We start from the raw sequence: 72,089 nt of genomic DNA on the forward strand, positions 1-72,089 counted from the left end.
TTGAAGCAAATGTTTGTTTACTGTCGCTACGATGATGCTATGATCAAGAACAACTTGGAGAGGAAAGGGTTTATTTCATCTTGCAGGTTTCAGTCCATCATCTGGGGATGCTGAAGCATGCACTCGAGGATGAACCTAAAGCAGAAGTCACTGAGGAACACTGATTACTTGTTCACAGGCTCATGCTCAATCATCTTTTTTTCCCCTAAAACATCATTATTTATTGATGCATGACTGTATTGCAGTAGAATTCTTAAGGTTCTGAACTTTATTGTTGTTTGTTTTCCATTTATATTTACTGGATGTCTGTCATATACTAGACACAAGGAACAGAGTTACTTTTTGCTCTTTCACCAGTGTGTGAATCCTTATTACAAGAAAGTCCCTTCTGCTAAGTTGGCCTCCCTGGTTCTTTGGTTAATAATCTTCAGGCATGATTTTTCCTGTGTTCTTTCACTTGGAGCATAGTGGTAAACCACTGAACACTTCAAATCCTGTTTGAAGAAGCAGAGGGACAACCATTGCTTTTATCCCTATTTGACAAAGAATTAACCATTGAAATATAACTCTCCCTTTTGATGGCAGAGGAACAGAATGACATTGTCAAATGTTTATTTTTATAAAACCAAAGCACTGGGATATGAATCACCACATAAGAAGCCGAACAGTGAACTACTCAGAAAAGCTTCCTTGTTTATGGATAACCAACTTATGTCCTATTTCCCACCTTCCCAGTATTACTACTGATCACTGTGTGTTGGACCCTAACACACCAATCAACAATCAAGAAAATTCACCCACAGACATGCCCATTGGCCAGTCTGATGGAGGTGATTCTTCAGTTTAGACGCCTGCTTTCCCTGGTGTGTCACGTTGACAACTAAGATTGTCATCGCAGTCAACAAGAAAGTACCAAAGTGGGAACGAGCCCTGTTCTACCCTGGTACATTTGTCATCTCAGACAGTTATTATTGAACATCTTTATAAGCAGTTTATTCATTTATTTAGTGTTGAGGAGCATACCTAGAATCTCATGCGCGCTATCCAGGTACTCTATCTAACATTGAAACTATATCCCAAAACAACAAATTAATTATTTCTTATCATCATTATATAATTTCTATAGCCCATAAAGTCTGTCCATCATAATCATTCAATTATTTCAGTAAAACTAGTTTTAATCAACTTATAGAGTTGTGCAGACACTGCCTCAATCCAGTCTTAAAACATTTACACCACCCTGAAAGCAGCCCTAAGAACAAGTTCAGGAGTCTCCACTCCTAATCTCAACTCCTTGAAACCACTAGCCTACTTTTAATTTCTATAGACTTATGTTTTCTGGGCATTTGACATAATTTTCCTTAGCATCATCCATGTTGTAACATGTTAGCATTCACTCATTCCTTTTGATAGCTGATTCATTTTTTGTTTATTCACCAGGCAATGGAAGTATAACCTATTGTGAATACTTTGAACATAATAATATACAATTTTGGGTTGGCATGTTTTCATTTATCTTGGGTAAATACCCAAGAGTGAATTTGTTGAGTTCCATGTTATCTGTTGAGTACATAGTAAATATCAACCTAAATTTTTAAGAAAGTTCCAAGTGTGTTTCCTACGTAGTCTAAGCAGTCATCATTCCCACCACCAATGCACAGTCTCCACATTTGAGTCAACACATATTTTTATCTATTTCTTGACATCCGTCCTCAAGAGAGCAAGTGATATCTCATTGTGGTTTTCAATTGCATTTTCTTAAAGGTGAATGATGCTGGACATTCTTTCATATGCTACTACCACCACAGGCAAAATATTAATTCAAATCTATCATAAATTAGGATATCTGTCTCCTTACTATTGACTTATAAGAGTTATTGGTATGTTTTGGTTAAGCTCCATATTAGAAATACATTTTGCAAATATTTTTCCTGCTTAGCTTGTCTCTTCATTTAATTAAAGAACAAGTGTATGTGTTACACATGGCAGTGTGGGAAAATTTTAGTATTTACTCTCAATATTATTGTATGACTAAAACAAGCTATATTTACATATGAAAAGTACCTAGTACAGGGTTGAAAATTAGGTTTGTTGAAGATCAAAATGTAAGGAATTACATGAAAGTACATCTTTTAGTCAGGGAAGAAAAAAACACCCATGGACTAAGGCCCCACATTAAACACTGAGACACGAAGGAAGAGTAAAGACTCAACTTGGAAAGGTGGCCAAGAGGCAGGAATGAGCCCAGCTTGCAGCAGAGGAGGACACCAGCGTTCTACAGGTTGAAGGCAGGATTACCCTCGTGGCATTCTAAGACAAACATCTCTGAGCATGTAGCAACAAACATACTCCAAAAGTTCCTTCTGAAAGTCCTCTAAAGATTCCGTTTCTCTCCACGAGGATTCCAGTTATATACACACAGACACATTTAACAACTCTCTGACAATAGGCCATGCATGTCTCTCAGAGCCAGGAAGGCAGTAGACTCTTGACAAAAGCAGAGCGCCTCATGTCTGAGGTGGGGACGTGACTTGTAAAATACCTGGCAAACTCAAGTCTCAGAGGAGACATGACTTGTAAAATGTGCTGTTAATTGATTAAAGAGGACTTCTTGGAGCTGTATCCAAGGGAAAAACTAAGGCTGTGTAGTGTGAAATCCGGAGGCTGCTATTTCCAGCCTCAGTAAGCAGTGGGGTGCTCCTACCACTGACACCCGGTGAGAAGGAATTCCTTTTTCTGAGGTCTATTTGAGAACATGAAGTACACAGCATATACTCTAAATACAGCCAAATTTGTAGTAACAAATATTCTGGTGTTGATTGATAACTGGAATATTAATTGCTACTTGTGTAATAAACGATAAAGGCTCGCAGCACTAAATGAGGAAAATTTGGCTGCCATGAAAAGAAGGAAAACCCAAAGAGGGAAAAAGAAAGAATGCAAAGAGTAGCCCCTGATACCTACTTGACACTGCAGGACTGGGATGGGCTTGTATGAACTGTCTCAGACACATTCTGCTATTCCCAGCTGAGTAGGTTGGGTACAGAAGAGGGAAGCACCAAGACCCAAAAGGGTTAAGTTGCTTGGCAGTGCTGGAGCTTGGTCTGGACTAGGCCTTGCTCTTAAGCACTGCAGTGTGCTGGGCTCAGTCCCAGCCTGGATCATCTTAACCACAGGAACCACCGCCTGACCCCTCAACAGCCAGCACCAGGCCTGACAGAAGATAGCTAATGGAGGTGTGACAGGCAGGCACGGCATGGACCAAAGGCTTAGCAACACAGAATTAAGCCAAGCGCTGGCTAAGTAAAGAACGATGAAGATATTCACCAGCATACCACAGCCAAGCAGGAAACGGACTGGAAGAACAGCTGGCTAAGAAAGTGTAATGGGTCTACAGGTTCAAAGACATGCGCTTTGAAACACAGGTCCAATCTTTTCTCTCTGGAGCAAGAACCCCATGTCACATCTCCTTATGCTGAATTCATTCCCTAACCGATCCTTGTCCCTAACACATGGCCCAGTGTCCACTGCAGGAAAGGCCTCACCAAACAAGCATCATGCTTGTGGCTCCACTGCTTAGGAGGGGGGAAGTTGCGCCTTCAACCCTTCAGGTTGGAGTTGAGCTGAGGCCTTCGTGGCATCCTCTGCAAAATATAAATAAGCATTTCTACTCGTTCGGAATTCCAGATAGAGGAACAAGGAAACTTAAATAAAATACTGTTTAAACTCACAAGCCCAGGGACTGGCACTTAGAAGAGGCTTAAAAATATGGTAACATGATGATTCACTTGCTTGGATGCTAGCTACTCTGATGCCCATATCAAGCAGGAATGTCTAATTCCAAAGATGTCACAACACTCCTACATGGTGTAATGCCAGGTTGGATATGCAGCTGGGCTGAATCACACTGTTCATATCCTGGAAGAACTCTTTGAAGATAAGACACCCTTAATTCCTGTCCTTCTCCACCATTCTCTACCCCCAACCCTCTTTTCAGCAAGTGGACAAATAAAGAGAGTTCTCACCAAACTTAACAGGAAGTTATGAATGAGGATTGCACAGGACAGTTGGCTTCCAGATGAGACAGATCCTGAACAGTGGGCAACTACCCCAGGGAGCCTGTAGTCATGAGATCACCAAATCACTGTCTTGGACTGATAGGAAACAATACCCTATTTCACTGAGGGTCTGGGAGCTATTATTAGTCATGGAATAACTGAGATCAACTTTTGTGAACATTCCTGGTGCTCAGAAACTGGCATCTGGTGCCTCATAAGGGACTGAGATCCCTCCATGAGTCTGAGGAATGTCACAGCAATCGTCTAACAGTGGCTTAATGTCCACCAGTACTTAGCAAACCAGGGCTGTGTCCAAGTGTCAGTGCCAAGGGACTGAGTTATTGAACTGTTCTAATTGGGAGCCTGTAAAACATCAAAGGAGCATTAAAGAAAAAAGGGAACTGACTACAGAATACACACAGGTGTACTTTTTCCCTTTGCCTTGCCCAATAAATGCCATTTTAGCCTCACTATAGCTTCCAGAGGGGGAGTAGTCTGGTTTCATCTGTGTCCCCACACTTGCTGCATTGAGGATTGAGCTCATTATGGTTATTTTCAATGCTTGAGTTTTTTCATAATAACAACTGAAAAAAGACTGCATCAACCTGGACACCGACTACAGCCTGGTGAGAGCCCACCTTCCATGACAGGCTTGACCACCATGGCAGAGCTCTGGGCATTTATTACCAGGAAGAATGTTCAAGGTCAGACACTTTTGACGAAGCAAAAAACCAAGGCCAGTCTCTGAGAAGCTCTAAAAGTTTAAGTCAAGCTGGATGGTGGAGGCACACACCTTTCATCCCAGCACTCAGTAGACAGAGGCAGGTGGATCTCAGTGAGTTCAAGGTCAGCCTGGTCTATAGAGTGAGCTCCATGACAGCCAGAGCTACACAGAGAAACTCTGTCTTGAAAACCCCCCAAAAAAGTTTAAGTCAGGTTAAATAATATTTCAAACCTGTTATGCACATCAGGCCTCGTATAAAACACATAGGTGAATTTGTTGCCATTGTCTCTACAGTGGTATTTAAAAGTTAAGCATTCCATCTGTTAATTCAGTGAGAAGTGATGGTCCCCACTTCATAATAAGAGCATTGGAGACACAGAGTAGTGTGAGTGGGGTGCTTTATTTCCCAATCTTGCAGTCAAGCCTGAAGAAAAGCCAGGAGGATGGCTAGTGTGCTGATTGATATTTCTTTGTTTCCTAACTTCCTTATTGGCTGGATCTTCAGGGAGGGACAATGTTCCTTGAGTCTAGTATTGTCCCCTCCCAGGATTCCCCATTCTGTTGGTTCAAGTTATAAAGGTTTGTCCCATGTGTATTCTGGGCTTGGATTCCCTCCTTTGCTGATCGTCAGCTTGGTCGCGCAGGAGACTGTAACTTTAAAACCCTAGGATGAACTGAGAGCACTTAGACAAGCAGATGACAGTGCCAGCTAAGGAAGACAGGGGCCTAGTGCCCCTTGCTTACCTGAGATTCTCTGATGAACTCTTTCTGATGAACTCTCAGTGCACTCCATTCTGAAAATAGACCATGATTTATTTCTTACAATTTCAAGCAAAGAGACAGTTCCCGAATCTCTTCCACATGTCAGGGACAGAGATCGTTTCATCTCACTTTTTAAAAAGTAAGTCTTTTATGTAATTTATTTTTATTGAAAATAGATTCTTCTCTCAAACAATACATCCTGACCATAGTTTTCCCTCCCTCCACCCCACCCAGTTCCCCCCAACTTCCCTCTCCCCCAGTTCCATTCCACTTTCGTTTCCCTTCAGAAAAGCGTAGGCCTCCAGGAGACAACAATCAAGCACAATGAAACAAGATGCAGTAAGACAAGGCAAAAACCCTCGTATTGAAACTGGACAAGGCAACCCAATAGGAGGAGGAAAAGGGCCCCAAGAGCAGACAGAAGAGTTAGAGATACAGGTGCTTCCATTGTTAGGCGTCCCACAAAACACTGATATATACATATGTGCAGAGGACCTGGTGCAGACCCATGCAGGCCTGTGCTTGCCACTTCCATCTCTGTGAGTTCATGTGCGCCCTGCTTAGCTGATTCAGTGAACTATGTTCTATTGATGTCCTCCCTCCCCTTTGACTCCTACAATTTTTCCTCCCCCTCTACCACGGGTTTCCCCAAGCTCCATGGGGGTGGATGGAGACCTCCAATTTAGACTCTATCTCTGCATAATGACTGCCTGTGGGACTCTGCACCTGTTCCTATCTGCTGCTACTGGAGGAAGCCTCTCTGATGACAACTGGACAAAGCACTGATCTATTAGTACCGCAGAATCTATGAGGCTGACACTAGTGAGAACTAGGAGGATATAGAGTCTGTATTGGACATTTTGTAGCCAAGCAAGGCTTCCAGGAGTGGCACTGGGTTGCATTAGGTTGAGTAGTTGACTAAGAGGATCCCATGGAGATCCCTAAACAACTCAGACTGATGCTAGGACAGAGGGTTGCTCTCCAAAAACTAACAGTGGGGCCTCATTGCTAAGGACAACATCCACACAGCTCATTGAGAATAGAGAGGTTGAGCTGCTGCACGCTTGGTGCCTTCGTCCCTACATTCTCATCTATTTGGTGCCAGAAAGTACTCTGCGGGGCACAGAAAGGGAAACCTGGACACCAGTCCAGTCACAAAACCCTTCACCTACAACCTGTCCTGCCTGCAAGATGTGCTTGGGGCAATGGTGGTGTAGAACTTGTGGGAGTGGCTGACCTATATTTGGTTTAACTTGAGGCCCACTGCCTGAGAGGGATCCAGCCAGACTCTACACTATGTAGATAGCCCAGAAACCTAGGGTAGAGCCAAACACGACTGGCCAAGAAAAAAAAGGAAATCAATGATTCCTAATGTTTTATTTCACTTAACAAACAAACAGGAAAGCCAGGTAAGGCAGAGTTTGGTATTTCTCATCTTTTCTTGGCAAAATGAAGGTTCAGATAACTAAAATGGTCTTCTCAAGACCACAAGATGAATAAGTGGCCTAGCCAGGTACAGCTCACAGACATTTAATCTCCACTCTACTTGCAGTCAGTCTAGAGTGGCTTTGGTCTATACACAGTTCGCATGCCACAACCAAGGTTTCATGTACTGGAATTGGATAGCAATTGTGGGCTATTAAGAAGGTGGAAAGTGGGGGGCTGGAGAGATGGCTCAGTGGTTAACAGCACTGACTGCTCTTGCAGAGGACCCAGGTTCAGTTCCCAGCACCCACGTGGAGTCTCACAACCATCTGCAACTCCAGTTCTAGGGAGTCAGTTGCTCCCCTCTGACCTATACAGGCACTGCATGAATGCAGCAGGCACACATATACACAACAAATAAACACAATTTAAATTTTTAAAAGTTGGAAGGTGATTCCTAATATGGTATTTAAAATGAGAACCTCCAAGAGGCGATCAGGATGGGATAAAGTAAAGAGGGTAGAGTCCCATGACTGGATCTTCGTGCCTTTATAAGACAAAGGAAAGAGATCAGAAAGACAGTATATGTGAGTGCACTCCCTGACTCTGGACACACAATGCCCTCCTTACTCTCAGGACTCTACAGTAGAAAAATAACCATCAGAGTCATCTTCTAAATCAATCATTCCCCTAAAGAATCGGGAAACAAAATAAATACTTTTTTCTTTATAAACTATCTCATCTCAATTATTTTATTATGAAAACGAAAATGAACCCATATAGGAGTTAACACAGGCTCTTATCAATCACTTAAGAGTACAAAACTCATTGCATCCAAAAGTGATCTTGGCTGCCTGTGTCCCAGTTATGATAGTTTAGAGAAAGGATACTGAAAGACATGTTCCCCAAGTTTGGGACATCCATCATGTCCCCTGGACCTATCCTATACTACCATATTTCTCCTCCAATGTTATAGCAATGTAGTGTTTTCTAGAAAGGACACAAACCAATGGTAGGCAATTTCTTTGTGAACAGGATTGTCAGCTGATCCACTCCATGCATGTTCTGAAGTCCTTGGGTTTCAGGAAGAGTCTGAGCAGGATCATTTCAACATGTATGTGACACCAGAGGACCAGGGAGATGACAGGAAGACCACCACACAAAGTAGAACTGAACACACTGCCCACGCGAAGCATCCTGAAACAGGATTTTTTGTTGTTGTTGTTTCTACTCTACTTAGTAATTGGCTCAGGTATGGGAGACTCTAGAATACAGTCTTGACATCAACACCTCAGAGAGCTGTACCCGGTCCCTGTGTCCATCTGCTACTGCCTAGAATGAGTATAATGACAGGACTTTTCTATTCCATTTGTTGCCAACTTTTCTGCTACCTCCCCAACAACTGTGCAATAAACCCTATCAATTAAAAATATCAAACTCACTGCTTTCAGTGTCAAATATAAACTCTCTTGAGAGAGAGAGACAAGGTTTCTAAGTTTCTGAGTAGACTGTTAGCGGTTTCTGTAGATGGCACCTGTATAATCGGTGGCCTGGCCTAGCCAGCAGACTGAAAAGCATAGCGGAAGCTGAGACTCAATGACCACAGTCAAATGGAAACCGCACAGCTGGCTTCTAATTCGAAAGGTCTGGGCAGGAAACAGAGCCACCAGATGGAACCAGAGCTATAAGCAGGAGACATATCTAGGAAGGACAGTTGAGCGACACATCTGAGCCTGGGATAACAATAAAGGTTCCTCTAGGATCTTGGTTGAAATTTGGCAGTCTGTGATAGTCTCACCCTCCAATTTACCACTTTTATTCAACACCAATTATGCCACAGCCCCCTGAATCACATGCCTCCCAGCAGGCAGTTTGGGTTTTATTCTATGGAGCTTGACGCATGTCCATGTTGGAGTCTCAGACACTGTAAGGTCAGAAGTTTTCAAACAGCACTTCTGAAGTGCTGAGCAGCCACACTCAAATCACCCCAGGTTACTTCTGTCTCCTAAAGACAGGTAACACGGAATTAGAATATAAGGCATTGCTAAAATAGTACTTCATGTGTCTGTTCCTAAAATTTCTGAAATAATTTATGAAAACCATCAAAACCTTTGTTGTTCATAATTACATAAAGAGAGTGTTAGTTTCTGGTTTGTATAAACTAGATGTTTTCATTCTAAGAAGCAAATATAACATTAAAACCCCAAATTTGCTGCATGATATGTATTGCTTATAATTTATTCTGAAGTTTTCCATTTCATATAAGACATGGGAAGAACCTCCCAGGTTGCAGTGCCTGCCTAGGACAAGCACAGCACACATGCTAAGTACACATATGGACAGGCTAAGCGTCCTCCAGGTCATGATTATGTTCAATCTGAGGATCTGAGACACCAGTCGTCTAGCCTGGGACTCACCGTGTAGCACAGGCTAGCCTGCTGGGAACCATCTAAACTAGTTGCAGAGAGGGAAAAGATGTACCGTCTTCTATAGCATGGATCTGTCATGTCTCCAAAGGCTGGTGTGGTGAAAATCTGACAGCAATGTAGCAAACCCTTTAAGCAATGAGAGCCAGTGGGGAGTTCGTTAGCTCGTTGAGGGATCATTCTCAGGGGGTCCTGTGGGACTCTGCTCTCTTCTCTTCCTGTCTTTTACTACTTAAACAAGATGCACTTACCTCACCAAGGAGAAAACCAGTGGGACCAAGAAGCACTGATCATCCAACTGAAACTTACAAGTTAGTCTATGTATTTGTGACAGTAATGGACAGCTGACTAGCGTGTTTCTCCTCCAGAAACTGGAATCTATGATCACAGGTGGTGAGGAGCCACAGCAAAGTTGTAAAAATCCAAGCCAAGGCCAGTTAAGTCTTCACTGGACTTGAGGTCAGTTTTCCTTTGTGTTTAAAGTTTATCTTTCCTCTACTTAAAACAGATTGTCTGAATGGCTGGTGTGGTAAGATGTGCCCGTGGGTGTAATAGTGGTATACATGTTAAGGAGTTAGCCAATTGATTTCTGGTCAGATTTAAGGCCTCTCTACAGAAGGAAACACATGTTTGATACTATAAATATGGCCAAGAGCCCATGGCCCCTGGGTGGAACCCACTACTATCATTCTGCGAAATAGACACAGAATCAAGCTGCCTTCAAAATTTGTATCTCTATATTAATAAACTAACTAGTGCATCAATCACTCAAACTTCATTAAAGAATTTCCTTTGTGGTTGACAACAATTAACAAAGAAACTCAATACTGATCAAAATGCAGAGAATACATGTTAATGAAGCACTCAGCCACTAATGGAACCATCACAGAGGAGGAGGAATTGGAAAGATAGTGAAAACCAGAGAGGTGGAGGGGGGACAAAGTGAAACCATGTTTTCTGCACGTAACTGAACTGCTACACTCATGAGCTCACTGCAGTTGAGGCTGCCTGCACAAGACATGTACAAAATCAAGTCAGTCAACATTGTAGCATAGCTTAGGGAGGGACTCATAAACCATCATTCTTAATAAACAGCTCTCAGCAGTTGATGGCTTCTAGGGGAAGGAGAGTTAGCTTTCTTTAAGTGTATAGCCCCTGACATGTTGGCCATGCTCCAGTAGATGTCCAGGCACTCCTGAGTGTATGGGAAGCACAAATTGGACTATGTGGATAATTTTTTAAATTAATGATAATAATAATAATAGGATAGATCTGAGAGGATCTAGGGAAGGAGTTGTTGCGTGGTAAATAAAGTCAAAATACATTGCATGGACTTCTCAAAGAATTAATAAAAATATTATATATGTATATATTTATTTAAAGTTAAGCAACTCCACATTCATATGCAAGAAACTGCTGCTCAAAGGTGAGAGGAAATCCATACATAGGTACAGAGCCAAAAGGTGGAAGGATGGAAGGCAACTTGGAAGTTAGACCCACGCTCTTAACCACTAAGACAAGAAGTTACCAGAATCAGCCTGTGGAAGACAGCAGAGAAGGCTACCAGTGCCTTAATGTTAGCTAAGGACTCCCTATCATCACAGAGCACAGCCTAGTTGGAAACCCTTCCTCAGACAGCAGGCCCTGTGTGGAAGAAAGAGAGCTCTATTTACATACCTCGTGTCTGGGCCCTCAGTACATATTCAGAACTTGTTTAGCCTGGACAGAAAACAAAGTCAAGACTGATGTTAGCCACTGCAGTGACATTCTGTCTCATTTCAGGGGTATTGCCATCGTGGATATGGGGCATCTTATGACTTGTGGGGTTCAAATGAGAATGAACCCCATAGGTTCCTGAAGGCCTGGTTCCCAGTTGGTACACTTGCTTAGGAAGGATTGGGGGTGTGGCCTTGTTGGAGGAGGTATGTGGCTGGAGGTGAGCTTTGAGGCTTCAAAGGCCCATGCCAGGCTCCCTCTCTCTCCCTCTCTCTGTCAGTCTCTGTCTCCCTCTATCTGTCCCTGTCTCTGTCTCTGTACCTCTCTCAATGCCTGCTGCTTGCTGATCAAACGTAACCTCTCAGCTACTGCTTCAGCGTCATGCTGACCTGCCTGCCACCATGCTCCCTGCTATAGGTCATGGACTCACCCTCTGAAACTGTAAACACGCCCCCAATTAAATGCTGTGTAAGCTGCCCTAGTCATGGTGTTTCTTCACAGAAGTAGAATTTTACCTAAGACATGACCCTGGGCTAATATTTCTAGGACTTCCTGCCACCATCCAAACCTCACAGTCCAGTCACCTCCTTTCTCTCAGCAGCTAGAGATGGAGTCTACATGCTACAGAAACACAAAATGTGTGTATGAAAGTATGTTAATTACTTTTCTCATTGGTGTGAAAACTTCCCGATAGAAGCCGTGTAAGGAAAGGTTTGTTTTGCTCTCAGTCTGAAGTAGAGTCCATCACAGCAGGAAATGCCTAGAAGCAGGCAAATGGGGCAGCTGCTCACACCATATCCACCCTCTGGAAGCAGAGAGAAATGAAATGCTGGGACCCAAAATGCTTTCTTCTTCCTATTAAGACTGAGATCTCAGTCACTGGGTGGTACCAAATACATTCAGAGTGAGGTTTCCTTTTTCAGTTAAGCATTTCTGGAAATATTCTCATAGACACACCCAGAGGTATGTTTCCATGGAGATTTTGGATTTAAACAAGTTTCAATGGTCATCTCAACCAACAACTTCCATCAACAAGAGCACAATCTGCTTTGTTCCTTACAATACTCCTCAGAAAACAAGCAGGAAGATCTCTTCCCATTTTACAGACAGGGAAGCTGAGGCACTGGAAAATATTATTTACCCAGTGTCTTAAAAGCTAACAAATAATAGAGCTGAGACCATCTCCTTGCACTTCTGACACCTAGACCTTTGATCGTTCTATTCATCTTTAATACAACAGCGATATAGGATTAGTAATTTTTTTTGAGATAGGCTCTCATTCTAGCTTAGGCTGGACTAGGACTCACTATGTTCCAGACTATACTGGAACTTTTCTTGGAAGACTTTTCAGGAGAACTCCATTAAACATTGTGAAGTAGAGGCATCAATAGAGTCATTGTCCTATAATCTCTCCTCACACCCCCCAAACTCCCTTCTCTTTCTGACCCTTTCCCTGGGTCACTACAAGCTCTCTTAGACAGCATTCTCTAGAACATGTCTGAATGCCCAACCTTTTTGGGTCCCCAGAAGGGACACACGTTGGAGATTCCTACCTCAGATACATCTGTCAAAGTTAAAAGAAATAGAGAAATGATGAGAAAGGGAACATGTGGGGCGACAGCTGCTATATGATGTCCCCATGTCCCTGGAGAGGATGAGTCTCAGAGAGAGAGAGAGAGAGAGAGAGAGAGAGAGAGAGAGAGAGAGAGAGAGAGAGAGAGAGAGAGAGAGAGAGAGAGAGATCTTTTGCTTCTACAAACAACCCAGCCCTGAAGAGAGACTTCTTTACATACACTTTGCAGGGACGACTTAAGTAAGTCTTGACGACTCTCTTTCCCTGGAGACTAGACTAAAAGTATTGTTTAGAAATCTAATATATGGTTTATTTACTCAATTTGTGCTGAGCTCCACAGTTCCTTCAGGCCAGCCTCACTCACCCATTACTCTATTAATGCTCCATTACTGAAATTAGTGCTGTAATTGAAGGGGGGAAGGGCGGTAGAAGGGGGCACTCCTTAAAGGCACAGGTCTTGGCTAATCACATCAGGGGAAGGGGCATGGAGAACCGGCGTGGGGGACACTTGAGCATTCCTAATGTTCTGTTCTGGTACAAAGCAATACTTTTGCAGCTAGGTGTCATGGGGAGGATTGAAGGCAAGGTTGTTCTGGCCAGAGTGTGGCTCAAGGACCTCAGCAAGCCTTTCACAGCCCACCACACTGGCGTGACACTTTTTTGAGGCCCCGACTGCTGACCAAAGCAGTCAATGCCAAGGCCCAGGGCTTCAGTTCTGCCCTTATCCTGGCACTTTTAAACATTTAGTATCAGCCTCCACTTTCGGCAGGTGAAGAGGTCAATGAGATTTGTCTTCAGCTTCCTTGGCTACCTTCATTGTTGCAATATGCCAGGGTGCTGTCACTCCTCTTGGCTTGTTCTGGTCTAGCCAACTCTCTGGTGTACCTTCAGTCAGCACAGCCCTCTTCTAAGAAGCAGTCTGTGGGCCCCCCAATCCTCCTGCTTCTCTTCTATGAAGTAAAAGCACACTAGTCCTCCCAAGTCCCCAACATGTCACTTTCTCTTATAAACTGGATGTAGTTTTTCATGAACTTGGCCAGCACTTCCTGCCCTCGTCCATAATGCCTGATGGGTTCTCAGTTCTTGGACATCTGAGTTGACCATCTTTCACCTGCTGGAATGACTGTCTTAGAGGTCCCCAGCTGCTCCATTTCCCAAGTCTTACTCTTTACCAGACATCAGAGAAGCATTGGAAATTGCTGAGCATCCTCTGGAGTGAATCTCTTCTCCCTGTCTACAAAATACTGTCTCCCAATTCTTTTCCAGGTTTCTCCAGCAGAACATTCTCTTTGTGTTACTGTGATGTTAACATTGCTTTAAGTCCCAAGAACTTTGGAGAAGCCAATGCAGTACACAAATGCATACATACAACACATTCTCAGTTGTCATGGAATCTAAGTTCAGATAACTGCTGCTCACTTCTTTGATGATTTCAGTGGATCCTACTCTTATAATCATATGTATTGGAGCAACTTTCACATACAAGCCTTCAGCCTGGGCCTTTTGGGCAGTTCATAACTATATTTTCAGTTGTCTTAGGAGCATACCATAAGCACATCAGAGACGCCTTCCTCTTTACCTGTCTACCTCTTCTCATGTGCTAGGAACTTCAGACTTGGTACCCTTTAATGTCTGTTTCAACTTGGAGCCAATTTTGTTTAGCACATCTTTTAAAGTATAAGAATAGTCCACATAGCCTTTGCCTAATTTCCCAATGTTTTGCACTGACTGATATCAGAGCCCAGGGTTGACATGATGGCCTGTTGTAGGATATTTGATAACACTGTGAACCTCAAGATTGCATTAATTAAATAAAATCAACCTTGGGACATGAGGTGGAGCTGGCATCTAGTTGACAGAAAGTAGTCATAGAGAATCAGAGGGAGTTTATAAAATGGATAGAGACACACAGGAAGTAGTAGGGAGGGACTTTGAGTGTGGTGGGCTATTTTAGTTTGGAACAACAGGAGAGACACTGTCTTGCTATATCACTGACAAAAGAAGAAGTCAGTTGACTGCTTCTCGGCCTCTCTGAGCTAGCAAGTTTTCACCCCAGCATCTGACTCCCGAGTTTTTGTTGGCAAATAGAACAATAGAGATTTAGTTAAAAACTACATTTGGTGGCGGCAGCAGCAGGAAGAGGATCTGGTGGGACGCTAGAGTAGCCATGGGTCAGGGACTGCAGAGCTAGAGTTAATAACGGAACCTGTGGTAGATTCAAGTGCAGATGGACTGCTGGCAATGAAACAATGGCCTCTGTGCAAATATGGAGAGGGTGAGTATTCAGCAGCGCATTTCCTCCATGCATAACTTAAATAGGATTCACAATGACCTCCCCCAAGAAGCCTGGATTATTTTAAGGGTGTGCAGGTGGAATACTCTTAGCAGTTTGACTATTTTACCCTTTGATCCTGTTGAAGCTGGGGCCAGAGGTGCTAAAAGTTAGCTGAAAAGACTAGGTCCCAGGACACTTCTATACAAGTCAAAGTTAGAAGGATAAGAAATCCCTCCAGGTTGCTCTCGTGAAGCTAAAGGGCAGAGTGAAGCTACTGGAGAAGTAACTGCCCTTCAGAAAACCTTCTGGGTCTGGGGACAACTGTGATCACATCTACTTGGGGCAAAGTGACAGCTCCCATTGCCAGAAAGAAGGTCCTGCTAACGATTTTCTAAACACAGCCTTTCTAAGTGATGCTCTCCAGAGGGAGCACACTCCAAGGATCTGTGCGTGGTAAGTAAGCAAACTCCTAGGAGGGCTGTGATAAGTAAGGACTGAATAAGTCATACTGAAGTGTTACATATAATGAAAACTGCAAAAATGAATCCCTGGTGGAGCGGAGACCGCAATAACTGCCATCTGACTACCCGTGACAGGTCAAATGGTCCTCCATATGCTAGCCCTGGAAATCAAGATCGTATAATCAGTCCAGTACAAATAGAGTCTAAATGCTTTATCTTAATTGATATACTTCACAGCATGTAAAATAGAAGCTTTTAAGTTTCACAAATCCCTCTGCGGATGGGGCAGACTGATGCGACTGTGAGTTTGAAATGACTTTCAACTTTCTCTGTAGTCAAAGGCTAATTAACTAACATACCATTAGGAAGCTTTCTATTGTTTATCTTTGCTAGTGCTTGGCTTAAATAACTGAAAAAAATAGATGATTAAAATAGCTTAGCATCTTAGATCTAAAATATTATTTAATACAGTGTTCTCCTATAATGTATGAAGACACCAGGGCTCCAAGCCTAATTCGGAAACTGTCACAAAGATACAAGTCTTTAGAACGAAAGCCCAGGTACCCTGACTCCCAGATCTGTCGTCTTTATTGTCCATAGTTCTCTCTGTAAAGGGTTTAAGTATGTCAAATGTTCAGATAAAATGCCACAGACATTTTCTATAAACTACATCAGGTGGCATGTCCTCCTAACAGAAGCCAATGATGATCTGATGTCTTCTGCTCCCTTTCCCCATCCTCTGAATGCTCTGAAGTCCTCTTTGCTTTTTCTTTCCTCTAAAGCCAACTGCTAATGGTTTAGCTGGATTTCAGTCTTTGTGTTTTCCTCCTTGGAGTAGTGGTTTCATACAGTAAGAATAAGTATATGCTTCTACAGAGGTTTCAGAATTAATATATAAGTGACTCTGTGCAACTGTAGGCCCATGCAGTCTAGAGGTTCATGTAGATGGAAAACCTGAACTACAGAAATACCAGAAGAGGCCCCCCAAGACGACAGCAGAGCCTTTGAGCAAATCAAGGAAAACATTTGATGGAAGTGAGGAGGGCTGAGGAATAATTTTCATATTAGCTGATGTCTTGACCTAAAATCATAGTACTACTTGAAAACCACAACACAAACTAAAATGTAATTACAACTTTGACAGAAAAGATATATGTGTACACCTGAAAAACTGACTGGATATGAAACATAAGAATATTAGATTAATCAAACATTTAAAAACATATATTGGTATAGTAATATTTTTACTTTTAATTTACCTTTTGGTTACTGAATTCCTCCATTTGTTAGGAATTTTGTAGCAATACTAACAAGCTCTACATAGCTTAGCCCTGATTTTTCTATTACAGATCATGTTTGCTGTTCTGTGTTTCAGTGTTTAAGATTTCATCATAAAGTAGTTGCTTCTCTCGTTTGCTACACATTCTAAAGGCTTCCTCTCCATCATGTCTCATCATTTTTGTTTTGCGCATTCTCTTCCATGTTTGGGAGGAGCTTCTCCAGCTTTACCTCCTTGTTATTGGGATAATTCCCTGTGATGTCTACTATTTTCCTTTCCATCTTCAACTGGATTAGACTCTTCCTCTATGTGTAGAATCATCTTGCATTTTTTACGTTAGCCAGATAGACACCTTTACACAATGCTGCTTACAGCCTGTTCTGATTTTGCAGCTTCCTCTTCCTGTTTCATAAAAGGCATACATTTTGTACTGCATACAAAAAAAGTTTTTTCTTCTATGATTATCTCTCTAATTAATAATGGTTTAGGAGCCATGAATCAATAGGTAATGCCTTCTTTCCCCAGAGTTTGCATTACTTTTTTTAGGTCATTTTTATTTACTTGGTCACCCATGAGAAAAGAGGCTCTCATTTAAACCTGGATTTTCTAGAAACCCTCATCTTGCACTTCTGGAGTATGTGTCACTCATGTCAATCAATACCTGCCCTTTGTCTTGGTCCAATGTCTTGAGGTTGAAGTTTAAAGTTCCCTTTCCCACCACCAGGCTGTTCTAAGATGGGGCATTTTGTCCTCTTGTTGTAAGGTCAGAGCATGTAGGATTACACCCTTCATCTATAACTCCACTTGATAAGGATGCTTCCCTCTATGCATAAATAAGTCCAGATAAAGCAGGTTTCCTCCATTCTCTCCACATTGTTGGAAATGTGGCCTCTGAGCACAGTGGATGAAGACGGTCTGAAGGAAGATATGTGAGAAGCATGGGTCAGAGGACAACTTGGAGAAGGACAAGACTCCACAGGCTCTGGAGACACAGAGATTGGTTAAGAGCTGTTCATTTCTCCAGTCCTCCCATGTGACTTAGAGACGTAGACAACTGCAAGATAGTGTTCAGTGACTACCCATCTTGTCTCTTGGTGCTTGGTAACAGTTCCCCCAGAAATGAACATTTTTCTTTTCCATGTTTGTTACTTGCTTTTTTCGGTTGTAACTTTCTCAGATTCACTCTGGATTTTCTTTCTGTTGGGATCTGAGGGTGTAGCCAAGCACCACAATAGGATCAAGCCAGAAGCCTTAACATCTGCCCTACCAATCAGGATCCAGTCTCTACATCCATGTGAGCACCCACAGGGTCCCCAAATCCAAGCTGATACCTCTTTCCCACCCTTCTCTGGGTCCTGCAATCCTTCTCCACTCTTTTGTAATGATGGGGTGTTGTCTTTGATTCATGGGAGCTCTTAGTTCAGTTCAGGTTATGTGGCAAGGAGAGGGTGCCCGCTAGCTGGCTCTGGATCAGCCATCATTCAAGGAGAGAAAAGGCTCCCTGAACTGGGAAATCATGAACTGTTGGTGCCTACGGAGTGACAGCCGTGAAGAGGATGAGACGACCTCCCCAGGTCAGGAACTACAGCAATGTTGAACCAAAAAGTGAATTCTAGAGGTGTATGTAGGCAGGGAAAAAGGAAAAATCAGGGAAGGTGCCAGCCTGAGAGCTGGTAACAGTGGGACAAGGCCACCATCAGTCTAAAGGGACGAGGAGAAAAGCTGATTTCAGAATAATCAGATTGTTATTAGTCGGAAGCTTCTTTATCTTCATTAAAAGTATGAGCAATACTAACATGTGCCCTTTATGTTTCTAATCCTTGCTTTTAGTGGTTGATGCGAATCAATTAAGCATTGTTTGAGGAATGAGCCAAGTATCTGAGACTGCTGGAGTTGAAGTATGAGGGAAGAACATTCTGGGACTCCTGTTAGGGATGCCTGTGAACAAATGCCAAGTATGCACGCCTGCTCTTGGAGGGGGCAATTATATGTCCTTGTTTGGCTCAGGGCTGAAGCCCCGCCTTGCTGGCAGGCAGTTGGCTTGGGCCCAGCATTATTGCATGCCTGCCCTCGGGGGGCCCACTTCTAGCAGGTCACCGGATCTGTGTTGCCACCTAGGAACGTTTGAGAGAGCTGTGAGCTTCAGAAGGTGAGGTGCTGGGGCGGGCGGGTTGGGGGCAGGGAAGGCCAGCCAGGCAGGGTGGCTGGAGAGTTCTGACAGCCTAGAGAAGAGCCCTGGGATCCCATTCCTGCAGACGTGAGCCCCCCAGGCAGGCGCCGGGTGGATAAGCTTGTAGACAGCCAGGCCAGGCCGGCCTGTGACGCTTGCCAGCACCTGCAGATAGCAGGGAAATAATTGGCACATGTTTAAAAAAATGAAAAACCTCTTGGATGTGAGTATTTTCTAACAGCATCAGGCGGGAGTGCCTGGAAGGAATTTAATCAGCGAGAGTTGTTTAAACCCGGGCTCCTCACTCGGCCCCAGCGAGCCTCCTAATGAACTCCCTATCATGTGCCACCCCTGCCTGCTGAGGACATTCAATTTGTTAATTCTGCAGCTGGTGAGAGAGGTCAGATAGGAAAGTGATGATTGTTTTCTGACGTCCCAACCCCTGCTCACATCTTTCTAATTAATCCTTTTAGGAGACATGGGAAGATTAAGAAAGAGAAAAGGTGAGGGAAACAAGCATGAGAGAATTTGATGGAAAGTCAGCGCGGCCTTCCCAGATGGGGCGGGCCTGAGGCTCCGAGGGTGGGGAGAGAAAGGAGAGCTCAGGCAGGAGGCTAGCTGCTCTTCCCACACAAAGGAAAAACAAATGCACTGAGAAGATTGCCACCTCCCAAGCCCATACTCTCCTAATGTGGAGGGCTTTAACAGAAAGGAAGGGGGCATGGTCTCCATCAGGGTCTTGGGTAGAACTTTCATGCGTCATAGGGATATGAGGTCTGCCAAGGAGACCTGTGCAACCTGCGTTAGAAAACCGTAGTCATTGCAGTTTTCAGAGAATACCAAACTGGAAGGCAGCGGACCTAGGGTTTCTCCAGCCCTGTAGCTCTTGCCTTTGCCTTCTGGATCTACTCTCCCTTCTCCTGCACCTGCTGTTGGCCAGGGTGTCAGAACCCTGTGGTCCTCAGCCATACGTCCCCTTGCCCATCAAGTCTGGGAGTACCAGCACGGGTGAAGGTGAGTAGCCCAAGGCTGCCTAACCCTATTTCTCTTCCTAGGTATGCTACTAAATGCTCTTAAAAAATCTCCCCTCAAACTATCTTGGTGGAGATCACTTCTTCCCAGTGAAGACACTGCACTGCCCCTGTTTGTGAAGGGACAGGGCACACTTGAGTTTGTATCTGGTCCCCTCCTTATGGGGAGGACAAAGAAAGCTAACATCCTTGAGCCTGAGTTTTCTCACAAAATGAGGGTAATATTGCTAAAGAAAAGCTTGTGAAATAACCCAGATTGGACACCTAGTAGTTGTCTAGTGGACATTCAGAATGGATATTCAGAATGGTCAAGACTAGTGAAGACTGTGACATAACAAAACAATGATCTCTTGAGTCATTATCAAACTGAATACATTCAACACTGTTTCTGCCAGTGTGGCCCTAAGCAGGCTGTATTGTTTGAGGAGACTTCCTTTCTGGTCAGAACACAGCCTGCTCTGTTCTGTCCGATGGTGACTGGGCAAGAAGCATGCGTGTCAGTCATGCATACGTCTCCAGGAAGCCTCACACCCTCTAGTCCTCTCACTAATGCTCGGACATACTTGTCATACAAATGTTTCCTGGATCTCCTTCTACGTGACTGCCATTGTGCGTGGCTGTGGGGAACCAGAGATGAGTCAGACAGTGTCAGACCTCAGGGTGCTTGGAGTCTGAGGATGAAGGGTCTGGGAAGGCTGCTCCAGGTTCTTGAAAGACTAACAGTCCAGAAAATAGACTAAAGCTCTATTGGAAGAGGCTTGCAGAGGCAGGAGCTTAAGGGCAAGAAATCAGGCAGGAATCTGCTAGCTGGCCATGGCTGCTGGTATGCCAAATCCAAGGTACCAAGAGCAGGGATGGGAGTGGGGAGGTGCAGGGGTGAGAGTTGGGTGTATGTGTATGGTGGGGGGGGAGTCCATTGGCAATAGAGCCCTAGCTTGGAATCCAACTGTCTGAGAGTCACCCTGAGAAATATCACTTTGTTTTGAGGAAGCAAAGAGGTAGCAAGTGTTTTTGGAGGGGAGGGTTGTTGCTGTTGTTGTTATTGTTTTTAACCAGGTATTTCAAAAAGAAGACATTGCCTCAAAATGTGAATTCTCTGTCCAGCTCCTCTGGATGGCAAGGAATTGACTGTGAGCCATCAGGAAGGCTTCTCTTTCCAATGGTTCCATCGGGGATGGTGTCCAGTCTCCACAGCTCTGCACATGGATGGGGAACCCATGAAGTCATCTCCTGCAGTTCTGGGCACCTTCCCAGGGGCTGCCATGGGTGGGAATGAATCCTGTGTGATTGGTGCACACTGACCACAGGCTCTCCAAGCTGCAAGAAAGCTTCACTTGCCTTTACACCCCCTGTCTTCTGCCCCTCCCCCATACACGCAGCCTAATCTGCCATAGACTGCAAAGGAATACAAAAGAAGGCACAGATTTCATGAACTCCATGTTTGCTCTCTGTCCTATAAAAATCCCTAAGCTGTGGACTTCCCTAAGGCCTGACAATGTGGTGGAATGTGAGTGAAGGAGAGAAAAAACAAACAGCCTTGTCTGCGAAGGCTTTGCTACTATTACAACACACAGTGATCCACAGTCTCAGGCTATGTCTGAGTAATTATCTGGGCGATGTGGTTCCTTCAGCACTATTGACAAAGTATTCAAACAACTGGCATGAGGCTGGGAATGCTAACTGAAATTAAGGGTGGATTAGTAACAATCACACCCACAACAGCCTCTGCTAGGGAGTGAGGCTCTCCCTAGTTGTTGTAATGGTCTAAGTTTGAATTTATCTCTCACTAATGTGACTGAGGACCAATCATTTGAATCCCCTTAGGCCCACTTTTCTCCCTAGTAAAATGAGGCTATCCTTTCAGCCTTGCAAAGATCACAGTCCATAAAGGTTCAAACATAAGGGAGACGTTAAGCAAATGCAGTCTGGAGAGATGGATGACAAAAGACAGAGAGCACATGACCATCCCAAGCTCTCTGCTGGTGTAGTAAGTGTCAAATGTCTCAAAGTGTTATTGAAATACGTTCTCAGTTGTAGCACTGTGTGAAGTTGGCACCTTGGAGTAACTTCTAAGCGTTTGTGAACTCTCAGGCCTTCTAAACTGGGGTCTCGGTCATGCCTATGAAAAATTGAGGAAGAAAGAAGAGGGGTGAGGGCTAGTCACCTCATTATCAAGTATAAGGGCAACACATTGTCCCATTCATTAGCACCCACTTGTGTCTGCCAGGAGAAGGTCAATCGGCTGCCATTTACCTGGGGATTCCAACACAAGAGGTGACCCAAGAGACAGGAGATTATGCTCTGCAGTGGAGGAAGAAAATGTAGACTATCAAGTCTCAGAACTTTCCCCAGAGATGCAAAGATCTGATTCCCAGAGGCCCTGCTAGGGAAGTGTAAAGAAACTGGCAAGTCACTGGAACACTTAATCATACTGAAGTTGTTTTCAAGGGCAATGGCAGGTCACTGAAATAGGAGAACAAGCCTACCCAATACAGAAAGTGGGGTAAATTTTAGAAAAGCCTCACACACACACACACACACACACACACACACACACACACACACACACACACACAGACACACACACAGACACACACACACACACACACACACACTTCTGAAACTCTGTGTATGTCAAAGCATATTTAAAGGATCACAGTGGTCCTCAGACTGTCAGTTAGCCACAATTCACACAGGAAACTAGGTGCTGGAGTCAGCTCTAACAGATGCTGTCTGACTGGCATGAAGCTATGTTCCAAGCTTGTGGTTTTCCTCTGCAAACTTACAAAATCCACCACCTCATGTACAGTAGAACAATGAGTGCTGTAAACTGCATTAAATGCATCACCTCATAGTGCAATGGGCTCTGTACACTAGGTGAATTCCATCATCTCATGTACAATAGGGGTAAGGGTTCTATATGGCTTCTATAGACTGGGTGAAATTCATTGCTTCATATATAATAGGGCACTGGATCACCACTTTGTAAACAGTAATAATGAGACTGTAACATGGAAATCATTTTCATGTATTTAGACTTTGCCATTTTGTCACTTGCTTAGAATGCATATCAGGAAATGAAATTGCCATTTTATTTGACTAATTTTATGCCTCAAAAGGACTGTACCATGTGTCACATACAGCCTGACATTGTATCAGGAAGTCTTTGCCAAACACTTAGTAGGCTTTCAGCTTTCTTACATTCCCCTCTTGTAATGAGACTGGTGAGCTATGAACAGAAATGGCATGTATCTAAGATACCTAAGAGAGGAATATCTGTTCTGCCTATGAAGGCAACAACCAGAGCCATGCATTGAGATAATACCATGGGCCTATGAGTTACCAGATGGAGGAAAGACATAACAAACACTATTAAAATTGTTCACATAAATAAGACAAAAGCTGTGTGTCAAATTGCTGGGAGTTTTGAGTTACTTGTAGCAATAGCTTTTCTAGTTTTAGGCATACCAGTTGATAGTGAGACCAGCAGTAAACATGAATGTAATTCACCATATCTCTATAGCATTTGACACTGTCATTAAAAACTCTCATTTTAATGTATTAATGGGTGGTGTATTGTTCCTATTTCATTTAATCTTGCACTCTAAGATTGAATATTTTCCAAATTTATTAGCTATAGTTCCCACCTAAAGAAATATAAACTACTTTTTGATAATTGATGCTAATCAGCTTTGATATTTTATCTTTTTAGAAATAATATTTTATTAACTCTTTGAGAATTTCATGTATTGTATTTTGGTCATATTTAATGCCCTCCTCCAACTCCTTCCTTGCCCCCCCTCTCTACCATCACCTCCCTAGCCACCCAACTTCAAGTCTTTTATTCTCTGCACATTGATTAGTTGAGGGTTCCTGTGTATATTGCTATTAGAAGATTCTCTGGTGAGGGTTCAGAGATGCACTGTGCTACGTGTGTCTTAAGAGTCAGTTTAATACTATGTCTATTTTGTAGAACAATAGCACTGGCTTCTCCCCAGGGCCTGTTACCTGTCTTGTCATAGATGCTTGGCTCTGTTAGCAATTCCAGGAATGGATTAATCTCATGGAATGAGCCTTAGATTCATTCAGAAAGTAGTGGGTTGCCTATAGCACTCCCAGAAGAGAACTGTAATCATCATTCCTACATGGCAGGGAACCCCGAAAACTGCGATAATGACTGGCCTGACCGAAACATTTATTACTACTACTACTACTACTACTACTACTACTACTATCATTATTATTATTATTATCATTATTATTAAGTGCTTTTTTGTGGTACTGGATGTTGAACCCAGGGCCTCCTGCCCACCACACAGTTGCAACCCCAGCCCATATATTTTTTTAAACTTCAAGGGCATCTTTTGTATGAAGAAGAGATTAAACCTTTGTCAACAGAATTGAAAACTTGTCTGAACTTTTCTCTTTACTATGTTCATCATGTAAACAGCAGTTGGAACTTTTTACATAAAGTCAGTCATGCTTTCCATTTGGGACTCCTTTTGTTACTTTTAAACAAACCTCCATCCTTTTAAAATCCTGAAAATATTTAGTTAATAGTTTCTCAGCTCTTTTCTGTAACTTGACCTTACTCTGGTTTATGATCAAATGATGGTTCTAGCAGTAATTAACTGCAATATACTCATGTATTACCTGACACATTTGTAGGTAGGGGATTCCTCTTCCAAAAATAGACTCAGAAATAAACTTAAGTTTATATCACAAATCAATTTATGGAACACTGAATTAAACCTGAAAGACTATAGCTGTGACATCTATTCACTTCATGTGACTACTATTAAGCCATGCTGCAGAGTTTGAGCATCCTTCCTTAAGTATGATTTAATGGCAATGGCTGTCATCCCATTCTCGTTCGCTGCTTCAGAACGGACTTCCCTTTTCCTGGCTTAGTGCCTCTGTCACAGGAAATTCTTAACTAGTTTATCTTGCTCTCCATAAAAATATTCTGCATATATTTTACTGGACTTCATCGTGTCAACCTACCAATCAGAGTGTTTGTGATATTTGATCATCATTTAAGAAGTCTTGCCAGACATGGTGTCCAAAGCCTTTAACTGAAGCACTAAGGAGTCAGAAGCAATAGAGCTTTCTCTGAGTTCAAGGCCAACCTGGTCTACATAGTGAGTTCCAGGACAGTCAGGGCTACAAAGAGAGAACCTACCTGAAAAAAAAAGTCTTGCCATTGACCAAGTCATCTTTTATATCTCTGTATATATCATTCATAATGCTATTCATATTAATGAAGTATAAGAAAATACTAATTTAAACAATGCTATAAATTGAACTATGTATAATTAAGGGAGGGAGAATTTAATTTGTTTGCGCTCGGCTCTGTTCATTGTCAAGGCTCAGAGTTCATCCTGGAGTGAAAGGGGCACCTGTTATGGTGTCAGTATCTCATGGTACTTGGTGGAGAGCTGGGTCTGAGCTGACTGCACTAGATTTTAGCTGAGAGCCCACTTTGAGATCTGGCTCTGTACTAGCCCACAAATATCTATTACTGAGTGTTTTTCTGTAGTTCACACTCCCTTTATTGCTAGTGTGACTCAATGTCTTCCTTTAACGGTCTGTCTAGGTTTTAACTTCCACACTGCTCCCTCTGATTCAGGAGAGACACCTGTGACTCGAGCTGCGACCTTCAGACCATTGCTGTACCTGCTGGAGGGCAGCTGAGTGCCTCCCACTCACTCCCTTGGTGTGTGTTTCTAAACCTCCCCTGCTGTGTGCCACTTCCGCCTGAGGGTCCCTGCAGTTAGTTTAGCTGGCTGCTGATTGTAGCTGTTGCTTTCCGATATTGCCGTGAGGTGGAATAAGTCCAGCATTAATTTTTACTAATATCTTAAACTTTCTTTTGTTGATAACAACAAAATAGATTTATTTGTAGATTTCATGAAAACAGCAGCTCTCCTCTTACAATAACAAAAATAAAAATTACTGAGGCAGGATAGCTGAGATTTTAAGATATTATTTGTAAGTCTCATAGTAGCAAAAGGAAAATGTCTGCGTCAGTGGCCCTGCCGCAGCCGGGCCTGTGATGATGTCCGTGGCTCACGTTACCAGGAAAGGCCATGTGTATGTCACCGTCTCAGGTGCCAGCTGAAGCATAGCCAAGGGTCTGGCTGCCACTCACCAGCAGTTACACATGTGAGAGCTGGCCCTGCCCCTCACTGACTTCATGGAGGCTGTGGTGAGCACATGGGAGAGCTGGCGGGCTGACCAACTCAGCTGCCACCCGGGCCCAGATTCAGGGCCTTGAGTTGGCACGCCTCAACATCTACTCCATCTACGAGCTGCTGGAGCTGGCGAAGGCTATAGGGAACCATAGCCTCGGGATCTCCATAGTTCAAGGCAATAACAGGATGTCCTAGAGCAGTCCTGGTGAGAGAGGGTTCAATATTGATGGTTAGCAGAAGCCAGAGGCCTTGGACCAGACCAACAACATGTTGCAATGAACATTTGTAAGTTGAATGGGTAAACGGGATATACTGTGTGACACACCACAGCTTCCAATGCCACCACAACAAAAAAAATATTTGATGGGGACGAGGGAAAGGTGGAAGGGAGAAGTGGGACATTCACAGCCAAGACAGGCGTGACAGGAGGGACAGAAGGCTGCCCAGAAAGGTGAGGCACTCTTTCGTTTTTCTTTTCTTTTTAATTTCTTTTCCTTATGGGGGGAGATTACATGGGTAGGTGTCAGATATGGAAGGACTGGAAAATGTGTGGGACTGGGGTGCATGATATGAAATTACCAAAATAAAATAATTAAAAATTACATTGAAAATAATACTAAAGCTATTGGAGCCAAGGGCCTTGTACAGAACACTCCACCAGCAGATCCCAACACTCATTTCTTTTTTCAAATGCACTTGAAACATGCTCTAAAACAGGCCAAATAGCACATGTTAGGCCACAATGCAATACACTCTAAAAGACTGAAATCACACAAAAAAACTGGTCCAGTCACAATGGAAGCTAGAAATCAACAACAGAAGGAAAACTGGAAAATCCATAAATCTGCAGAATCTTAAAATATTCCTCAACAACCAGTGGGCAAAAGACCAAATCATAAGGGAGAGAGAGAAATTTCCTGTAACAAATGAAAATGAAGCACAGTATGCTAAAACAACAGATCCTGGCAAAAGCAGTGCTGGTTACAAAATACAGAACTGCAAATTCATTAAGAGGAAGGTGAGGGGCTGGAGAAACGGCTCAGCAGTTAAGAGCACTGGCTGCTCCTGCAAAATGGCCTGGGTTCTATTCTCACACTACCCACATGGTAGTTCACAGCCACTGAAACCCCAGGCCCAGGGATCCAATGCCCTCTTCTGACTTCCTTGGGTACCAGGCATACACATGGTGCACAGACATACATGCAGACAAAATACTTATATGCACTAAATAAGTTTTTAATTATTTCTTTTACTTTTTGAAATATAATTCCAACACTTCTCCCTTTCCTTTCTTCCCTCCAAACCCTCTCACAAAGCCCCCTTGCTCTTTTGTCAAACACATGGCCTCTATTTCATTAATTGCTATTATGCACGTGCATGTGTGTGTACATGCATATATTCCTAAATACATAAGCACGACCTGCTCAGTATGTATACTGTTACTTGTATTTATGCTTTCAGGGATAACCACTTGGTACTGGATGAGCAAGTGTGCTCTTCCCTGGAGAAGACTGTGTCTCCCACTCTCAGCACTCCTTGGTTGGCGATCGTTCTCTCTGTAGGGCTGAGGCCTCACGGGCTTCCCCAGCCCCATCCACATTATCATGTCTACTGGCATTGTCCTTCTTCAGTCATGGTTAGGCAGCACTGTGGTGAGACTTTATGGATGTAACTTCTGACATTCCTAGGAGATACGATCTTGCATCAAACTCCTGAACCCTCTGACTCCCAAATCTTTCTGCCTCCTGATCTTCAGTGATCCCTGAGCCTTAGCTGAAGAAATTATGTTGTAGATGTTTCCATCAGGACTGGGTTCCACAACTTTGTGTTTTGGTTGGTAGTGTTTTTCTACAATGGTCTCTTGTTGCAAAGAGAAATTTCCTTGATGAGAGATGAAGACTGCATTTTTCTGTGGGTATAAGAGCAAATATTTAGATTATAGTTAGTTAGGGATTGTGCTTGTTTTGTAAAGTGGCAATTGTAGATTCTCCTCCAAGATCCATGATTTCATACAATGACGGGGGGGGGGGTTCTGTTTATTCACAAGATGGATAAACAGAGAAAGGGAGAGAGTAAAATAACAGTAAAGATTCCTAAAAAAAATCATGGGGAACCATACCACTAACTACCTAAAAGTGTCTATAGTTCATATAAGTCAATATATAGTACACATAAGTAGATACAGATAATATTTTTAATGAAAATTTCCTATCTGGGCTAACAATGCTCCCTCTAAAATACAAAGATAGTATAATAAAAACCACAACAGCAGGCATGAGAAACCCTCTTTTGAGTTTTTGGTCAATAACAGGCTACTGCTGTTAGCCTTGGTGGCTCCTCAGAGGTGGAAGCTAAGTCCCTATTGATGAAGACACCGCACACTTCACCACAACACGCTCTTCAGACACAGGAACCAGAGACCTCTGAGCTGGAACTGAATTGAAAGCCTCCTCCCTGAGGACTGGAGTTCATGATATCAGAAGGTGCCCTAAGGATGCAGAAATGACACACATGCCTTGGTGGTAACCAACAGCTCTCTCGTTGGACCTAAGGTTCACTCAATAAGAGGAAAACCATGCCTGCTACCAAAAACAAACAAACAAAAAATCACTTTTAAAGGATCTGAATGCCATAGTACTTGTTCTGTTAAGAACAAGTACTAGGGGCACAGCTCAGTGTGCCCCTAGTACTACCAAAAACAAACAAACAAAAAATCACTTTTAAAGGATCTGAATGCCTAGTACTTGTTCTGTTAAGAACAAGTACTAGGGGCACAGCTCAGTGTTAGAGTGCTAAAGTGCTTCTAGTACCAACAACACCTGAGCTGGATCCTGAGCTACTCAAAGGAGGAGGAGGCGACAGGACAAGGATCTCAAAGCAAAAGCCAGTCTTTATGAAGTAAAGAACTGGAAACAGAAGCACAAGGAAACTTAGAAAAAAGACAAAGAGAAAAAGAACAATTCTATCAAAGGCAAACACTAGAAGGAGAAAGTAAAAATTCAAGCAGTGAGAATCAAATAGTTATCCATGGCTTATTAAATTAAAATCCTAGCACCAAGGATAGGCTAACATCCTACAAGTTACTGGGCAGAGAGACCCCTCAGGCTCCCCTCTCAAATGTAGTCAACTGCCACAGCTAGACTGTAAGGCTTTATGCTGAAGACAACACACATTTTGGTCACAGAATAGGACATAAAGAAATCAAGCTGGAACTGAGCTGGGTGCGTGCCTTAGAGTGCCAAGAGGTTCTTTGCAGACTGCTGAGTAGAGAATTGTGATCAGCCATCTTACAATATGGACCCTGGGAGCTACACTAGAGACCAGTCAGGAAAGGAAAGCGCAAATTGGTCTTGATAAGTTCAAAATTTTAAAAGGACACAGAATTGGGTGGGTAAAATGAATATGGTCAAAATATGTTGTGTAAAATTATCAAAGAACTGACAAAACTTTTTTTAAAGAAAGAATACAGTTTGGGGCTGGAGAGATGGCTCAGGGGTAAAGCACACTGTGTGCTCTTCCAGAGGACCTGGGTTCAATTCTCAGCACCCACCTGGCAGCTCACAACTGTCTGTAGCTCCTGTTTCTGGGGATCTGACACCCTCATACATATATGCATGCAAGCAAAACACCAATGCACATAAAATAATTATTAAAAAAAGAAAGAACACGGTTTAACATCTTATAGTTCCATGGGTCAGAAATCGGGGCTGAGTCTCACAGATGTTTGCAGATTGATGTCCTTCAGGAGTCCCCAGGGAGAAGACAGGCCCTTGCTTCTCCCAGCTTGCAAAGGCTGCCTTCTTCCTTTGGCAGATGGTCTCTTCCTTCATCTTCAAAGCTAGCAGTGTGTCACACTTTCAAAGATCACTTCCTGGCTATCTGCGGCAGTCTCTTCTCATCACACTAAGCCCATGCAGTTAATCCAGGACCATCTACCCAGCTCAAGGTCCTTCAACATACCTACAAAGTCCACTTGGCTGTGGAACAAAATGCAGTCACTTCTTTCTTTGGGGGTCTTGCTCTTCTGTCACACTCAGGCTTCTGGTCACCACATGTGCCGGGCATCATGGACGGGAGAACACTCCCATCATTGAAGGAAGGTCAGTTAGACAGTGCTCATCTAGAGGTTACGAATAAGACACATTTCTTGTGTCTCATTTCTTCCTCTAGAAAAACGTATGTCGTAGCAGGAACCAATGTAATGCTGCAAAGAGGCAAGGAATTAACAATAATATAGTGGGCATCTTCCTATCTCACAGAAAGAATAAAAGCTGGGCCTGTGCATGTAACTCAGTTGGTAGAACGTTTTCTCAGCATGCAAGAAGTCCTGCATTTGGTCCCCAGAACCACATAAACCAAGCATGATAGAACGCGTTTGTAACTCAGAGGTGGAAACAGAAGAATAAGAAGTTCAGCCTGGCTGCACGAGACCCTATCTAAGAACAGGCAAATTAACTTTATATTGCAAAACATAGGGTTACCTTTCATCTGCACATGAACACTGCCCAAGAGCCACTGACACAGCTCACTGTCATGTACCAGACCGAAGATGCCTACTGTCTGCCCTGGATGCTGCAGTAAGCAGACTGTGGCTCACACAAATTAAGAAACATGGCCTCTGATGATAAGAAAAATGGGGAGAAGCCAAAGATTGGTGGGGGGAATGATTTCAGGGGCTTTAGTGAAAACGCAGGTGTTGTAGAATATTTGTTGAGGAAGTCTTGCATTCCTTTATGCTGTGAAATATCTGTATAAAGACACCAACCTAACGAATCCCCCTTGCAGAATATATTTGTTCTATAAGCTCTGGTCTTGTATTGTATGCTATCACAGTGGTGGTTAATATTTAAGGGAATTAGTTCTCATCCAGTTTACATAACTGGCGATGTCAATGACACTGGAAGCAAGAACCCTGTTACTATAAAACACTGGAAGTTAAGAAAGCTCCACTGATGGCATATTAAAACATGTAACAAGGTCTGAAGCTACTGTGAATTTTTTTCTTATCATTTTGAGTAACACGGAAGCCCTGTCAAACAAAGGATAAAAAAATAGTCAGAAAGCTTCCGTTGTCCTGGGGATTTTTAGGCAGAAAGGGCAGGCAAGTCCTGAAGCAGGCACTCTGTGTACATGAGTGGACTGCACTTCTGCTAGCGCCCTGGACTGACAACAAAGCCAATTTCTTAAAAGGTGGAAGAAAGGCTCGGAAGCACAGCTCAGTCCCGGAAGCACAGCTCAGTCCCCGCCTGGAAGCACAGCTCAGTCCCGGAAGCACAGCTCAGTCCCGGAAGCACAGCTCAGTCCCGGAAGCACAGCTCAGTCCCGGAAGCACAGCTCAGTCCCCGCCTGGAAGCACAGCTCAGTCCCGGAAGCACAGCTCAGTCCCGGAAGCACAGCTCAGTCCCCGCCTGGAAGCACAGCTCAGTCCCAGCCTCAGCACTTTGTGCTCTCTCAAATGACTTTCCTCTGTCTCTAAACTTTCAAATTTTGGCCAAACTCAGGAGTCAAACATGCCAGGATTCTGTGGACAAGGCATCCTTTTTATCAAGGTACTGGGAAGTCCATATAACATGTCCAGTAAATTGGAATTGCTTTGCCAATGCGACTGGATCAATTGATGACTCTCAGGGAACAAACATCCTCTTCAATTCTTTCTCTCCTCTTTCTCCTGAACTCACTCCCCTCCTCCAATCCCCAACCCCCAGCATTGCCTCACTCTCCTGGAACCTCTGACTCAGCTGTATAAATAGCAGGAAAAGTAATTAGGAGCAGGGAGGTCAAAATCTCCAAATGCCCCTCTGACAATTTGCTCTTTTCCCACCAGGACTCGGCGTCTTGCTTTCCTAGTTGGAGCAATGTCTGCAAGTCCAAGTCATCCAGGGAGTGAAAAAATAGTTCAAGAGAGGCATCTGGTTCTGTCAGGAACTCTGATCTGAGTGCCACACTGGGAGGAAAAGTGTGGTCAGAGCTGCTTGCCTTCCGTGCTGCAGAGATCGCTGGAGAGCCTGAGCATCCAGGGCTCTCTTCAGGCTTCCGCCAGCAATGCCTGCTCCACCTGGCCCAGGAAGCCTCATGCCCCAACACCTGGGATGTGTTTAATGACCTCACAGCTCATCAAGCGTCCATGGTAGGCACTTTCCCCAGCACGAACTCATGTAAGCACAGTATCCCACACAGAAGATGCTAGCGCCATCCTCTTTTGTAGATGAAGAAACACAGAAAGGTGGTGTGATACCTGACCTCAGTAAGAGGTAGGACTGTCTACACTCCAAAACCACCTAACTGCTCTCAAACCCAGTTCAGTCTCCTCTTCTAGAGATGGCAACCCCAAGTTAGTTCCATTGACCCTCCAAAGGTCAGGTGTGATGTTTGTGCTACAGCAGTGGCCTGACCCAGGTGAAATGATTTGAGTGACAAGGCATAGGTCAGCTCAGATAGGCACCTCTGAGGTATCAGGCAACATAGTGAGCGATGACTGGAACGGATTCTCAGACACATGCAAGTACTCTTTGCAATTGCCCCCTCCCCCCGCCAAAAAAATGGGCCTATGGAGGGAAATTCTTCTGAGGACTGGGACTCTTACAGATAAGGTGATGGAAGCATGTAGTCTTCAATGAGTAGCTCAATGCAGACTACTCTCTGTATTCATTTAGTATCCAGGACATCCTGATGCTGGAAAATTCCGGCTTTGGTATTAAGTAGGGGCTGAAAATATAAATGGCAAAGAATATGTGTCTCTGGATTAAATCACTGGTCGGCTTTTACTATCACAACACTCTAGTTAAGAAATGACACAAACATAGTATGGAGGAGAATGTGCTACAAGAACCACCCTTCTCCTAAGGATGACACCAGGCACCCATTCACACCACTGCTCCTTGGCTCTGTCACATTCTCAGCCCCTTTGACTTTGTCCTTGGCTCTTGTTCTTATCTCTTGTGGGGTCCCCTGCCCCTGGCCCTCCCTCTGCACTCCAGATGGCGCCATCAGTTCCAGTACCGAGGCTCTATGTGGAAGTCTCCATCCTACTACCCACCGTTGCTCTGACCCAGTGCCCTCACCTTTGCAAAAGCTGGAGGCAAGGAGAGTAAGATAGATCAGCATTTCGGAATCTGCTTTGTGCATTGGCCTTGCTGCCCACTGTAGCTCCTGACACCCGCCACTGAATCCTTGAATTCTGGAGAAGTCGGTGTCATCTCCAGCGTAAAGACAGAACTATGCCAAAGAGGCAGATCTGCCTTCATGTGCCATTTCCACTTGCCAAAACAGTAGTTCACGAGTCTCCGTCAAAGAGTTGACATGCCATCTCTGAGTAACAGCAGAACCAAGTGAGATTCACAAAGCCACTAGAATAAGAGCAGAGGACTCTTAGCTGCTGCTAAAAAAATGCTTTGTCCTCCGTGACTCTGAGAAGCGGCTGACATTCAGGGGCAGGCCTAGGGAGCCTGCCATGGGAATGCACTTACCATATGGCATGCCTGGAGAGGGGAAACCTGTAGGGCAATGCGGATCCTGTGGACCTGGCATCATGCAGGGCACATCTATCCCAGGAAACTTCAATCAAGGGTAAAACAATTTCATTTTGATCCCATGGTAATTAGTTTAAGTTTAGCATCAGTCATTGACCTTCTTTCTTTAAGATTTATTATTAGTTTTAAAATTATGTGTATATGTGTATGTGCATGTGTGGTTTTGTGTACATGTGAATGCAGGTGTTCAAAGAGTCCAGGAGAGGGTTCAAATCCTCTGGAGCTGGAGTTACAAGCAGTTCGTAAGCTGCCTGACATGGGTGCTGGGACTATACACAGGTCCCCCACAAAATCAGTACAAGCTTGCAACCACTGATGCATCTCTCCAAATCCCTGATCCACGTTCTTAAATATTTGCATCATCTCATGTTTCATGGAATCATTTTCAATAATTATATTCTAGGATACCTCATTATGAGTCACGTCAGTGACAATGTTTGTAAAATATTTATTAGCAGCATTAGAAATTATTGATTTCCTTTTCAGATGAAGTAAATTAACATAATGAATTCTAAACAGCTAATAGCTAAATAGTCTGTGCTTGCCAAGTTCTAAGAACTCTAATAAAATGACTGTCACACTGCAATGTACGCAGACATTAAACTATCCTGTGATGAGAGGAAGACCACCATCTCAAGAACCCCAAACCCATTTTCATGTCCTGTGTGTATGTTGGGGGAAAGGCTTCTCTCGCCTGCTAAGTAGGAATGGAGGAAGCTAAGTGGGCTCCATATAGGTGACCTTCCTTGTTGCAAGTGCCAGCCAGCACATTTCTTCTTCTTGCTACAGACAAGAAAACATCCACAAGGTGAACACAACCTTGGAAATTATGAAGTCATTTGAGCCATGGAAGCTTCCATGATTCCGAAGTCTAAGCATTTGTTAACAGACTTTAAACTTCCCCCAAAGAGCAGCCAGCAGCTCTTGGTGTGTGGCACCCAGGCAATATAGGATGCCTCTGTTGTCCCATTCCTGCTACGCTGCATTATCATGTTACCTTAGAAAGCGGAGGTACCCAGTGCCTTCAGGGTTAGGGAGCCCTCGTTTCTGGGCATGTTGACACAGATTCCAAATTACTTGTATAATAGAGCCTTTGTGGGCAAAGCATGATACTGCTGAGTGGAAGAAATCCAAAGATAACCTTGCAGTGATAACACACAGAGAAGTGGAGATGGGGACTCAAAGACCATTACATCCCAGTATCCGACTGGAGTCACAACCATGCCTGGAATTTCCCTTATAGATCAAGCTATAGGACTTAACTCAAAATCTTGTAGCATTTGAATGTCTGCTCATCCAAGGGATATGAAAGCTATTATACCTCCAGCCTTTTCCATGTGGCTAAATGAAAATATACTGAGCATTTCTACTATAAATCATGTACATATAGCTAAAGGTTTGCGTCTGAACTAATGTCATCATTTTCACCGCCATCATCATGATCATCATCATCCTTAAGAAGCATTCATCACCCAAACTATTTGTGTATTAGAAAGGCCAGGCCACCCCTTGATAGTCCTGGCTTTGAACTCTAATATACTTTTTCAATTATATTAACTTAATTTTCTATACAGGACGAAAAGTCTCTGCTAAATGTAGACTAGAGGAATTATCACCTCACCATCTGGAAGAGCTGTTACCTCACAACTAATTCCCTCTCTTTTCTATACATCTAGACATTTACTTTTCTATATAGCTGACTTTGCTCTAAAAATACCTAATCACTAAAAGATCCTTCTGTATCTATTCTTACTGAATATATTTGCCCATGAAACATTTCAATTCTAAGTTTTTATATAGTAATGGATTAAAAGAGCACTTACTGCTCTTCTCTAGGACCTATGTTTGGTTCCCAGCACCCATATCGAGCAGCTCACAACCACCTGTAAATCCAGTTCCAGGGGCTCTGATTTCCTCTCCAGATTCCATGGATACTTCACCTCTACAAAGACATGCACACATATGATGCACATAAACTTTTACAGGCACACATGCATACACATAGGTAAAAGTAAATAAACCATTTAAAATATTTCTGTAGTTTAAAAAAACTTGATATTCCTTCCTGTCATCTGATTCTTTCTCTTAAGGTACATCAATATATTTCTTTTATTATTTTTATTTTATGTGCATTGGTATTTTGTCTGTATGTATGTCTGTGTGAGAGTGTCAGATATCCTGGAAAAGGAGTTATAGGCAATGGTGAGCTGCCATGTGGGTGATAAGAATTAAACCCAGGTCCTCTGGAAGAACAGCCAGTGCTCCTAACCACTAAGCCATCTCCCATCTTACTCTTACTCTACATCAATATATTTCTTTACCTATGAAAGAGGGATAATAATAAATCAAATGGAACTTGAAAGAATTCAGTGAGAAAATGTACATTTATCAGGCACTGAAAATCTGAGCTGTTGTAAGAAAATTTGAAAAAAAAATCACACACCAAAGTTAACCAGACTCAAAGACTATGAAAGTCAACAAACTATTGCAGAAAAACAATTGGGATCAGAAGCTGTGGGACTTCACACTAGATTTTATACTTTCACTATCAGATATACTTTTATGCAATTACCCAGCACCACAAACAAAAAGTCCATGACATAGTTAAAACTAGAAAAATAATAAGCTTTTTTTCTAAAGGGAGAAATGTGGAGTATGGAAACGAGGTCATCAACACTGTGGGTGTCATAGAGAGAGAATGAGATCACAACATTATATTAAGGATATTAGTTTTTAGACAGTGTTTCAGTTTGTAGCCTGCACTGTCCTCAGACTCTTTGCTTCAGCCTCCTGAGTGTTGTGATTACAGGCATGAACCCCCAAATCCAGTTTAAGAAGATACACTTTTGAAAGACGTTCTCTAGGAGAAAGAGAAGGCTCAACTCTGAAGAAAAAAAGGGTTACCATGCATTAACTTATATACATAAAGGTAAGTCTATGCCTATGTAATGAAAAGATATTTTAATACCAGCAATAAGTTGTTAAATCTTTAGATATTTTTTGTATTTATTTACTTAGTTATTGGTTTTTCCAGACATGGTTTCTCTGTGTAGCCGTAGCTGTCCTAGAACCAGCTCTTGTAGACGATGCTGGCCTCAAACTCACAGAGATCAACCTGCCTCTGCCTCCCGAGTGCTGGGATTAAAGTCATGAACCACCACTGCCTAGTAAATTGTTAAATCTTGCACACAGCTGAGTAACATGCAAATAACTGAGTAATCAGGCTAGTCTCAGATAGCTGTGCAACACTAGAAGCCTGAAGAGGAAACAAGCAATAGTTCACAAATATAGTATTCAGACCAGCATCCTTGTGTAGAACACAGCTCAGAGACCTTCTTGCTGCAGAGCACCCAAGCACCCTAAGCAGAACACACTGCTTAACTGTAGGAAGAAGTTTCTGTCCTACCAGCAACTCCCAAATAAACACACTGAGACTTAATATTACTTATAAATGCTCAGGCTTATTACTAAGTAGCTCTTATATTTTAAGTTAACCCATATTTCTTATTTATGATCTGCCATACGGTGGTACCTTTATTAGCATGGCATGTTCATGTCCTGCTCCCTGTGTCTAGCTGGCATCTCCCTGACTCTGCCCTTCTCCCTCCCAAGTTTGGTCCCCCCTCCTATGCTTCCTGCCTGGCTACTTGACAGTCAGTGTTTCATTAAACCAATCCAAGTGACAAACCTTTACAGTGTGCAAAAGGACTACTCCACAGCAGTTAACAGCTACAAGCATTCTCCCTTCCCTCAGCTGGGGACCAGAGCCAGGCCTCCATTTGCAGTGTGTGCTGAAGGTGGGTTCTACAAAGCTCACACTCAGCTTTGATGAAGTTCCTATTTCTTTTCCACAGTGAGGGACATGTTTCTCATTCCACATTTTTTTACTTTATTTTTTTCTGCTTACTTTTATTTTTTAATTTAAGTGAATTTGCTCAATTAACCAAATCATTGGGTCCATTGGGAAAACTGAGGGGCAGATACTTTCTCATGGCATTCTCCTTCAAGAACTGTATATTTCCTTCACTAAATGTGCATGAAAACCGAAGAAACAATATGAGCTTGACTATACAAAAAAAATCCAGATATATGGCAATATAGTCTCAGTAATTATTCAAAAATGGCAAGATATTGAAATTATGTTTCCTTTTTACTTTTAATACATTTTCTAAATAGCATACCCAATAATCAGGAAAAGCCAGGCTTTTGAAGACCATAACTAAAACTGTATAAAAACTATCTTTAATTAAAAATGATCAGCTGATAAGGCCTCAGATGTGCTGGCAAACATCTCTTGGGTGGGGCACTATGAAGCCTGAATTCATTTCCTTCCCTCTCCATTTATGAATTTTCCCTAGTGAACATAAAGAAATTATCAATAGTAACATTAAATAACAGAAATTCAGTACACGGCTTTTCCCTTCTTCATGTATGTTAAGAACATCAAGGATGGGGAAGATATGGTGAAGACGGCAGCATTTTCCAGGGTTTCCCACAAACCCCACACCACACAGAGGACAGGCGCACACACCTGGCTCAGCATCCTCACTGAGCCTGGGTGATCCCCACCCATTTAGCAGCTCCCTGGGCCTATGCTCTTCTGTTTGGTCATAAGGTGAGGACAAAGTCTTAGGATTAATCTCACTGTCACTCTTGTTGTAGCTCTTCCTCTCACCGTGTGTGTGTGTGTGTGTGTGTGTGTGTGTGTGTGTGTGTGTGTGTGTGTGTGTGTGTGGACTTTTTTGATAGGTAGTTTTGAAATGTTATTTCAGGCTGACCTCTAAGTGCCGGGATTATTTGTAGATTATCACTGGGCATCCTTGAAGTCACAAACCACGAGGACCTCCGAGGACCCAGCAGCTGCTCCCTTCCACCAAGGTCAAGAGAACTTGAAGAGGTGAGGAGGTCAGTACTGGAGACCATGACTGATTTCCTGAGATGGGAATGGCAAGCTCACAGACAGAGGGTGAGACATGAGCCAAAAAGAATGGTTCTGGTCCTGTTGGGGCGGGGAATAGATGAGTGGGGCACACCCAACAAGAGGCACGTGAGCTGAGGATAGGCCGTTCATTACCACCCACATCTGTTCTGCATCAGGACCAACCTCCTGGGCTCAGCATCTGCTTCCCCTGTGGGTAATCTTGCCAATAACCCAAGAGGATCCCAGCTGGTCTGCTCAGAACACAGGGACCAAAACCCCCATGTTCCATGCTGACCCAAAGGGAAAGTCCATTCTTGGCAGAAGACTGAAGAAGCCCTTACTAGAAACAGAGCATTATCATGCCAGACACGTCAGGACAAGTTTAACAACATGATCTGAAGCCCCAGTCGGCTCCTGCTAGACAGTGGCCTGTCAGGATACTGGGTTTTCTTTCTACTTAGGAACCCTGGGCAGCAGGTAGAACACAACTGCAGCTTCTTCTGGTGCTGGGAACCAACATGAGTCAAAGTTGGCAATGTTTTGCAATGTCATTTTCCACATCTGTGAAATGGGCATGTTGCTGTCTCAGTACTGAAGTAGTTTCACACTGCAGACTCCCCAGTAGCACTTCGTAGCTGTCTGAAACCACTGATAATGAAAAGAAGCAATTGCCAAGCTCAGGGCTGAAGGCTCAAGAAAGTAAATGCTGCGGTTACTGATGGCTGATTGGTGGGAAATGTTCTTCCGTGCACATGTTTGGCTAATGAATAAAACACTTATTGACTGATTGGCCAGACAGGAAGTGACATAGCTTGGCAGAATTAGGATATAAGCAGGGACAACCAGGAAATCGCTCTCTTCTCTTCTCTGTGGAGATGCTGAGCAGCAATCATGTATCAGGCAAAGGAGTTGCAGGTCCAACATCCCCCAGTAAGCCAAGACCATGTGGAAATACATAGATTGATAGAAATAGACTAGAAATTAAGACAGAGCTAGCCAATAAGAAGCCCAAGCCAACGACCAATGGCCAACAGTTTCATAATTAATATAGCATCCGTGTGATTCTTTGGGGCTCCAGGCAGCTGGGACCAGGCTGGCAGGAAAGAATGCCCATAACAGCTGGGAAAGACTAAGAAGCCATGGGGACACGGATTAGGCCACTACAATGTGAGGAGGACATTACAGGTGGCACAGCTGTCCTGGGAAGCCATCTAGTTCTACAAGAAATGATTTGAAAGTGCAAACCTATGCCTCTGGTTAAATCCTCTGCCACCCCAGTTAAAGTTCTAGTGAAATTTCCGAACTTCTGATCATGCCAATTTTCAGCCCTGACTATAGATGCTCAGGTCATTCTTTTGCTTTGTGGTCAATAATGCTTAGCTCTCTGGCAGACTAGCCTGGCACCAGCAATTTTAGGTAAGGATTTTGGACTTTGGATGTGGTTGTGAAACATTGGTGTGACCCAACCACCTCTCCAGCTTTGGTAGAAATAATGTTTGTTTGTGAGTAGTTTATACGAGGCTTTGGTATCCCTAGTGTGGGACTGTTTGGTAGATTAGAGCCAGGCAGCCAGATCTCAGGCCGTTTGTTCTGTTCCCATTCTCTGTGCTTGGCCCTGAAAATGGACAGGGCACATTGCAGACCCAGAGTACCTTTCCCTTGAGGGGTCTGTGAGAAAGAAAAGTGGCCAGGTCTCCCAGAGGACATGTGTAGGCTCACTACAGGGGAGCAGTGGCCGTGGAAAGGGACAGATGGAGCTGACCTCTTGCCAGTCCCGACTCAAAGTTCCTTGGGACCCGAGAAGGAACTCAAGGCTCAGACATTGCCAATTAGCAGCTCCTGGAGAAGATGAGGTTGGGGGTGTGAGGTGATGTGGAGAACCCAGGTGAGATGGAACAGAATCTCCCTCCTTAACAATTGTCTTCCAGGCATCTTGCTCTTTGGATTTAGCCACTGAAAGGCATTTTCTCAAGTTCTTTGGAGAAAAGAAAAACCACCTGAAAATGCTGCAATCTTATGTCCAAGTCACCAACGAAGATGGTCAGCTTCACATACAAGCATGAAGACTCACTTCCAAATGGTCCTTTGTGGAATCATTAGGACAGGAGCTTCAACTATGAGGTCATTGGGGTGGACTTTGAAGGCTTTAGCTCACCTATGATTTAGTCTCTGCTTCCTGATCCCCCGAAATACAAGTAAAGCACACTGCATGTTCCTGCTGCCATGGACCAAGCAGCTAGCGCTGCCATGCCCCCCACACCGCGATGGGCTGAGTACAGCCTCTCTGTGACTTGACAGACTATGTGTATTCTCTGGAGCTATGGACCAAAATAGATCTCCCTGCTTTTAAACTGCTTCTGTCACACATTGTGTCACAGCAACAAGAAAGCAATTCATGGCCCTTTGCAAAAATGCTTTCTTTTCTTTTGCTATTGTGCCTAGGATGCCTAACAGGCCATCTACCTACTTAGCAGGTAAGTGATTGTGCTACACAGTGTTGTAGTACATACCATGCACCAGGCATAGGTATCATACAGATTTCTAGAAGTCACTGACCTGTAGAGATTGAAAGGTCATGGATTGCTCGCTTCCTACAGCTGCTGACAAGACAACCCCCATGCTGCTTTCTGCTTCCGGAGTTTGTCTGCCTTAAACTCCTTGCACAGGCAGAACAGCGTCTATCCTATTATTCCCAGCATACTCACTTAGTCCGGGTCCCTCCATATTCATCCATGGAGTCTAATTTTGTGGGAATTCCTTCTTTCTTGTCAGCCCTTCTATGAGTAACTTCCCACCAAGCCTCTCACCACCTGCTGTGGAGCCAGCAAGCCAAGCAGCAGTGAGGAGTAAGGAAAGGGAGCTTGGGCCTGATTTCCAGGCCCCTAACCAGAACACTGACCTTTGATTGACATTTACAGTCTCTTGGCATCCATCTCCCCTCCTGTAAAATTAAGTGATTTTACTCAACACCACCGAGGTCTCTTCTGCCTTTGAGTGGTTATGATTCTGTGTGGATGAAATGAGGCAGTGACCATGTATCTGGGGGACAAGTTCGTCTACATTGGCATTTGATGTTTAAAGAAACACATGTCCTCCCTAAAGCTTTTGTCATTTGGGAGAATTTATTTAATGGGAGGTCCAACACCAGATTCTGTGAATAAAAATATTTTTTCAGCATCTTTCTCTAGAAGGTTTTCTCATTTCTCTTTCCTCCCCTTAGAAAATGCCTTAATACAAATATTTAGATCATTATAGAAAAAGAATTCTTCCTGATGAGCTTGAGATCCTATAGTAACAATATTAAGCCAGGCCTTTTATTGCTGGTTAATGAAATTCTTTTAAAATTGAACCAACTTCAAGTAAACTGATTTGCATTGATTTGGTAATGTATAGAGCTCAAGCCACTCCATGTATAAGCAAATTAAAAGCTTGAAGCCTGTAAGGCCAAGCTGCATAGTCCCTGGCAGAAAAATTGATCCCATGATTCCCTCCACAGGCACCTTGTTTGGGGGTTGGGACTGTTTAAAGGTACACAGTCAACTTTTTTGACAGAAAATAAAAATTAATTAGGAGAAAAGTAAAATTATGTTCAATGCTAGATTCAACTTTTTTCCAAGTCACAGAGACAATTTTTATAATGGAAATAGTCATCTTAGAGGACTTCAAAGCCCATTTCACACACACTGAAATGGCACACAGGGGCACAGCTATTTTCACTGAGAATCCCTCATGGTTCATGAGTGCTCCATCCATCTGACTGAGCATCCCCCATGGCTCCTGAGTGCTCCGTCCATCTGACTGAATATCCCTTGTTATTTCTGGGTGCTCCATCCATCTGGTTGAACATTCCTTGTGGTTCCAGAGTGCTCCACTCATGCAACTCCTATGCTGCAGCCTGGTGATTTCCAGTCTCATATAAGTCCCAGCTGTGGCTCTCCTATAGATGAAGGGAAGGGAAGAAGGACTAAGCCATGAGCCCCATGGCCTCCAGGCCCAGGAACTGAGAGTAGTGATTTCGGAAGAATGAGTGTTGACTCTACCACTTGATAATGGCATCATCTTAGATTCTCTGCCTCAGTATTTGATCTATAAAAATGGGGTCATTGAATACTTACATAATAGTTTAGTCCGTGGGACGATGGATGAAACATTTAATGTGGACATGTCCAAGAATCAGCTATTGTCATTGTTGCTGTTAATGTTACCACTATAAGATAAATGCATTCATCCTTACCCTGTTATCCCAGAACCAACAGGAAGAAAGTGTCTTGCAGACATGGGCAGAAACATTTCTCAATTACCGAATCAGAAATTATTTATTAAAAGAAAAAAATGGTGAGCATGCACGAACCCTTCATCCTTGCCTTGAAGATAAAGTGAGGTGTGGGGGCTTAGACTTCTCTATCAAGAGAGAGGAGAAGACATCAAGCAAACATTTGCTCTGGTGTAAACCTCTAAAGTGTAAAGTGCTTGCTGAGTATGTCAAAGGAGCCTTACTGAAACACTGAGGAAGGGTGGACCTCCCCAAGGTCCTCATGTGTGGAGATGGCCAAGCAAAGAACACACAAAGAAGGAGCTAGAGTTGTGCACAGTGTCAGTCCTACCAGGCTGTGCAAAGGATTGTGGGTTTATCCTGAGAGCTCAGGCTGCCCTCAAAGGCTTCTAGGCAACAAAGTAGCAACACCAAGTTAGTGTTTTGATCTTCCCTGATGTGGCATTAAAAAGGCTGAAGGAGAGATGTGGAGAAGCTATGATAGTGGTCTGTGTAAGAGGCAGGTGCATAGAGCAGGGACATGGTTTCCCTAGTCGGTGTGATCAAGCTGAAGGAGCCTCTCACAGCAACATTAGGAAGCTGTCAGGAGCAACGATCTGGACGAGAACTGCACATTAGGATGCTGGACACTGAGTGAGAAAGCATACAGAATGATCACAGGAATGTTCATATAGTAGCCTACACACACACACACACACACACACACACACACACACACACACACACACATCCCATGCAGGCAGGGGCATAAGGAACAGCTATATTCAGTCCTTGTCTTTGAAAATCGTGTGGCCTGCTGTGATCAGAAAGTTTGTGTCACCACAAAATGCACATGTTGTAATTTCAGCCCTCAGGGTGATAGTATAAGGAGCTTGCTTGTATATGAAGCAGTTGTGTCATGAGAGTGCAGGGTTTGTGAAAAAGATTAGTATTCTAGTCAAGGAAACTAGTATGTGGCTTCCACCACACAAGGGGACAAAGGGATGGTTTTGTGCCTTCCACCACACAAGGTGACAAAGGGATGGCATTTGTGCATGAAGAAAGCAGGTCCTTACTAGACATCAAGTCCACAGTGCCTTGATCCTAAGTATTCTGTGCTCCAAAACTGTTAGATAGAAATTTCTGACATTTGTAAGCCACCAGTCTAAAGCATTTTGTTATAGCAACCCAGACAGAGTAAGACAGCTCCATTAATCGGTTTTCAGAGATCCTTATAGATCCTATCCTGTTACTCCATCTTAAACCCAGCTTCTACCTCAAGCAGAGGGCAGAAGAACTGAGGGGCTGTCTCGCAGAAGTGTTTTCCTAAGAACAACTTTTGTGTAACTCCTTGTCAAATGACTATGATTACTCACATGGTCCTACTCAGTCACAAAGGAGGCTGTGAAATGTGGACGAACCAGCTAATATTCAACAAGCATTAAATTCTTTCAACTCCATCAAGCAAAGTTTAACCTTCCACATATATGAAATCTTTTTCTTCCATATAAAACCCCAAAGGGCTTCCTTCTTTGAGTTCACGCCCAAACAAGTCTCTTTTGTCTTTAAACATGTTCTTCTGTTAGGAGACCCACAAAAACACCAAGCTGGGGAGTTGAGGTGTCTCAGACTCCTTAATCTGTTCTTGAGACCCTTTTCCTCCTACTGAGTTGCCTCACTCAGCCTTGATATGAGAGTTTGTGCCTAGTAGATATCCCTGGGAGGCCTCTTCTTTTCTGAATGGAAATGGAGGAGTAGAGCATCTGGAGGAGAAAGGAAGTGGAAGGGGAGTGAGTGGGAGGAGTGGAGGAAAGGGAAACTACAGTTAGAATGCATTAAGAACAAAAATAAATTAAAAAAAGAAAAGTACATGAAAAAATTCTTCTATATCCATATAATTTGCTTTAAAATTCAATATTTGTAATATATAGTATATATAGCAGAATAGATACATAGTATGTGCTATAGTGTTGATGATATAATATGTGCATATTATGACCATGTTATAATAATAAAGTATAGAAATAATATTAACACTAAATAATACTTGAAATCAATTTCTACATTCAATCACCAACATAAAAATTCAGGTATATTATACTTGTGAAAACATCTGTCTCAATCATGAAATACTACACTATAAATGGCTTAGACTCAGGATCAAAGAATTGGTCCTAAAAGTAAACTAGCCAATCCCTGTAACTAATAAATTAATATATTCAGTCTTCCTCTGAATGTTTCTACTGACAAGGAAAGCATAAACCAAGAGGCAGGCAAAAGTGAGGCATTAAAATCCATAGATAATAAGATAAAGAAGAGGTTAAATGACTTGCCCAGACCTCACACAGTCCCCAAGACAACCAGGAGCCATCATATCTATCTCCCAGGTCAAAGCTGTTCCACTATAGTCACCTAAAATTCTGCCATGAGAGTCTACTTGGTAGAGGACAGCGGCAGCATGTTGAGTGCAAAACACCAAAGGACTTTAATATTCTATTCTATACTATGTCCTTTTATTTTAACATAAAGTATATTGGATTAGCTAATTAAATGGTTGACCTAAGGAGAGCTGTATGGTGGTTTATTCTGTGTGTCTTGTATTGAAGGCCTTGATCATGCACCTTCCATATGACTAGCCTACCAATGCAACTTCTAGTTTCATGCTGAAGGCATTCCTTTGCGTGAGTCAAGAAACACTGCTTCTTTATTCAGGAGATGTTTCCTGGGTGCTTACTGTGTGACTGCTGCTCAGCTGAGAACCTTCCATGCATGGTTTCATTCAGTCTTCAGTACTGCTAATGAGACACCATTCTTCCATTTAGAGACAGAAAAGAAAGCAAAAAGAAGTTATGCAAGGAACCCAAGTTCACACCGCCAGTCAGTGGGTAGCACAATGTATTTACTATGCTTTTGAAGTCAAAACTGGCCTTTTATTTGGAGTGGGGGCGGGTAGTGACATAGACTCCAAGAACTGAGTGCATGTCATAAAAAGGTAATGAGTACGGATGGCTACCATGACCCGTTTCCATGTTCAATTGAGTTTCTCTGAGCACTGATCTTTCCCACTCTGCACAGCATCTTCTATACAGTGAGGACACTGCGGAGAGAGGCGTGTTTACAGAGAACTCAGTTACACATCAGACACCTTTGGCAGCCCAGTGAGAAAGGAGCTTCAGAAACTTCCTGAATGTTCTGATTAGCCTGGGTTGCCAGCAACATCTCAAGATCAGTCAATGAGCCATGGGGATGGGATGACTAAAGCTCATCTTCCTGGGTCACCTGCCCACCTTCTTGGCTAGAATAAGGATATTGCAGAATAAGGATGTTCCCAGTATCCCTGTGCATTGCAGGATCATGAAACTTCATTAAAGGGATTCTTGGAAGACAAAAAGAGAAAGAATTAATGAGACACATGTCTTCTTTAGCCACCATAAAATAACAAATTTGTTTAAAAGGACACACAAAAAAATCAACTTGTTGGTGTCCAGCGTCTGTTCACTGCCTGGTCACAAAAGCAGGAGGTGTGGTTTAGCATTCGTTCATGCACCTCAACTTAACAATGGCAGCTTTGAAGGACTTCTTCTTGGTCCTGGGAAAGCACAAGAAGAAATGCGAGCCCCCTGCGGATGGCACGGATAGTGTTAAAGCACACCAGCTGGGATTTCTGAGCTAATTCTCTTGGCATGAAAACAGAAAAGTAACTTAACCACCCTCAAGTTTTCCCAGTACAGTTTTGTCACTCAGGTGCCTTGCCCTGCCCTTGGTGGCCCTTCACCCCAGCTGTCCCTCTGTGGGAATGCTCAGCCCAGATCCTGACTAAGCAGACAAAAGCAGGTAATAATATGGCACCATTGAAGTCCGGGTTTCTAGGCCAATCTCCACACTTGCCAATAGTTATTTCCATTACTGAAGCAAAGCACAGAGCCCAGGGTCTTGTCAGGGCTGTACAGCTGGGGAAAGGCTTTAATGAGCCCTGAAAATCCTGCCTTATGAGCTCAGCAAGTAGCTTGAGGTCAGTATAGCCAGGATTCAGGAAGAAGACCTTGTTTTGCCTGAAAGATCAAAGGAAGGCACGTGTTTGATCAGAATTGTCCAGACAAATTCTAGTCTATCCTGATTATGCAGAACAGGCCTGAGAGGGTCATAGCGATTAGAGAGATGGTCACACAACTCATCCGAGCCAGAGGGACAGCAATGAACTTAGGGGAGTCCTGGAATTGTAGAGTGTTCTACCAGTCACGTTGTGAAAAGTGACAGAAGCAGACAAAATCTCAGACACTTTAGCTCCTTATACTCTGAAGGGATAGGACCACTGGGACTGCAAGGGACCTCAGAGACCCTGCTCATTCATGACCATACTCTAGCAACAGGTCACCCAGTTCATGGCCAAGCTGAGAGAAAAAACAGACCATTTCCTCTTACTCAGTGTTGTTTCTTGGTGATCTCAGTTGAAAATACTCCCGGTGAAGCAGAAAATCAGCCAAAGCCACAGACTGTAAGCCCTGGAAAGCCTTGGAGCTGCCCTTGAGAAGCTGTGCTGAGCACGTCCATTGTCATAGCTACAGTGTGGCAGCCATCGAAGGCCTTAAAGGCCTCTGAAGGATGGGAAACCTTCCAAGTGGCTAATGCACTAACAGGGAATCTCCCCCTAGAGAAGGAGCCTGTAGCATGCCAATTAAAGCTCTCTAAGGGACCCGATACTAGAACCAGTCCAAGAGGACTTTCTTGACACGGCAAGCACCTGATGAGGACTTGCTCTAAATCAAGTGCTTGAATTTTGAGCAAGTTCATAGATGTAGTTTTAGTCAAAAACCTGCAATGCTCTCTCTATTTTTAATTCAGAGCCTAAGTTGTATAACAATCTCCCCAAGGCAACTAACTCTGCAGTAGACTTTGGGTCTGGGGAGATGGCTTAGGGAATAGGGCACTTGTCATACAAGCATGAGGACAGGGGCTCAGGTTCCCCACACTCACATAAAATCTGAGTGTGTCTAGAAGCCCGTAATACCAGTGCTCAGAAGGCACAGAGATCGGGTCCCCCGCGGAAGCGGAAGAACCCTGGGCCCTCAAGAGACTACCTCGGTAAATTAAGTGGAAAGCAATTGAGGAAGACATCTGACATCACTTCTGGTTTCCATGTGCATTTACACACAGGTGCATTACACACATAAGTGTACATATACCACCCCCCAAAAAACCCAGGCTTTCACAGCCATAATGATTTCACAGAATCAAGCCACCACCCTGACTCTCTTGTTTGAATAGACGACACATTTTAGAAGATTCAAGCTAAGAGAATAAAAGAAATGGCCAGCCATAATTTGCTTCTCAAAGTGACACCCGAGGTGTGTGCACCACTGTTGTCAAAAATTCAGACCTGAATCTGATTGAGACATTTAATTTACCATCAACTTATGAAGAAAACAGGGGACAGAGGAACATGCTAACTTGGTGCATGGTTTATAAATGGAAAAACCCAAGATATGAATGGTTACTGAACTCAAGAGAAGGGAAGGAGGAAGGTAAAATAACAGTAAGGATGTCTGAAAAACTGGGACCTCCTGAAACTGAGAAGCTTCTGTAGACAAAGGACACAGTCAGCAAGACAAAAAGGCAGCCCACAGAATGGGAAAAGATATTCACTAACCCACATCTGACAGAGGGCTGATCTCCAAAATTTACAAAGAACTCAAGAAGCTATTCTCCAAAACACCAAAGGACCCAATTAAAAAGTGGGGGACTGAACTAAATAGAGAATTCTCAATAGAGGAGTCTAAGATGGCTGAGAGACATTTGAGAAAGTGCTCAAGATCCTTAGCCAATAAGGAAATGCAAATCAAAACAACTCTGAGATATCATCTCACTCCTGTCAGAATGGCTAAAATCAAAAACACCAGTGACAGTTTATGCTGAAGGATGTGGAGAAATGGCAACACTCGTCCCTTGCTGGTGGGAGTGCAAACTTGTACAGCCACTTTGGGAATCAGTATGGAGATTCCTCAGGAAAATGGGAATCAGTCTACCACAAGACCCAGCAATCCCACTGTTAGGCATAGACCCAAAAGATACACATTCATACAACAAGGATGTCTGTTCCACTATGTTCATAGCAGCATTATTTGTAATAGCTAGATCCTGGAAGCAACCTAGATGTCCCACAACTGAAGAGTGGATAGAGAAAATGTGGTACATTTACACAATGGAGTACTGCTCAGCAGAAAAAAACAGTGGAATCTTGAAATTTGCATGCAAATGGATAGCACTAGAAGAAACCACCCTGAGTGAGGTAACCAAGTCACAAAAAGACAAACATGATATGTACTCACTCATATATGGATTTTAGACATGGATCAGGGAGTGAGTGCCAGCCTACAATCCCAGGGCCAGTGAGTCTGGGAAACAGGGAGGCTCCCAAGAGATGTGCACTATACCCCAGAGAAGTGGAATGAGGCAAGATCTCCTGAGCAGACTGGGAACATGGGGGGAGAGGAGAGGGAACGAGGAAAAAGAGAGGGGGATAAGAGGAGGGTAGAAGAAGACATGGGAGAGCAGGAAGGCTGAGTCGGGGTAATAATAGAGGAGACCAGGATGAGAGATACCATAATAGTTGGAGTCATTATAGCTTTGAGGAGAGAGCTGACACCAGTGAGATTTCCAGAAATCTACAAGGATAACACCAAATGTAAAACTAAGTAATAGTGGAGAGACTACATTAATAGCCCCCTGATGATAAGGTTGATGACTTCCTTATATGACATCCTAGAACCTTCATCCAGTGACCGATGGAAGCAGAGACAGATACTCACAGCTAAACACTGAACTGACCCTCAGGAACCCAGTGACAGAGATGGAGGAGTGATGAGCAAAGGGATCAAGACTGTGCTGGTGAAACACACAAAGACAGCTGACTGGACAAGGGGGAGCTCTTGAACTCCAGACTGACAGCTAAGAGGCCAAAAGGGGACTGATCCAAACTCCATGTATATAGTGTCAGTGAGGAGGCCTCAGAATTCTCTGGGACCTTGGGTGGTAGACTAGTGTTCACCATGGCATACAAATGAACTTTGGGAGCCCATTGCACATGGAGGGATGCTCTTTTAGCCTGGACACATGGGGAAGGGCCTAGGTCCTGCCCTGGATGAAATGACAGACTCTGGAGATTCCCCCCAAGGAGGGCATCGCCCTCCCTGGGGAAAGATGTGGGGATTGGGCTGGGGTGGGGGTGGGACTGGGGCTGGGAGGGAGAAGCGGGGAGGAGCTGGGATTGACATTTGAAGCATGCATGTTTCTAATTAAAAAGAAAGAAAAAATGTCAAAAATGATGTCTAAAAAATTCATAATGAATCATATTACTATATGTTTACCTAAAATTACATGCAAAACAAATAAGCCTATGTACAATATAAATAGTTTATATGAAAGTTCCACACCTGGGCTGACAATGCTACTTTTTGAGTTGCTGGTCAGAGTTATTCAAGAGACTCCCACAACACTTAAAATTCATTGATGTTGCCCTTGGCTGCCTTCCAGAGGTAGAAGCTCAGTCCCTGTTGCTGGACACCATGCACTTTAGACACAGAACCCAGAGGACCTGAGCTGTATCTTACCTTAAATTTCCCCTCTGACGACTAGCTTTTATAGTACTAAAAGGTGCCACACCAGCTTCCAACTGAGGGAAGCAAACAAATACGTCTGTCCAGCTATGATGCTTGGACCACAATAACAACCACCATGGAATGATAGCCCTAAGGTGCAGTAGTGACACACACACTTGGTGGCACCCAACAGTTGCCTTGTTCAACTTAAGACCTGCTCAAAAGAGGGAAACCATACCTTGCCAACTACCCTGGGCTAGTGAAGTCATAGGTTTTGGAGGAGAATCTATGACTTCCCAGTTTACTAAATCATCATAATCTCTAAGTCCATTTTAAACATTGGCCTTTATATCTACAAACAAGTAAAGGCATCATTCCTCATCAAGGAAACTTACCTTTACAACAGACAGACACTATTAAAAACACATAATCAATTTAAATACAGAGAACAAGTGATCATGTGGTACCTAGTCTTCAAAAGATACAACATAATCCTATACCTAAAGTCAGGGATCATTTCAGAAGAGAGGTGGAATGACTGCAAAATCCAAAAGAACAGGAAGTTTGCTGTGAAGCTTTGTCTGCTAGAAATATCAGAGAAATGACACCCATGAAGTCTCATCAGCATGGCTACCTAAACAAGGACTATACCAGCAGGCATGTTAACATGGAAGGGTGGAATCTCACTGAGCCTCAAACCTAGACAAAGGACTACAGGCAACTAAGGCATTCTGAGAGCAGGACAAATAGTCTTCACCAGGGAAAAGTCCCCAGTTGTCCAGTATCAAGTGATTAGACTTGAAGTTATATACATACAAATAACATTATCCAGAATGAGCAGGTTGTATTTATATATTTGAGAACACACACACACACACACACACACACACACACACACACACACAGAGTGCCTGCCTTCCACCTCCTCTTTCATGAGGAAATATTTACCTGCTTTCCAGACCTCATAGTTTTGGCACAAACAACCGACTGGACTGCAACATCTCCTTTGCCCTGTACTTTGATTTCCAACTATAGAGGATGGGAGTGTTACTCTGCCCATGAGACCCATGAGACAGGAGTCCTTAGGAGTGGTCATGCTATTATGGCTATGAGTTTTAGCTGTATGAAAAAGCTTTAGAAGTAAAATGATAAAATAACTGAGGCCCCCCCTAAAATAATTAAAAGGTGTCCAGGAACATGGATGACAGGCAAAGCAAGTCAACCTAAAGGGAAGCTTCGTGAAGGTACGTTTCCATTCTCATGTGTGAGGGGTTTTTTTTGTAATTTTTCAAGAAGGCAAGGAACCTACTTTACACAAGTGATCTCCAAAATTCAGAGGGTGGTTAAGCACATATATTCCTGAATCCCATCCTGAAAGTTTGGGATGAATTCAGTTGTTCTAACATGAACAACACAGACTACACTTAAGACACAATACAGTGTTATGAAAACATTTGTCAGAAAACTGCAAAACAAAAAGAATAGGTGCCAAAGGAAGTTAGGTGAGCTCCAAGAGCAGACAGATTGGATCAACCAGACAAAGTAGAGCAGGCTTCCTGGGAGAGATGATGCCTGAGACTTGGGCATAGAAGGATGGTTGGAATTTAAATAATAGATCTGAAATTTTCTTCTACATCATAATGGCAGGAGACGGTAGGCAAGAGATAGAAAATACCAATTTGGCTGTCTTGGTTGAAAATTAAGGTCAGTTACTGGAGGTACAAGATTGTGAAATCAAGTTTGGAGATCTTGGCCTGCAGGTCTGGGTGTTCTGAGGGGTTTGTACAGGCAAAAGGAAGGGGCAGATCAGGAGTTAAGTATTGCAACACGAATCCCCATTTCAGAATAAATCTCATTTATTGTGTATTCTAAGCTGCATTAGAAAGTGTCAGAAGGTTTAAACAGGCTGTGACTAACCAGTGTTTGCCAAAACCAAGATCAGCCCTAGGAAAACCATGTGCTTCTCCCCAAGGCCTGCTGTAGAAGGAAATGGTTGAGCTTCCTTTGTCTTCTTTGTCGTTTCTGCTTCTACAGACTGTGGAATTACACACCCCCTTCCAAAGAGAAATAATCAATGTGACAAATACATAACAGATTATCTGAGGTTCCATCTGGAACCTTAACCAAATAACTCCTTATTTTTCTAAGTAGTAAAAATGCATGGTGAGATTGTGGCCACTGTTTGGAAAGGTGGAACCAACAAAATCTTTTCATGTATATTTTTACATTTCACAGGGGTTGACAACAGAGGCAAGAAGGATGGGTTTTTGTTAGCCCTCTGGGAAATGGGGAATGTAAATTATTACTCATTTCCCTCTTCTAAAAGTGTCTCTGATTTGCCAAAGGAGACTCTCAAAGGTCAGGTATTTCACAAGTTTGTGCCTCTGTGAACCCAGAACCCAAGGCTAAACAGTTGTTTGCTATGCGTAAATACAAGAAGCAGTGGGTGTATATACATTTTTATTCAAGTGGAAACGGTCACACACTTTTTAAAATGTAATTTCATTGCATCCAAGACATTCTTGATTATAAAACACATCCTTAAACAATGGGAAAGTTATTGACTACAAAATGTGTCACAATTCAAGTATACCAAGATGTCAACTGATCAAATGTAGTATTTTGTTTAACCTTCTTTTAGAAGAGTTCAAAATATACCTTCTACGAATAATAGTACTATTCCTCAGCACTTCTGGAGACACAGAATTCATCACTGTGGCTACAGTGAGTCATGTGCCCCAAGTAATACAACAAGAACACAATGCAGTGAACATTGAACTTAGAGTTAAGAGACCTTGGTTCAGTCAGGTCTTCCAGGAACCCCAGGCCTCACTGAGGAAATATAGCTACATTTACATTTCTGTGTGTACCATAATTAAAATGACTTAGATTGCTGTGACCGGTGATCAGAGAGAACACTGAAGGCTAAAAGGATTTGGCCATGCCCCTGAGAATACTGAATAAAACTTGAAGGCCAAGTGAATTTTGTGTAGGAAACCACAGAGTTGATACCGAGGGAACCATTGTTATGACTAATGTTCATTACCCACTTTAGTATCTTCCATGAGTGGTTTGTTCCCAGGGCTAGCTGCGTAGTTCTTTCTACCCTTTGATGGAGAGGTGTGTGTGTGTGTGTGTGTGTGTGTGTGTGAGAGAGAGAGAGAGAGAGAGAGAGAGAGAGAGAGAGAGAGAGAGAGAGACTCCCCCTAGTCCAGATGGAAGAACAAAGAGGATTGCAAATGAGGGGTTTGGATGGCTTAAAGATCCAATCTGCCTAGGCAAAGATGGTACTAGAAGTATGGACTAGGTTAGAAGAATGCTAGGTAGTAATATAATCAGACAATTCCATGATTGTAAACTGGAGATTGAAGTTCAGGTGCTGGGTGAATGTTAAATAACCAGGATGAATACCTGAAGTAGGCTCTAAGCCAAACGACCTGGCAAGTAGGGCAGAGGGATGGCAAGGCCACATTCAAAAGAATTCCATAGAGCATAGACTGGGAAGGGTTCAAATAAGGAAACTGGATGACCTCGAACCCATGGATCCTTTGAGGGGAAAATGGGCACTAGGAGGCAAGTTCCTGGAGGATGAAGATGTAGCATCTTGAGACAGCATGTGTTTGGGAACCAGTTACCCAGCAAGGTCATCTATGGACCTTATGAGATCTGCTGTCAAGATCTGAGACAGAGCAGGACAAAGGCATGATCTCAAAATGACATCAGTCCAGAACTGTAAGCTAAAGCCAGAGAGGCAGAAGAGACCCAAAGAAAGGATGATCTGAAGAAAACTGGGCTGGCTATTGGCAGGTATTCAAAGTCTGAGAAAAGGAATGCCAGGAAAAGTCTTTCCTGTTGTGGTCAGCCACACACACACACACACACACACACACACACCACAAGGAGAAGGAGGAGGAAAAGGAGAAGGACAATTTGGTCTGGGTTTAAATGGCAGCATTTGTTATCGTCACCCATATCTTCTCCTTAAATATAAACACTTGGAAAGAAAGCCAGGACAAAGTGTTACTGGTGACTAAGTCGAGTGGAGCTTCATAAGGCACAAGGTCCAGATGCCACTGATTCTGAACACAACACAGCGCCCGTTTCTAGATGAATCTGGGAAAGTAGGTGGTGTGCTGGGCAACAGAAGAGAAAAGACAAAAAGCATCATTGGAGGTAACAGCGGCCATCACACAAGGAGAGAAAGACCACTTCTACCATGAAGATGTAGCAACCCTCACCTTTGTGATCACCATAACTTAATCTCAGGCCACGCAAGACAAAAACTTACAGAATCGGAGGGAAAAAATACAGCATCTACTGTGAGAGGATTTTAATACAACTGATGCAGAAACAAATAGGAAACACGAAACTTCAGCAAGTGCATGGAGGACTTGAACACGGTGATGAAAATACAGGATAAACATGAAGCACACCCCACAGTTGGAGAATAGATGTTAATTGAAGCGCACATGACACAGACCATTACATGCTATATTGTGACTTTCTAAGATGCAAAGCAGGTCTATAAAGGGACTTATGGTATAGTAGACAAGTGATTTTGTCATTTGCTCTCTGCAAGAACAAGAAACTAAAATGAATGAAATGACTCACTTGTTTGCAAGGGTCCAGAACAGCCTTCTTGACCAAGGCTGATTAGTTTTATCTCCTCTGCTGATCTCTCCAGCCAGGTAGCACACATTCAAGTTCTGGACAAAGGGTGCCTCTGGGTACAGTCCTACAGGAGTGCAGATGCTAGGCACCAGCAAGAAAATAGGCTGAAGGAGGAAGGCAGACCATCACCAAGCTCTGGAAGAAGCAAGGATCCTCTCCCCACCTCAGAGAAAGGGACTGTGAGCAACACTGAGGAACCATTGTAGGTTTTAAACTTCCTAGCTTAAACTATTTCCTTTTTCCTTTAAACACTTGGACTTGGAAATTTTTCTCCTTTACTAGCTTTTATTGTTGAAAACAAACTGATCTAGAGAGTCAGACATTTAAATGTCAGACATTTAAAGTACTTTATGAGTATGATCCTAGGAGGTCTTTCTGAAAAGTCCATCTTGGGATATGGGTCCTAGAGGAAAGTGTGTCCAAGCCACTTCCTTTCTGCAACAGTGGCCTCACTGTCCAGTGCAAATACTGACATGAGGTTGCTGCATGAGCATCCTTAGGCTTGAGCATCCTTAGGCTTGCTTCCCTTGGGACTAACACGCAGAGGGGAGACATCTGAGACTGGGGTCACCCAGCGGGAGAGCTGCTTGTTTTCTTATCTCCAGTGAAATTGACCTTGGCCTCATCACTTCCCACTCTGCATGACTGGATATTATTTATTATTGTTCCAATCAGCCAATTTTTCTCTTCTAAGGAAAAGTTCTAAAAACAAATGAGCCTTAATGCAATGATGGGGATATAATATCTGAACACATCTCATTTTGAGGACTTGCAAATAGCATTCGCATGGCTGTGTCACTCACAATATCATCTTGATCTGTCAGCATGGGCCCTCAACTTGCTATCAGGTGTCCACAACTCACACTTGGAAGGATGCTGGGAGCCCTGGTGACACTACACTGGACTTTGTGTCATCAGAGTACACGTGGCTCTCCTTTGGAAAGCAGACCAGAAAGGGACTGTGGAGGTACCCCACTGTGTGTGTCATAGACTCATGACTGTAGAGGTATCCACATTGTGTGAACCACAGACTGGTGACTGTGGAGGTAACCCCACTATGTGTGTGTATCACAGAGCCATGGCTATGGAGGTACCCCCACTGTGTGTACCACAGACTTGTGACTGTGGAGGTATCCCCACTGTGTATACTACAGACTTGTGACTGTGGAGGTAACCCCACTGTTTGTACCACAGACTTGTGACTGTGGAGGTAACCCCACTGTGTGTGTACCAAAGACTCATGACAATAAATAAGGAGAGAGTGGCTGGGCCACCAGAGTGACACACTAACACTGCTCCATTCATGCTCCATCAGCTGGCAGTGTCTCGTCTGAGAGGCTGTGCCTTTTGAGCTTTTAGGAAAGTCTTCAGTTTTCATCACCCTGTGAATGACACATGGCCAACAGAAGCCTTAAAGACAATTTAGAGCAAGTGAGATTCATTTGTGGTTAGACAGACTTCTCTGGGATTCCAGTTGCCAGCTTTTCTGAGGTTTCAAAATCTACAAGTTTGAACCAAAGCCAGGCCCTTGCAAAATGGTGGGTTTTTATTTTGTTTTTCACTTCCTAGCCCCTTCCAATCACCCCCTGGGCAGCATAGCTAAATGGTAGATAGCATTAACTGAGTGTTTGTGAAGAGTTACACACATTCACATGCATGTGCACACCCAGACACATATACCCTCACACATACACACACACTTGCACACATATACAAGCACACAAGCACACACAGGAAAACTTCCTTCATGACAATTACCCACTTTTAAAAATAGGGAAATGTTACTTGTTACTTTCCCTTAATTCATCCCAGTACGAGAGAAATAACATATAAATTCATGTTAGTCCAGCAATTCCTACATCACAGTGTACACTGGGGTTACCCACCACCTTCCATATGAGCCTCATGTGAGTCTCTATTAGTTTCCCATTTCTTCTCATATACAAACCTTCCCTCTGCAGTAGCCATTCACAAAGTATAGATCTACAACCCTATTAGCATCATCTAGAAATACAAATTTTTGGGTCCAACCCTGACCTTTCTGAGTCAGAAATTCATTAGGTAGAGCTTGCTTTCCAAAGAAGCTCCATACACCTAAGTGGAAAGCCAGCAGGCTAAAGTGTCCGGACAACCCTGAAATTCCTCCTGCTCTATATGAGAAAACACTTAAAATCTAGTCAACTGGGGTCACTTGGAGTTTTTGCCTATAGTGACAATCATTTCTACAGTGTTTTGTCTTCCAGATCACACCTTTCCTTCTCTCTCTCTCTCTCTCTCTCTCTCTCTCTCTCTCTCTCTCTCTCTCTCTCTCTGTCTGTCTCTCTGTCTTTCTCTCTCAGTCTCTCTCTGTCTGTCTCTCTGTCTGTCTCTGTCTCTCTCTCTGTCTCTGTCTCTCTCTCCCTCCCTCTCTCCCTCCCTCTCTCTCCCTCCTCCCCTTTCTCTCTCTCTCTCAGGCAGGGTTTCTCTGTGGCTTTGGAGGCTGTCCTGGAACTAGCTCTTGTAGTCCAGGCTGGTCTCAAACTCACAGACATCTGCCTGCCTCTGCCTCCTGAGTGCTGGGATTAAAGGCGTGCACCACCACCACCTGACTCACACCTTCCTTCTCAAGTTAGGCAGCACAACCCTTTGCAGGGGCTTGGCCCTCTTCTGTCACCACGCAAAGGTTTTGTCACATTCATCCAGCACCTAAGCTCATTTCCCTTGCATTGACTTCCCAGGGGGTAAATTACTTAAAAATAAGTAACCTTAAAAACAATAACCTCCAAGAAAAGTTTAGATGGAAGCAAAGTAAAAGTAAGGATAGAGTAAGAAGGGGGAGGAAATAGACACTAGATTTGGGGGAGGGGAATTGTAAGATTTCAAAATAGATTCATCTCCATGAATGAATGAATACACATGAAGACTAAGGAAGGAAACTGCAAAATTGTTGGAATTTTCAAAAAACTACCCAATGGAAAAAGGTGAAATTAATTTTGCTTCTTAAATGAATAAAAGCAGTTAATAAAAAATACATATTGTTGAAGTAAAATATACCTAACATAGTTCCCACTTTAACTATTTCAACTGTACAATGCAGTTGCATTAGCTATACTGACATTGTTGTGAAACCGCCTCCATCATCTACCTCCAGAATTTTTCCTTTTGAAAAACTGTCATTTTACAGATTAAATTTGACACACGAATGACTGAGATCAAGTTTTGCCTAAAGTCTAATGCTGAAGCTCCAGCAAAATTCCATGTATGCTGGCTCTCATGCAGAGATCTCAGTACACAAGTTGTTGTGGGTTGAATATTATGGGTTCCCATTGGCTTACACATTTGAACTCCTGGTATCACTGTTTGGGAAGGTTCCAAAGCCTTTAGAGGTAGAGCCTTGATTGACACAGATGCAGTATGACCAGCAAGCCTCAGGCTTCTACCTCCATGCCCTCCTGCCGTGATGGAATGTGTCCCCTTAGCGCTGAATCCAGAACGACCTTTTCCCCCTTAAGTCGCTTTAGTCAGCTATTTCATCTTAGCAGCATATAAAGTAACTAAGGCAGAAGTGTCTCTCAGACGTCAGTGTGAATCACAAGCGCATGGAGTTCAGGCTACACACAAGTTTCCAGGTCCCTGCCGTTTGCAGGAGTTCGCATCTGCAACCTGAGAACCAGCATGTCAAACAAGACGCTAAGGAGACTGCACTTTGGGAATCAATGGCCTCAGAGAAATAACTCTGTGACCAGAACCAAACTAGGTCTACACCTTGTTCTATTTTCATCTCAGATTTCATAGCTCGTCATTAGGTGCTCTGATGGCTTTTCTCCTTGTAATAAAGTGAGAGACACTTTTGCGTCCCCCTATTCCATGATAAACTGTCTCAGATTCTGTCTTTTGATGTATCCAAATAGATTTTGTAGCACTGGATTTGAAGATCCCCCATTGGATGCATCTAAAACATATAAGCCAAATTCAACTATCTTCCAGAAAATACCAGATCCTGGAGTGAAGGCAGCATGCCCACAAGAAACAGTTCCTTCTCTCCAGGGTCTCCATGACAGTTGCCTTACCTAGATGCCCAGGAAATAATACCCAGGGAGGAAAAGTACCTGCTGATGTGAGCTAAGGGCTTAGAAGGGCTTAAGCATCTCTTACTCCAAATAAGCAGGTTCTTCTCCCCCAGGGGAGTGGCTGTGAAGGAGTCTTGGTACTGGTTGCAAAGGCTGAAAACTCATCCAGACCATATAGTCACTTGAGGATTGAAGTTTCATTCACTGAAGGCATCACGAACATTGACCTACGGGATGGGGGAGTAAACATTTATGGATGTATGCTATAGTTCGGCTCCTGAATGTCCCTAAGCCCCATGCATTGAAGCTCTGGACACCGTCAAGTGGTAGGGCGCCTTTAGGAAGCAAACCTCAGTGGAAAGAGGTTCATTCATTGAGGATGTATCCACGAAGGGATCCTTTGCCACAGGTTCCCACCATGGCATGGAGTGTAAGCGCATGCCCAGGACAATAGCACCAAGTGACCATAAGCCAAAAAAAAAAAACTCTGAATAATGAGCCCAAATAAACCTTTCTTTAAGTTGACTGTCTCAGGTGTGTGTGTGTGACAAAAACAGAAAGCTGACAAACGCAGCATCTATCAACCTAGTTTTTCATTTTAGGATGACAGAGAAAAATGCAAGGCCTTATTTGTGTGGGACCCATCGGGGTCTAGGGTAGAAATTTGCATAGTGGAGCACAGATGAGAGAAGCAGAAGGAATGAGTGCAGGCACATGGTGAGACAGGAATAAACAGGCTACGCTGAGAAGACGCAGGGGTGCCTATGTATGGCCTCGGAGAACCCTGTTCTATGTGGCTGCGCCCTCCTTTTTTTTTTTTTTCTAAAGAGATAGAAATTTAAATTTTGAGTGAAGTATCTGAATATTCTACTAAATGCCCACATTTTTAACCTGTGCAGGACAAATGCACATTCTAAGAGCTCAGTGGCTTTCCAAGGCTTTCAGTTTGCAATCTCTGCCCAAGCAAATACTTGCTAAATCCCACAAGAAGAGAGAGCATGCCACCAGAGACAAAAAGATACGGAAGGCCCAGGAGTGAGGAAGAAGACGCTCTAGAAGAGAAGTGCTGGGAAGAAAGAGGGGACCTGTTTGACCAAGAACGCATCAATAGAGCCTGTCTACACATACCAAATTTGCCAGATAACTGTGCCACCTACTTCCCAGAGCCTGCGGGGCATCCACACTCACAGTTGCACCCTAAATATAGCTCTCAGTCTGATAACTGAGCCATTGCTTGGGGTCTATTATCTGACCTGGTTATGGCAAAATTCCAAGACTCAGAGACTCCAGGACCAGTTGAGAAGGAACCACCAAACCCCCCTCCTGGATCCCTGGCCTTTGGTACGAGTGTTTCACCCTAACACGCAGCAGAAGTGGCTACCCTGCTGAGACTGATGGAGACACCAAGGACTGCGTCACTACACAACATACGCATTAGTGGAGCCTCAGTTATTTACTCAGTTTATACCTTTAATCCTATTTAATTTTCTGTAGGTAATCCCTATTTAATAGAAGAACTTTAAAAAGTCAGATAATTTGTCTGGGTCCATACAGCCAGAAAGTGGAAACACTGGGATTTTTACCTGGATCTCCTGATGTTCCTTTTTCACATATTAGCTTGCTGTTGGAGCTGAATCAAGTTGAATTACCTCCATACTAGTCTAGCAATGAACCTTTGTAATCTAGCAATATCATATACTGAAGCAAGGCAAATATAAAGTAAGGTCATCAGAGGCAGACTGGGGTAAATCTCAGATCCACCACTCACTAGCATATAAACTAACACATCAGTCCTCCCACCAGGTGGCATGCCATAGGAGATGCCAGCAAGAACCCATTAGCAACGCATTAACAGAATGTACCCCAATTCCTGGGGTACATCCCATAAACCAAGTGCTCATTTCCCCATTTCCGAGAGGACTAACAGTTTCTACAAAATGTGCTGAACTGCCCTCCCTCTTCATTCAAGACACCCGGTCACTTGGCAAGGTGCCACAGGTAGGCAGCATCTGATGCAGTTTCCCCCAAACCCAGAAAAATAGCAAGGCTTCGCTTTTGCCTCAGCTCTGAGACACTTTGTAGGTATCAACCTCAAGAGTGTATTGTGCCAGGCATATTACTTCCATATCCATTGGGGCTAGGTTCACAAAAAACTTTAGGTTGAGCCAAATTAACCAGTCTTCCCACAGAACCTCCCAGAGAATTTATAACATTAAGATACTCTGTGGCATTCCAAAGAGAATATGGAATACTCAGCTTTACCGAAATTTACTTCTTGTCATTGCTCTCTGCTGAGAGAAGACCATGGCTGTCCCACAGCATTCCACCACATGGATCTTGCTAGTGCTCCTCTCTTTTCCTTCCTGCATAAAAGCATCCATTATCTCTAAGGACGGTGAATTTGTATGTTCATCCCAGAGTCCCTGCCCAGAGCTCTTACAGAATTACCACCGGAGTTCAGAAAGTTGTGTCCAGCAAGCAGAAGGAGCTAATGGGTGGGTACAGCCATCTACAGGCGGTTTGTGGTTCTGCATAATCAGGACCAAGGAGCACTGAGAGTGCCTAGGAACATTCTTGTCAAGATGGAGTTCATGACAAGAACAAGGCTGGCATTGCATTCTTGTTTGGTGTAGGGGGATGAGATGCGATCTTATTCTAGACATATCCACCAGGAGGCTGTATGCATTAGGTTATACACAAATGAGTGGTAATTTCATTGAATTGTAAGACGACTGCTTTTCCATGACAACAAGGAGTACTCAATAGGAGAGACAGAGAGCAGAGACAGAGACAGAGACAGAGACAGAGAGAGAGGCAGAGAGAGAGACAGAGAGAGAGAGAGAGAGAGAGAGAGAGAGAGAGAGAGAGAGAGAGAGAGAGAGAGAGAGATTTCCATTATAAAATTATTAAAGCCGCCAATGTTTTCCTATAACCTGATTCAGGTTTTGTGTCGTTGAACAGCAACAACACTGAGGTCATATGAATACCATATTCTGTACCACATTTTATGATAAAACCATGTGGGAAGCATATTAATTGCCTGTACCAGATTGCATGGATGTGTTTAGGCTACTGGGAAGTTTTAGAACTTTCCAGGTGGGTGAGGGAAGAGAGTTGCGTGGTGTGACAAATCACTCCTCTTATATTCTAGAAGGACCGTGCCTTCTCCCAGAATGCAGCACTAGATACTAAAAGCATGGGTTCAAACCAGGCACTAGGGAGGATGCCACGTGAAACCTATGAAGGATACAGACAAGTTTCTGTCCCTACCAACTAATCAGAGTGACAGCAGGGCAGCATTTCCTAGTCTGAAAAATCTGAAAGTTCACCCTATGAGAAACTGGTGAAAAGGTCTTTACAATGGCAAATAGAATTTTCCAGAGAATAATGGGGCTTTGTGGCATTTAGTTAAGAAGGATGGCTTTGCCAAAGCAGAGAGTGTTTGCCTTTTCCAGTAACACTGGAAGGTGGATCAGTGCCTCACGATTGCTTCCCATCTGAGAATCCTTATGGAGAAAATTTGCTGTTTCTAAAAAAAAAAGAAGAAAAAGTATCCAAGTGAGGATAAACATTGCTGTTGAATTAAAGTAATTTTGAATTACCCAGAGGACTGATCATTTATACTTAATTAAATCAAAACTTTATTGTAATCTGAAAATCCAAATACTGTGAATCTCAAATTACTTTGTTTACCATTTGAAATCCCCAGTCGACACCGCTTGGCTCTTTCTTGCTTGCTTTCTCTTTTATAATTTTCTTCACAAGTTATCTTAGATCTTTGTAAAATAAGCAAATGCATTTGTAAGTTTCCATATTAAGCCTATTGTGCCAAGAACCTGAGACTAGAGAAGTTCTGGAGCTTGGGGAGAACCTAATATTTATTATTCTCTTAAAGAACCATGGCTAGAGCTGGGTGGTGTGGTGCACGCCTTTAATCCTAGCACTCGGGAGGCAGAGGCAGGTGGATCTCTGTGAGTTCGAGACCGGTCTACAAGAGCTAGTTCCAGGACAGTCTCCAAAGCCACAGAGAAACCCTGTCTCGAAAAACAAAACAAACAAACAAACAAAAAACAAAAAGAAAGAAAAAGAAACATGGCTATGGCTTTTGGGACCCTTTTTCTCCCATTGGGTTGCCTTGCCCAGCCTTAATATGAGGGGATCTGCCTAGCCTTATTACAACTTGATATGCCATGTTTGGTTGAGATCCCTGGACCTGACCTTTTCTGAAGGAAAATGGAGGAGGAATAGATCTCTGGGAGAGGGAGGTGGGGGAGGGACTGGGAGGAAAGGAGTCCTTAATTTGGCTTTCTCTTGCTATGAAAACGCATCATGACCATGGCAACTCTTTTGCTTACTTACTTACTTACTTACTTACTTACTTACTTACTTACTTACTTGCTTACTTACTTACTTACTTACTGGAAGGCATGTGCACGGAAGTCAAGAGACAGCTTATGGCAATCAGTTATCTCCTTCCGCCATGTGGGTCCTGGAAGCCTAATTCAAATTGCCTGCCTTGGTCACAAGTGGTGCTACCCACTGAACCACCTCACTAGCCCATGGGAATAGGTTCAGCTTGTAGAGGAGGAGCCACGGGCAGGAAAGGCTGTATGTGTCATCAGTGCATTAGTGTGCAAATCTCTTTTGGGGGAAGACTGTGCTCAACGGTTTTACGTCAACATGACACAAGCTAAAGGCAGAGAGGAGGGAACCTCAATTAAGAAAATGCCTCCATAAAATCAGGTTGTAGGAAGGTGTATAAGGCATTTTCTTAATTAACAATTGATGGGGGGACAGCTCAGCCCATTGTGGGTGGTGCCATCCCTGAGCCAGTGACCCTAAATTCTATAAGAAAGCAGACTGAGCAAGCCATGGAGAGCAAGCCATTGGCTTGCTTATTAAGAAGCATGCCTCCATGGCCTCAGCATCAGCTCCTACCTCCAAGTTCCTGCCCTGTTTGAGTTTCTGTCCTGACTCCCTTCAGTGATGAACTGTGCTGTGGAAATGTAAGCCAAATAAGCTCTGTCCTCTCCATCTGCTTTTTTTAAAATTAATTTATTTTTTGCACTCTAATCCCAGTTCCACCTCCCTCCTCTCCTCACATTCTCCCCACTCCTCCTACTTCCCATCTACTCCGTGGAGAGGGTAAGACCTCCTCTAGGAATTCTACTAAGTCTGACCCATCATATTATTGATGCAGCACCAAGGCACCTCTCCACCTCCCACACTCCTGTGTCTAGGCTGAGCAAGGTATCTCTCCATATAGATCCAAGCATCCAAACACATGAGTCTATGGGGACCATTGCTATTCAAACTACCACAAAGAGTGAGGGGAAACTGTGCTCAATGTAATATATGAGAGAAGAATGAATAGAATAAAATAAAACATGGAAATAAAATGACTCTAATAAGATGTTGCTACACCCATAGATCAATGTGTTTCTTAACCTTCTTGCAGTACATGGGAATTAATACAGAAACCCACAACTGGACAATGTGCAGAGAGTGAGAGACTTTGGAGCTCTCAATACTAAATGGGATGTCTTTGTCAAACCTCTCCCCTCGGGGTTCAGGGGAGCAATTTGAAAAAGGAGCCAGAGGTGATGGATGACTCCAGGAAACAGAGTCTTCCAAACCAGAAAGACCGGTGCACACATGAACTCACAGAGATTGTGGCACCATACACAAGACCTGCACAGGTTTAAGGCATGTAGGGTCCCAGCACCGACAGAGGGAAGTGGACACAGTGTCTCACCACTAACCAAGAAACTTGATACCCACTAGCAAAGGGAAATCTTGTTTACTCCAAACCCTGAAGCCATAATTCTTCCTACACCCATGAAAGATCAACACTAACTCCTAGCAAAGGGCATGAAACTCACAGGATGAAAGAGGATCTAAAACCAGACCACTGCCTACAATAAGAAGTCATGTGTGTGTGCACACATGTGCATACACACAAATGCCCCAGCATGTTTCTAGAGGTCAGAGAACAACTTCTGGAGTTAGTTCTTCTACCTTGTTGAGGCAGAGTCTCTCTTGTTTCTGCCATTGTGTGACCTGGGAGCTTTTGGACCATTCTCCTCTCTGCATCTCCCTTTTCCCACAGGAGTGCTAGGATTATAGATGTGTGCCATATTATCAGGCTTTTGAATGTGGATTCCAGGGGTCCAAGTTGGGTTACTAGCCTTACAAACCAAATGTTTGTATCAACTGAGTCAGATCTAAATAAGAAACTTTTTGAAGAAAAATATTCAAGCCTCAGTAGCTCATACAACTGCCTTGGGGCTGATGCTAAGGATGTAAATTAAAAGGGAACTGCATGAAAGCTTTTGGAATGTTCAATGTCCTTTTTCTCAATCTGGATACTAATCATCTAATACAACTAATCACTCATGTCAAAATTAATCAAGCTGTGAACATAGTACTGGTGCATATCCTAGTTTCCTTTCTGTGGCTGTATTAAAACACTGGCCAAAAGAAAATTGGGGCTTTTGGTTTATACTTCCAGAGCACAGTTTCCCACTAAAGAAAATCCACCAGCTCCCTCTCCAATTCATGGTCTCTTTGTTTCTTTAATTTTATTGCTACATATATATGTATATATACATAAGAATAACTATATCAATACAACCTGTTGAATCTGTTCAGTCTTACTTATATTTATATTTTTAGGGCTGAGCTGTAGGAGGAAGTCTGTATGCCACCATTAACCATGTGACTTACTAGAGGCGCATACAGATGAGGTAATAAAAGGGCGGTTTACCACACTGCTAACCACACCCACTTTAGGCATGACTAAAGACATATACGGCCGGACGTAAAGACGTATACGTACGTAGGCGGTGAACTACGTCACTAGCCAGGCCCACTTTTGGGCATGGCTAGGGGGGGCGTTACCGGGGAAGGCATAAAAGACAGCAGACAGGAAGTCTCGGTCTCTTTTCCCGGAGTTCGGCTTCCGGTTCAGCAGCGGAAAACTACTTGGCTCATCTGGGTTACTTGTTTGGTATCTTGTGAGTAATTTCTACAATAAATATTTAGTCTTACTTTCAGTAATTGTGTCGATTATCGTTACAGCGTCCTTTGGAGCCACATTTTGGTGTCAGCACTTGGTATTAAGTAACCATTAGGGAACTAGTCCCTGGCAAAAACTAATTCTTCTCTCAGTAGTTATTAATTGCTTATAGCTCTTCAACCAACAAGAACCCTGTAGGGTTTCTCCCATGCATGTTGGCATTAGTTTAGTGTTGTCACTGTTCAGGCTACTACACTGTTTTGATTTCATGAGTGTCCCATAGTTCCTGGTCCTCCCTACCTCCCTTCCACTATGTTCCCTGGGCTTGGTGTAGAGGTTGTGTTGTAGATTTATCATCTGGGTGTGGGCACCCCATAATCAATTGTTCTCTAAATTTTGACCAATTCTGTCTTTCTATAATGGTGCTGTTCATTTGTTATAAAAGAAACTCCTCTAATGATGGAAAGAGTTACATTTATCTACAGGTATCGGGATAAGTTTTAGCTTATTTGATGTTGAATACTGCATTCTGCCTATTTGTCAAATCTGTCAAATTACGAAAAGGATTTAATAGCTTTGGTTTTCTTGGCTCTTTTTATTAGTGGTGGGGGTCTTTGTATTTGGTGTTAGTATTTTTCTAGGTGTCAGTTTAGACCAAGGATTAAAACTGAAGCCTGAAATGAACAAGAGATCCTACCACAAGGGCAGGGGCCCCAGATAATGAGCCACCAGGCTGGACACTGAAGTCCCAGGGAGTTCAGTTACCAGGGCTCCTCTCAAGCAATGGTGGAGTGTGGCAGATCTCCCAACAACGCTCATCACAATTTGAGCATGTAAACTCTTGGCAGCCCCTGCTGCATGGGGATCCACACATTGAGCCTGGACCATCTGATTGTAGAACCCTGGCTCTTGATTCCTTGGAGGATGAATTCTATTCCCAGCTCCAGGAGTATCCAGGATGATCCACTAGAGTCAGAGAATAGGTTGCAAGAAGACACAGTAGGAAATGGCAAGGACTGAGGCTGGTAATAAAGAATGCCAAGTGCTTCCAAGAGAAGATTATACTGTAGCCTGAAGGTCAGGAAATCCCTTCTAGGATCATTAAACATGAAAATAACACAATGTTCAGTGTTCTAGAAAAATCCTACCACTGCTATGGAGGATATAAGGCAGCCTGGGCTGAGTAAGGAGACCTTTGATCACAAGAAGCTTAAGGAAGGAGACCTGTGAAAACTGAATTGGGTGGAATCACTGGGCTTCATGGCTGGGTGTAGAAGATGAAGGGAGAATGAAGGCACTTGATTCAGTAAACCAAGGGATGCCACTGACAATAACCCTAACCCGGTCTGTTCACTGCATCAGGACCAGGACTGTGAGGACGAATTCAGACTGGATTCTAACATGACGCACCATGAGTTTTGTAGCTCATGAATGGCCTTGGATGGATCCATGACAGGGCCACTTTGTACCAGTTGTCACTTGATAGAGAAGAGTGGATGATGAGGTCTCATGTGGACCTTCAGGGTGACACAATCATGCCGCTTCATGTAAACACACTACAGACTCTAAAGAGCATCTTTCCCTGTGGCCTGAAGCCAGAGGATTAAACTACATTGTGTTTTTAATAATACTGTATTTATTATTCTTTGAAAATTTCATGCATATATAAAATGTATTTTGATCATATTTTCCCCCATTACTTTCTCTTATATCCTCCTACTCCCATTGAACACTTTTTTCCTGACAAGTTTCACTCATACTTCCATGTCTTTTGGGTCTGTTAGGTGGACTCACTATGTTATTTAGGGTTACCTACAGGGACATGAGTGTGACATTATTTACTAAGCATGGGTAATGCACCAGTGGCTGCAATGCTGAAGAAAATGATTCGACTTGCCCCAAGAACCATTAACTGTCATCAGTTCCACAAGGAAGAATGGAACCTCATGAGCCCTCCCCTGATCCATGATGGAATGCTGTTAGGCCCAATCACCTGCAAGTGTTGGGCAGATTAGCTCATGAATACAATAGCCACGTCCTAGCTCCATAGACCCACAAAAGATTGAAGACAGCATTCCACAACACTTTTTCCCATCCTTTGCCTTCATACATTACAATCAGAAGCCTCTCTGACCAAGGCTGAGAGAAGTGCTAACCTGTGGATGACAGAAATATTTACAAGGTAATATAACACTATGTCCATTTAACAAATCAACAGTAGTAGGTTCCTACCTGAGGCCTATGACCTCCAGAGCCAGTGGTGTTTTACAGTACTAGGCATGAGTTCCTCCTGTAGAATATGTCTCAAGTTCCAAGAGAAAGTAATTGGTTACCCACATAACAGTCACACCATACCACTGTTGAACAAGTAGGCATATCTTGTCTGGCAAGTTGGTATTATAGCACACAAGGTTAACAGACTGTTAAATACTTTTCTCCCCAAGCAAATTGCAAAGCACCTTCTGGCACTATGAAAACTAGTCAACAGGGAGAGATTTCCAGCTTAGCTTCAACTTGAGTTTTCTATGTCTTCAACTCAAAGTATATGGAGTCTTCAGCAATAATGTCTTGCTATTTGGTTCTTATGAGCAACAAAGAGCAGCAGCACTAGTCTGTATTTTGGGGGAGTCTATGGAGCCTTCTTGACTAAACTATGACTTTAGGAAACAGTATTACCATACAACCTACCTCTGTTTAAACTCTATTACTGTTATTACTGTTATAATTATTATGTTTTTAATCAGCTTACAAAATAATAGGTTTCCACACATCCTTCATTTTGTTTGGCTCTCCTCAATCCTTCCTCTTACCCATCTCCCTGTTCCCAGCCATACTCTAATCACAGAAACATAAATACAATGAGGATCAGAGGGGCAGAGTGAGGAAGAAAAAAACCATCTGTTTCCTTCTCTAATACCATCAACACAAACTTCGAGTTTCCTTGTTCCAGGGCTTGGTGCAAGCGTGGCCACATCCAATCACAGTCTCTGAAATGGTTATTATCTTAAACCATACAGACTTGAGCTCTTTGTGTTATTAGGAATAAATTAGACAGATCTTTGGCAGGACTGAATAGTAGCATTAATGCAGTTAAATCTAACTAAATAAGATTCAGCAGATTCTGATATGTTATACACAGTGACTCAGCCCACTGGAGTGGGGACCCCTATAGCGAGAGCAGCTCTCAAAGCTTCGGGATAGCTCCGCATCGCCAGTCAATGCAGGGAAATCTTGAGTCACAAACTCAGAACAAGCATCCTGCACTCTGAACTTCTCAGCGCTCTTATGGCTTTAGACTCACACTCCTGTCTCACAGGTTGGCAGAACAAACCTTTCAGGGGTTTGTTTCTACCCTGACTGTGTGCTGTGAGAACCTTCCAGAAATGGGGTGCTCATGTGGCCCTTACCTTCCACACACATAGTTCAGGACTGTGGTCAGTCTCACACTGAAGCACAGATGTTCCTAGGAGGTTGTCTTTGGCTGGCCTGCCTGCCACGGAGAGATGCAAAGTTGTCCTGGTCCTATTGTTGTGGTAACAAAAAAAAAAGTCGGAGATTTATGCTCCTTGCATCAACCAGCCTTCTAGGGAAAGAGTGTGACCTTGAGCCAGAAAGATCTTTCCAGCCAAGGATGGTTCCAGCAGTATATCCAGAAACTAGAGGTAGTCATTCTGCCTGAAGGGAAGCCTGGAGAGTGTACCACAGCATCAAGTGTCACTCATGTGGGGAGACTGCAGCCCAGGAAGGGTGCTGTAGGTCCTTCTGCCAAAAGGCCACTGTCCTGCTCCCTGCACTCTGCTCAAAAACTTGGCAGGTGAATGATTCTCCCACACTGTTCTGGCAGAGCCCAGGAGAGCCCTCAAGGTGACTGTCACCAGTCTGCCACCACTGCCACCAAAGCCACAAGAGCATTTTTCCAGTCTAAGGATACATTTCTCTTTCTTTCTCCTCTGAACATCACCTGACCACTGCCCTGCTGCCCCTTCTGGAAGACTATTGTCCCCCCAGGATAGATGCTAGCAAAGTGACCACTCCCCTCCCCACCACATCTCCCAGGACAAGAACATGGGGAAAGCTGTTTATCCAAGTATCAGAAGCATACAGGAAAAGAAGACAAGCTTAAGTAAACATGACCAGCTTTCCGCATGCCCTAACCCTGACCAAGAGCTAGAGACGGTAGCAGTGCCAGACTTCTCCAGCTCTTCCAGGAGTCAGTGGCCCCCATCCCTTCATCCCTGCAGCAGGGACTATATTTGCCTTATCCTGAGTGCCCTGACTATACAGAGGAGTAAAACTCAACAATGCACTGTCAGGACAGGAGGCATCTTACTCATGTGCAGTGAAAGAACACCCTCCCCTCTCCGCACCCTTCCCTCCCCGCACCCGTCCCTGCTCTTCACCCCTCCCCAGCAGCCCTGTCCATGCCAGGTCCCCCCACGGCAGCTCTTTGCCTTACTAGGTTTTATTAACTTAATGCTATGATTAGAGGCTATCTGAGGGCCTGATCTATCAGAAGATGGTTCTTGAGAAGTCAGTTTTCAGGGGCCCTGGCCAGTTTCCCAACTTTAAGGCTGGATGTTCAGCTCCTTCTAGCAATGCCACTGTGATGTCTAACAGCATTAGGTGAGTCCATCAGATCTCATGCTTGACAAGTTTCTTGCTTTTGCTGAATCTCAGCTCTCTTTGTATATCCTAGAGTACTTATAGGAAGATACATAGAATGAACAGAAATGGATGCTTACAATTTATAGAAAGGCACGTCTCTAATAAAATAAGCACCAGGAATACATCTCTGTGGTCACATCTAAAACTACACTGAGAATGGGAAGGGATCAGTCTTGTGGTGAAAGGGAGACTGACTTTCATGTGTTAAATCCCATAGGCTGTGTCCTGTCAGAAATGCTTTGCAATTGATCCTGCCTCATCGTACTTGGGACATGTTTTGTGAACCGTTGTGCACAAAATGTACCAAAGCTCAAGGTTTGAAGGAGGGAAAGAGGAGAATAGGGAAGACAGTTTTTGTGCGGGCCTCCTGCTGAGAGCCCCTGGCTCAGATCCTACTTGGCCTGGAGAGGAAACGCTCTGCCTCTTCAGATCCTCCTGTGTGTGGAACATAAAGCCATCAAGAGTGAGTGGGTCTGGATACGCCTCTCCTGTTGAGACCTAAAGGGATCTGTCCAGCTTGGGGCAGCCAAGTCCCAAAGCCCACCAAGGACCCAGAAGTCACCCAGTGAAGAACTGTCCACAACCTTCGGGCTCGATGCACAGAGCGAGATGATTGTATTTCTCCCATGAAGGGCTTCCCTGGTCTAAATTCACGTTTTAACTACAGTTCACAGGGTACGCTGGGGGCCATGTAAACAACTTCCATTATTTGTGCTTCTCTTGTGTGAGACCCACATTACAAAGAAGAAAGCTAAACTCCTCTCTATAGCGAGGTATCAGAGCTTCCAAGGGTTCAGAGGAGTTCCGGTGAAGGTAAGGTCCTGCTCTGCGCATCCGGTATCAAGGGTAGAGGAATCAGTAGGTGAGTGAAGGAATGAAACTTCCTGCTGTGAGCCAGGCTCTCCCACCAGCCCTTTCCAGTGTTACACTACTAAATCCTAACAGCAAAGTGGACCTACTGTTTCCCCAACAGTATGTCTGGAAAAGGAAGCAGGCCAACGAGAGGGTGGAAACCCCACCAAGGGAGACTCAGTATCAGGAAGGCTGTATCACTGCCTGGAGAATATGGGAGGTGTGTGTGAGGCCCGGGGCAGTCAGCAGGCTGAACCAGGGTCACAGTCACTGGTCCAGGTTTGCTGCAAAACTTTGACCCCTTTCCAGACAGAGTTTGCCCAGAGTGCGGTTTTTGAAGTAGTCGGAGAAGATCAACTGTGCACTGGCGCCACCTAGTGTTAGCGTTACTTCAATAACGCTTTTTGCCTTCACGAGAGGTCATAAGCGTCCTGGAACCTAGG

The 72,089-nt window shown here is 43.5% G+C and overlaps 2 long non-coding RNA genes across 2 annotated transcripts; one reads left to right on the forward strand and one right to left on the reverse strand.

Annotated features, from left to right (window-relative positions):
- Window positions 1-27,323: 27,323 nt before the first annotated feature.
- On the reverse strand, window positions 27,324-31,332 carry LOC106021815. The gene is made up of 3 exons (XR_001196969.3): window positions 30,576-31,332; window positions 30,055-30,298; window positions 27,324-28,003 (listed from the first exon to the last, which is right to left on the reverse strand). It is a non-coding gene; the product is annotated as an uncharacterized LOC106021815 (long non-coding RNA).
- A 202-nt stretch (window positions 31,333-31,534) lies between these two features.
- LOC121133504 lies at window positions 31,535-39,385 on the forward strand. Its single transcript, XR_005870363.1, has 4 exons — window positions 31,535-31,643; window positions 31,919-33,660; window positions 36,433-36,552; window positions 38,427-39,385. It is a non-coding gene; the product is annotated as an uncharacterized LOC121133504 (long non-coding RNA).
- The last annotated feature ends 32,704 nt before the right edge of the window (window positions 39,386-72,089 follow it).

Source organism: Mesocricetus auratus, unplaced genomic scaffold (genome assembly GCF_017639785.1).
Source record: "Mesocricetus auratus isolate SY011 unplaced genomic scaffold, BCM_Maur_2.0 Super-Scaffold_100022, whole genome shotgun sequence".
Lineage (NCBI taxonomy): Eukaryota > Metazoa > Chordata > Mammalia > Rodentia > Cricetidae > Mesocricetus > Mesocricetus auratus.